General features: G+C 40.6%; 1 protein-coding gene across 1 annotated transcript; it reads left to right on the forward strand.

The window, feature by feature from the left end:
* Nucleotides 1-23,933: 23,933 nt before the first annotated feature.
* Nucleotides 23,934-57,696, forward strand: PXYLP1 (2-phosphoxylose phosphatase 1). Its single transcript, XM_008931214.3, has 5 exons — nucleotides 23,934-24,063; nucleotides 45,168-45,329; nucleotides 46,193-46,319; nucleotides 53,743-53,882; nucleotides 55,348-57,696. The coding sequence occupies exons 1-5, from the start codon at nucleotides 23,985-23,987 to the stop codon at nucleotides 56,277-56,279; spliced, it is 1,440 nt and encodes a 479-aa protein (XP_008929462.1). The 5' UTR covers nucleotides 23,934-23,984; the 3' UTR covers nucleotides 56,280-57,696.
* Nucleotides 57,697-72,089: the final 14,393 nt, after the last annotated feature.

Below are 72,089 nucleotides of genomic sequence, written 5' to 3' on the forward strand. Positions count from 1 at the left end.
TTATTCAATGTAAGAGCTTGCCCTGGTTTCAGCTGGGGTAGGTTAAACCACATCAGAAGGCTTACTAAAACTCCACAGTTTAATATTTTCACCTCGCAGGGGGTTTCTAATCTGCCAAAGAAAAATCTAAAAGAAAACATACTTTCAATGCACTGTAAATAGGGGCCTCTAAACATTAGACAGTACCCTTAGAGAAACCCAGGTTGTTACATAGTCTGCAAAGAAAGAAGCATTTGCTCCTGGTGTGCCAGATATCAAATAAACAAACAGTACAATCTCACTTTACTCAGAGAAGGTTTAACCCATAAACCTAACTGAGATTTATATGGTGGGTTTACTTTTTTAAATACAGGCAGCCAGACAAAGAGACAAAAGTTTCATAGCACACCCCATGTAGGTCTAGTTTTAGTTGCCCTTTTCCCCAGTTGCACATGGTCTCCCTAAAGGGCCATAGAGTCTTAAAAGCATTTACCTGAGTTACCTGGCATACTTGGCATGGGAGGTTTTGATTGTTCTTTTGAGACAACCCAGCTCATCTTCATAATTCCTACCTGGTTTGATCTTACTTCTCATGCAGGGAGGTGAAGTAAATCTGACACCAGCATAGATGAGAGCAGAATGTAAGAGGCAGCTTGTTTGGTATCTGAGCCAATTTAAAGGAATTTTTTTAAATAGACTTTAAACATGTACCTAATATTAGCAGCAGGTCAGTGGAACTCAACTACGTATTAAATGTAAGAATGCTTTCTTCACTCAGAACTTGCACTTGGCTGTGGGCAAGAGGTATGCATTGTTATCTGCCTTTTTAAAAGGGCTAATTCTCCTCCTCTTAGTCATGGTGATGTAAACTTGAAATAACCCCACTGAGGTCACTGGGGAATGGCAGAGTCCTTTTTGTCTATCTGAAATCAGCCTGCAAAATAAGCACAACCAATATAAACTATTTTAAAAGCTCACAGAATCTACTAAGATTGCCATTGCATACAGAGAAAAAACCCACTTAAATGTTATTTCAATTTCAAATTTCATTTTAGAACATCTGTTTTTCAGTGGAAAAAAGAGGCAAATTTCAGTGGCTAACATTATTTTCAAGCTTCTGGAAAGAAATATCAAATGACTGCAAGTGGGGAAGGGTAATGAAAATCTCAAAATAGAAAACTGTCTTCGCTTGAAGGCTGTCAGAAAAACAGCCCCCCGGTTTCCTGCAGTTGTATAAACAGCCAGAGCTCACTCTAATGACAGTCAGTGAGAGACAGGCAAGTTGCTCTATTTTCTCCACACTTGGGCTGCAGCTCACTGTGTATAGATGTTTGGTGCTGGGATACAGATCCAATGCCCAGTTCTCCCACAGCACAGATATGGAGAGGAGGTACCAAACTGGGAGTTGTCTGTAGACCTTTGAATAAGTGACAAAACTGAGAGTACTTCATGCCCCGCCTGTCTGTCTGGTTGGTGAGGTCCATGGCATTGTATTCCTTGCCATGCTACACACAAAGAAGTATTTTGATGGATCACTCAGGTCTTAATGCCTAGACAGAACCTGTGATCCCTCATGTGGGATCCCTGATTCATATTTAAGGGGCCCTGAAGCTTTTTCTTGGTAGCAGTAATAAAATTCTCCCTGTCTGTCCTACACCTGTAAACGAAGCTCTTCAGGCTGCTGCAGCTGGGTCACTCTTCATTTGGGATTGTTTCTCACTGACAGCTCTATGCATATGAATGTTTGTTTTCAGACATGTACTTGAGCTAATAAGCATTTGGGTCTTTGCTTACTTCATTCTTTTCATTATAGGTAATCTGATGCTCATCCATAGGATTTGTGTTATTTTCTATTCTCTGCGGTGACTGTGATCAAATGGTCTTTTTTTATCATCACAGAGTGCAAAACTTATTTGTCTCTCTCACATTCCTGCCTCGACACACTCCCATCTCTTCTTGATCTTGTCCTGCCCTTGAAACATGCTAGTTAGCTTTATGCAAAAGCTAGCAAGACAAAGAAATCACAGTTTTTCTGAAAAGAAAAAAAACACGAGTCCTCAGAGTGACAATGACAAATGATTTATACTGGCAGGCTCTCTTCATTAACACTGACTGCTGACAGGCTGCATTCAGGCTAGATAGAGGTGACCTCTAGGGCCATCATTTGTTCATTTTGGTATTTGTTCACTTAACCTAAAAGAAATGATGCTGTCTTAAACATACTAAAAACTATAAAAATTACATTCCCCCTCACAACATATATAATAAAGGAAAATCTCCAAGTAGCCTTTTTAGCATCTGTAATTCTACAGAGCAGTTCAAAAGTTACAGGTTTTCTAGCAATCATCAGACCCGTGGAAGTAGATTTTGTTGCCATCCCATTGCACATGCTGGACCTTCAGCTGTGGGAAGGTATCATTTTCCTGACCTGTATCACATGGCAGCTCAGTGTCCTGGCCCTTTGCCTCTCTTGTTTGTGTTTGCTACACTTCACAAGTGCCTGAACTGAGAGTGGAAATCATGTAAGAGCTGATAATTGAGAGCCAGTGATGCTATTTGTAGAATATTAAAAGAACTGATTAACACACAACACAGTTCACTGAAGGTGTCTCTGTGCATGGCTGTAAGCAAGAAATGTTGCTTATATGGAGAGGAAATATATGTTATGTCCCTAAGGGTGCTAACAGGCATTAATGGTCCTGACCAGCCTCACCAGGTGCCCCTACCCAAAGGCAAGAAAAGAATTAGGAATTAGCTGGCTAAAGGGTCCATAGATATAGAGTAGAATGGGGATTTTCCTTTTCTAGACAAAGATCTGTAAGAGCAGAAGAAGTTTAAATGATCTAAAATGAATCAGGCAATGCTACATTGGCAGTTTTCTAGATATTCTTGGAATACTGTCTGTTGCCTGCTTATCACTGGTGTTCACAGTGGGCTCATCCAGGCTGAATCAAGTACTAAAATATGGCTTTTTCACTTTCTTGTCTGAAAGTAAGTTCTCTTAGGGCTGGAGGTACTCTTAAGGTTACTGGTTTTGTTCATTTGTTCATCTTAAAGTAGTGAGTAGGAAATTAATTCTTGAAATCCTTGCCCTATGTATGTGTAAAACAGAGAAGCCTGGCTTAGCCACACTGACTGCTTTTTGTCTCACACACTGAGAAAATACTCCACAACCCATTCACTCCCTATATTCCACACACTTTCTTGTTTACTCCTACACCCTGGGGTAGTGCCTTCTGTCTGTTAATGTAGAAGAATTGGGCACTAAAAATGGGGTGTATTCCTGACACGAGTATTAAACATAGTTAGAAATAAATTACATTGAAGTGTCTGGCTTTATACGAGCTTATTACGTTACTGTTCATGCCTGGAGCAATTCTATATGTTCTGGAGGTTCATCTGATACAGCAGTAGGTGCATGTACGTGTGTAGAAGTCTTCTGCTGATTCACAGTATGTCAGCCAGCGTTAATTATAAGTATGAAGAATTGAAATTGTGGGAAGATAGATCTTGCAGTGCTATTTATCTTTACTTAAACTAGAACATGGCTCCAGACTATATGTGTCTCGCATTCTCAGCCAATGAATTTGTGCACAGAAATAGGATGCTGAAATACTCAGATACTTAAATTATTCGGTGTTATTCATATTTCAAGTAGCAGTGACTTAGTATTTTCCTTTGAATGTTGTTTCTGCTACACCCACCCTTGTTATCCGTGTTCACACACACATTCTTTGCTGATGGTACATCAGGTCTGTTTGCCAAATGGAGCTGTACCTGCTGGCTTCAATGCAAAGCACTGTTACTGACTGTAGGCTAAGGAAACTAAAATGTCCTGTTCTATATGATTTCTTTGCCTCTCTGGTGACAAAGAGTAAGGTATGAATAATATTTGCATGCCAACATGAACTTCTGGGCATGTCTCCATAAAGTATTCCAAGGCTTTTCCCATCTTTACATTTTGGACAACAGTGACTGATTTTAATGCATGACTAAGGAGGAACAGCCACCACTTTTCCTGTCTGGCTGGGATCCCTCATGAGCAAGTTTGAAGTAAATCAGAGAACAGGGTAAGGAGGAAGCTGGCAGTGATGATGTGAGTGCTGAGGGCTATTTTTTCCAGGTAGATTTCCCTAATTATACTTTTTAAGGTAGCAGTTTCCTTGAGAACTAAATACAAAAGGGAGATAATATCATATGCTTTAAATTCACCTTACTTTATAGACAAGTACACCAGAAGGGTCAGAAATCTTCCCCAGCATGGTACCTGGGCATTCCTCAGAAGCCAGGAAGTGTTCAGATTCCCTAAAGCCAGTTTTGCTGGCATCCAACCATCTGGTCCCAACTCGCCCGGCAACAGAAGGGATAAAAGCTGTCACTGTGAATAACTTTACTGCCTCCCATTTTGGCAAGTTGACTCTGAATTTAACTAAAATCACAGCTTGAAGCAAGAATATTTATGAACTAGGAAACCCTCCTGTAAGCGTATAAGGGTAATTGTATATATATTTTTTTTTCCACACTCCCTCCCCTTCCTCCTATCTCCATGTTAGCAGCCAGCAATGTGGCCACCCTGGTTGCCTAGGAAGCTGATTGCTGCTCCTAAAGGATCTGTTTAAAATTCTGATCTGGATTCTAGTCAGGTTTTCGAGACCCTGGGAGTGGAGCTCTTGAAGTGGTGGGTACTTTCCATTTTTTTCCCTCTCCTCAGCTCCTCTGGACTGAGAGAAGGCAGCTGTGCTGCTTTGCTAGACGGAGCAGCTGGACTTGGTTACCCCTAGAACCAATTAAGTGCTGTAAGAATGGCTTGCCTTATCCCGAGGAGACAGAAGGAGCTGTTTGGGATCATAAATGACACTGGAGAGTAGTTGTGTATGTATGCAGCTATTTTAAGGGTTGTTTTTGAGGCTTTTCCTAAGCACCTGCTGCCTTTTTGGGCATTTGTACTTTCATCTGCATTGTTTGAAATGCAAATAAAAGCAACGATACATATTCAGACAGTCTGAGACCTGTGTTTTGGAGGACTAAGCTAAACCCTTTGTGGAGTTTCTTTTCAGAAGTTAATGCTAGTGGAAAATTACTAAATGGGGCTTTAAATAGGTGAAATAATAAGCTTGTCAAATAGTGCACCTATCTATTAGAATGGCAAAGGTGAGTGCACTCTCCAAGTCGTTTCCATCTCATAGCTCTACACTGCTGACAGCTATTTGGAGAGTTAAAGAGGGGTGATTTAAGAGCAAAGTTCCCTAACATTTAATTTTGGCTTAACATTTTTCTAGGAGTTGTCTGTCACATCTCATAACATGTGCTGTTCAAACTTAGGCATTCAAAATAACACCTGGATAAAAATCTATGAATAGAATTACTGATTATCAATGTAACTGATATTCATTAAAAGAGATCTTAGATGGTAGCAAAAGCTAGAGTTTGAGTCACTTGTTTATGCACTTAAATGAGTGTAGGATCTCATTTAAACCTGCTTTGAAGTGCGAATATGAACAGGAGCCCTTTGATCAGAGCTGAAGTATGGTGTGTCATAATGCATTATGCCAAAATAGAGAAGCCACTTAAGCTTTCTCTCCAGGGGCACTGAGCAAAATGAGAGCTATGGTTTCCATACTGTCTCTTAAGCTAGCAAGTTATGCTGGAGAAATTTGGCTACAAAGACTATGGCTGAGCCTTTGCAAAGTGGGAAATAGCGTTTGATTTTCTGCTGAGGAGAAATCAAGAATGCATGATATGGGTGTTTTCTTATAAAGCCTATTTATGCTGCACACATTCCTCCAAGCGTGTTGTCCCACACACACTTCCTCTTTCAGAAACTTCAGCCCCAAATTTAAGTTTGTGGTTTCTGCTGTTTGCAGTACTTTCTCCATAAAGAAGTGAAAACAAGGTCTTTTCTTCAAAGTATGTCACTCTGCACATTTAGAAAAAGCACGACTGGAATGTGACGGGCAGAATTGCCATGTGGTGATACCTGTTCCATGAGTGCTAAAACTTCCTCTCTGGTAGCTGACTACATTGCTGTTGAACAGCTTAACTGGTCTTTGTTATCCTGACATGCACTGGCAATTCTCTTGTGGCCATGTAGGATCCTGCTGGGATAAAACACAGACCTGCTGGGATCAGAGGCCTGTGTTTTAATCCAATGACTGGTATGCATCCAGCTTCATGACAGTGGGACTTGGAAAAAAAAAAAGGAGGAAGAAGTAATGGGCCAAACCAACTGTCTGAGTTATATTTGTTCAGAGGTCCTAATTTGTTTTTTAAATCCTGCAACTAAATAATGATTTTCCAAATGAAGGGCTATTATATACTCCAGGACACGGAGTCATGAGCAGCCATCTTCTGTTCATTCTGAAAAATAAGTGGGATTTTCTATGATGTTATCCAGGAGAAAAGGTAATATTGGCAAGTACAGTCAGATAAGGCATATTCTTCTGTGTTTTTTTTTTTTTTTTTACCTACAAACAATGTAGAATTTGTAATTATTATTTGGGATTTAATCAACCCTTGAAAGAGTAGAGGAAAATAGCGAGATATGTGGTAATATTCCTAGTATGTACTTTAATTACTGATTACTTGATTACTGCTGAAACTGATGAGGCTGAGTGTGATGATATTATCAGGAAGTTAAGCCTGACAGCAAGAGATGAAAATGTAGCATTTAACATGATCATGATACACTGCAAAATGGCATCTTTGAGGGTTGGATTGACTGACTCCCTGCAGAGATAATTTAAATGCTGTAAAGCCATATATGTAGAAGTGCTGATGAATAAGATCATAGACAGCCTCTGAGGAGAACAGAAGCTGCTGTAATGCAATAGAAGAGTTACAGAAATCTGGGTTAGTGGTTGTGGCACCATATCTAGACCAATAGTTACAACATTATCAAAAGATTCCAAAAGATCCAATGAGACTTAGAGTGAGGTAATTTAATGGGCAATGATATTGTCACCCCAGGAATTATAGGAGAATAGTGTTGAAGTAGACACGAGTCATCAAGGCATACAAAGCTACAAAACCAGGGCTAACTTTGTAAGGCATTGGATAGATACATCACATGACACCCAGAATGGTGCAGGAACATGCACAAAGCAACTGAGAGAGGTGACATCAGACCTCAGGTATGTGGTGGCAAAAAGAAGACAGAAATAACTGTTTCCAAAGGGGTTTCCTTCCAGAACTGTCAGTTTCTTTAATATATTTAAAAGCAATAGGACACAAAGTCAGCAATTAGGAAACTGAAAACAGTGCTTGCTAAGAATGATGGATTATCAGAAGCCACCTTTTACTAGATGAAGATGAGGACTCTCTGAAGCATTCAGGCATGTAGCTGAGAAATCTAGCCCAAGTTAAACAGTGGAACTGAAAGAATGCTTCAGACCACTGAAACTCTTCTGTTCGTAACAGAAGAAAAATCCCCACCCACAGACTTAGAGGGTCTGAAACTGTCAGCGAAGAAATAACCCTAGAAGTGAAACACTGTATACAAATATTACTTCTTATAAAATACTCTCACACAGATCAAATGTACAATTGCTTAGAAGTGCTCCAAACTTCTCTTTATGTGCAAAACTTGTCTGTTGAGCGTCAATTTGCCTCTCTTTCTTCCCACTCACTGGGGCTTATGCACTACACTCCATTACTGTCATGGCTTTTGGGCAGTAGCTGGGATCTAGCTGGTATTTTGGGTAAAGTCTTTGGGCTTCCTTCCTGATTCTCATTTCTTGCAGAAGTATTAGCTGTTGGATTGAATAGAAAATTGAATAATTTTATGCTGTGAAATGTAATTGATTGTGTACTATGTGTGTTAGAATTTGCCTGCAGGACAGCTATGAACCAACCTGTAGCCTCTCCAAAGTCTCCTATTCAAAAACTGGCAAACAGAAGAATGTGTAGTTGCTATGACTCAGTAACTAGAAATGAAAGAGACAGAGAAAAAAGCCCCACCTAACAGTTGGAATATGCATAATTCCCAAAACAACAACAACAACAACAGGATTATGACCAGGAACTTGAAAATCTAAGTAAAGCCTAAAATGAGAACTGTCCTCCCTGGCTGGTGGGGCTGTATTTCACCATGACCTATCCTCTCTAATTCAGGTTGTCAGTTTACCTCTTGGGATTGAGGTCAGCCAGAGGAGCACCACAGCATTTTGACCACATGTGATAGTGGATTGTCTCAGTAGCTGTTGGTTGATGCTACCAAACAAACTTACTGTTTTAGCACCTAGATATGCTTATGGCTACTCTTTTGTTAATGTAACAAAATTTTTGTTAGTTCATAGCTAATTCACTCTACTTTAAGGACATCCTTAGAATATTTGCCAGACGAGCAAATCTTGATGATATGAAATGGTATTTGCACTATCATTGGGTGCATAATGCTGTGTGTAGCAGAAAGTAGACCAGTTGGTAATATCAAGTGAGGTGATATGGTGGGGCTGTGAGACTCAGAGTGTACTCCAAGGACAGTAGCTGCAGTTGCTCTGCCCTGTGAGTATTCACTTTGTTCTCTTCTAATTTAATCTTTAAAATCCAAGTGTATGTGGTTTCTGCAGAGACATTTTCAGGATATCAACAACTTTTTAGTACAGGATAAATTGTTTTATAAATATCATAATGACTATCTCTAAGGAAGTTGATTTCTTTCGTGTATATAGACAAGCGTATTTTATTCTCCAAAGCAAAAAAATATCCTGTGAAGAAAATTAAATACTTTTATTCCATGGAGAACAGATTGACAGTTTCTGAATCCCAAATCCTTTTTGAACTGCACTTTGCTCTAGAGGGAGGTAGAAATGTGACTGCCCTGGCAAGCATTTGTCATCGTGGTAAATCACTGTTTCCATATGGAGATGATTTTTCGGCAATGTATCTTCTGCTTTTTGAGTAGGAAAAGGCAAGATTTCTTTGTGCTATTGTTGGGCATTATGCAATCCTAATGTGCCCTAAAGGATCTGGTGAATGACAGTCAGAAATTTCACTGTCCACATCCAGGGGCCCATAGTTTGTCTTCTACTCTTCTGTACGCCATTCCTTTTCAGATGGTTGGCACCGGTCTTATAAAAAACCAAGAAAATCGTTATGATCAATTAGCTGTAATCTGATGTGATGCTGGTGCAGGGAAGAACAGCTGCGCCTGCGTTTGATGTGCAGCAGTCAGTTGGCAGGCCAACCACCCTGCTGCTCAGCAGCTCTGGGGAAGGTTTGTAGAGAGCAGCAGTTGGTAAAGGCTCCACCCTTCTGGCCTGCAGCTGGACAACTGCTTTCCACACCACTGTGCAGTCTGTCGGACAAAACTAGATTAACTTCTGCTTGTTATCCCAAACAGAAGGATGGAGAACCTCAGTATGTTTCCAGGTGAAATCACACCAGTCAGGCAAAAGTATGACTTTAGCCAGAAAAATGAGTCTGGTCTTTTTGCTGGGTATGTTGACTCTGTGGATGCGCAATATCAAAGAGAGAAAAAATGGCTCCATGCTGCAGTTTGCGGGACATTGACCGCTGGTCACCCTGACCCAAGAGTAGAGGCCAGAGAGATAAGTGTGTGTGCTTGTTTGGCAGAGCAGTGTGACAGCACAGTTGGAAGCTGGCAGAAGTATCCAGGGTTGCAAGTGGAACCACAGGAGCATGAGAACCATATACACTCTTTGAGGTGCCTCCTGACTGCGACAAAACACCTGACAGCCCTTTGCCATAGACACTGGTGCCAAATGTTCAGTGTCAGTGCATCTCCTTTGATCAACCAGCATTTGCACAGATTCTGCATTGACATGTCTGAGTACGTGTGTAAAGGGAATTAGGGCATTACCCAAATCTGCAGAATTGTTTTCAAAATCTAGTTTAGGGATACACGAAAAATTGATGTATTTCAAAGATGATTGTAGGATTGAACAAGTCCTCCTGCTGGTGGAGTAGAATCCCCTCCTGTGAGGGGACAGGCTGGTTAGCTCGGAGCTGCTTTGTTGGGAACAAATCTTGCCGAGTAACTGAGCAAGTTATGGAATGAAATCACTTGTATCAGCTGTACAAGAGAATATGTTTGTTCTATCTTTGTATTGAAATTTGTGGCATTCCAAAGGGCCGTGACAGCTTCCAGTTGCGCTCCCGGTGAGTTAAGTATGAGAAAAACATGCCAGCGGAGTCAGCAGCAGTAACAACCTCACTCAGCTGCGGGAGATGCTTGTGCCGCATCTCCGGGGAGCCTATGGTCATCCACTCCAACGCTAGGAGCTGAAGCAGCGGGAAGTTGAAAAACAGAGCTGAGGAGTGGGTAACTCGGATCAGGTGCCCGCTGTTGGCCCCGGTGCCTCTCGCTGCTCTCCGCAGCTGTGGCCGTGATATAAGGCGGCGGCGGCGGAGGGCTGAAACTGCGTGTGCCCCGGGCGGCACCAGGTGTAGGATCCACACCTGGTTGTGGGACCCGTCCCGTCCCCTCTCTCGCGCGCAGCCGGCGGGCTCGGGACGGTCCCCCGCGGCGGGGCCGTGTCCGCAGGCCGGGCGGGCGCCTGTGTTCTCTCTCTTCTCTCGCTCTTCTTCGGGCCCGCGGCGGCTCTGAGCCGCGGCCGTGGCGAGTGCTCTCCAGCTCCGGCCACGCACGCCCACGCTCCGGCCGGGCACCGGAGCGACTTCTCTTGACGCTGGGCGGGGCAGTAAGGTTTGGGCCGCTGCCCGGGCCGGGGAAACGCGCCGCCCGGGCTGCGCTTACCGGTGAGCGCCGCACTCCCGGCTACGACCCGGCGTTTTCTCTCGCTGTTTGCTCCCGCCCGCCGTGGCGCTTGACCCGCGGCGCCGGCTTGTGGGTTTTCTGGTCTCTTTCGCCGCCCCGGGCGCGGCTGGAGGGTGTGGTGCGGCTCCGGTTTCCGGGCTGCAGTTTGGGTGGGTCCGGGGCGTTGGTCGCGCTAGTAGCGCGTGGTGGTTGGGGGCGGCTGCTTTAGCGGGGCCGGGATTTTGCCTTGAGGGGCGTCGGCCTGGTGTCTAGCTGCGCCCGACGGGTGGTCTCTGTTGAACTGGTCGTCTGATGTGCTGCCCCCGGACAGGCGTGCTGAGATGCCCCCTGAGGCCAGGCTGGGCCCGGCGCCAGCAGTCTCCCGGGCCCGCGGGCTCTGGCTCTGTGTGCGGGCTGTCGGACGGGCGCAGGCGCAGCACAGCCCCCTTGGACGGCGCTCGGCACCCCGCGCTGACAGCCCCGCTCGTGTCCCCCGCCTGGGCTGGCAGGGGCTCCAGGGCTGGTGCGGAGCTGCTGTGCTGCTCCGGGGACAGATACTGTGTCACCTATTGTTGCATACACTGTGGCCGGAGTTGGAGTAACTTAGTGAGTTCACCTGTATTCTGATGCCTGTTGTCTTTAGTGTATCCCATGGCAGCCCCTTTCTCTGCACATACTTAACCTAGATATTGTAAGAGCCTTGAACAGACTTCTTAGCGTGTTTCTGTGCCGCAGGTTCCTGAAGACTAACACTGAACATTTTGACAAGCATGGACTTTTCATTGGAAGTGTGTTCTGACATGGACATTGGCTTGGCCTTCATGCAGAATGTGGCCCTTACAAAATAATAATGAAACAAAAATCTGTAAAAGTGTATTTTAAAATGCCGGGAAATAAAGGGTTAAACAGTGTATTTGTAAATACTGTAACCTGAATTTCCGGACGGGTCACTTTACATGAATTCTTTGATAGTGGAAATTACAGAGTGAGAAGACAGTGTGTAATGACCTTACAAGCCTTTTATTTTGTCTAGCATCATAGTCTGAGTTCAGACCTTAAATTTTCTCTTTTACAAATTTTACAAATATAGTTTTATGTGGTGAAAAAAACCCTAGTGAATAAGTGGCTCTATCCTTGACTAACTGCTAAAGCTGTCACATATAATAAGTTATTGTGCCAGTATTACAATAGTAATGGGATATTAAACCAGCACATTTTGGCAGTAAGTAGCTGTAATACTTATGCCCTGTTTTGACGTCTGTAGAAGGAGGATTAGCTCAGACAGAATTTGTAGTGGGAGGGTGTGAGTGGGATGAAAAGCAAAAGCTGCTTAATTTTAATCTTCTCAAAAAGGTAACTACAAGTAGTGCACATGGTTAAAACACAGATGCTTCTCTCTCTAATGGCTTTTAATTGTAGTCTCTTAAATATTTTATGTAAACTCAGTAGTGCTGAAATATTACTTTTTATAGGATTCAATACATACTAAAAAAGCTCCCTGTTCTAGATGAAAGGAAGCACTGAGGAGTAGCAGAGTCTCATATGAAGGTCTGACAACACCAGAACTGTAAAAGTGCTTTGGTGTAACTGAATCAGTGTGTCTGTACCAGTGTCCCTGGGCAGAGGTGGGGCTCAGGTTGGGTTGCAGGCTTTTAATTATATGGCTTCAGTTTCGTGATCGTGAACTTGCTTTTCTCCAACAGCCTTCATTTGTCTTTTGGGCTTTCTCTTTTAGTTTTAAAAGTGGGCATCTTGGAGTGAAGGCTCACAAAAGCAATGCTTCAGGTTTTGCAAAACCCCCTGTCCCCCAGGAAGTTTGCTTCCTCCAGTGGTTTTACAATGGGGTGTATATTTTTACATATTTATCATGACCTCCTTAGACGAATGAAACCTTAAGTGTCCTGTGAGGTTTCTTATGTAGGTCTTTGTTCATTTTCGTAATCTCTTAGGGGACCTTTGAAACTAGACTTCAGTTTAATTTTTTTTTGATGCTTTTTCTCCTGAAGTTGCAGATGTAAAAAAAAAAAAGAAAAAAATATATGTATATTTAGGTATAAAAGCTTTGTATCATAAGTGTATCTGCACGTTATTGCCCAAAAGAGGAATGGTGGATTCATGTGGTCCTAAGTGTGACTTTTATCTGTATTTATGGTCAGTTCTAGTTGCATATTCTCTCATCTCCCCAAGATTTTATCTTTTGACTAATAAAAAAACATTGGCAATTAATTAAGTGAAAAACCACTGTGAGGTATGTGTTGCTCACAAACATAAATCAAATTAGCATAGGAATTAAATGTTAAACCACCTACTAACATATGCTTTATGGTTTAGATTTAGGATGAGTGCTACAAAGGAGGTGGTGGTACCTTAATTGTCCAAGAGGGTGGAGCCTTCAAGGGCCTCTCCCAAAAGGAGGAGGCAGGCAGTGGTGTAGAACAGACAAACACTGCTAGACAGGAGCCTGGGTGGGGAAAGATTTGCTTAAAAAGAAATGCCCAAATGTTGGACAGTGTACTTTGGGTCAAACCTGTTCAGAAGGGTGTATTTAAAAATACTCTAGCTTGGGTGGGAAATTATATACAAAAAAGAAAACTGAAATTGTGCAGTAAAAGGGGAGGAAATGTCAAACACCTGGGAGGAGACTTTAGATGTAGATTTCATGCAGGATTTCTACTTGCATAGGTTTTAGTGTCATGGTAATTTTACTGGACTTGTACTAAAATAAAGCACAATATTTTTTCAGTACTGCAACGAAATACATATTTTCTGTTTTTCTTCTTCAAAATGTTTTTCATAACAGGGAATGTAAATGCAACACAGTGTATGGTATAAGTTACACAGAAACAGAAGTGTAAACAGTTGATCATAAAGCTACATAAAGAATGGTGACAACTGAAGGTTCATATAGCAGTTTTCCAGAAAGCTGCTAGAAATATCATACAGACCATGACACGCTTCATATTCTGTTAAAACCAGGCTGCACTTCAGTGGATCCCACCAAGAGTGCCTTGAAACAATCATTTGGCTTTGCAAATCATTTAGGGCAGAAAAGTTTGGGAAATTTTATTGTCTAAAACTTGTAGGGGAGGATACATGAGTCCTGATGCACGTCAATGCAGGAGCATGTGAGCTTTGCCCATGTGGCTTGTTTTGTGGCATTGAGTTTAGGGTAGAATTCAAAATTAATGTTCTTGTTTGTCTTGAAAGTATTAGGTAGTCTCTGATTACAGCTGGGTGAGACATTTTCTTGCTCAGTGAAGAAATAAAGAGTGGGAAGGTGTACTGTGACAAATGGCACTTATTATTGTTTTTAAAAAATCAGATAATGCCTGAATCATCAATGTAATAGGTCATCCTAAGCAGCAAAAAAGAGCAGTTTTTTCATTGTGCAAGCTGATAATAGGAACATTTGCCAGGAGAGCTACAAAGGTGGATGGTAAGTGTGATTATGCACTAAGTGGTTCTGATGACAGGCAGAGAATTCAGAGTAAGATTGACAGGGTATTTCATATTGATTAGAGAAACAAACTGTGCTTTGAACAGCTAGACAGCTGGCAGATTTCTTAAAAATAACTGATTTTTGGAAGCTGAAATAATTAGGCCTATTTGTTTGTGCCACATGGTAAAGTCATTCAGAACTGCTGCTTGGAAATCCTACTCAGTGGTTGTTTTCCAGCTGATCCATTCATAGTTTCTGCAACCACCTCAAATTTTATTATGTACCAAGAATGAAGTCAGTTTCCCCCGGAAACTGCCATGTAATTCATGGCTTCCCTTGTGAAAATATAAAAATAAATACTATAACTTTGTTTCCATGTCTGTGATAAATTTCAGTTACGTATGTAGTGGAAGATACTGTACTATGATTTCCCAGTGCTAACAGTGGCTGGTGTAAGACCCTGCAAATGTCTGCTACACTCTGTTGTTAATGACTATTTTAAAAGGACAAAGCCATATTTTTCTTCCTTTGTTCATCTTTCTTGCATCTGTCATTGTGATGTTGGTTTACTGATTGCTCCTGGAGTCTGAACACAGGCTTGTGTTTCTGTCTCTGAAGACCTTTGGGTACCTTCAGAAGGAGGTTCTGTGGGCTGATAAATTATAAAACCAGCTAAGCAACAAAAATGTGGCCCATGGGCCTTTCTGAGGAAATGCTGGGACGTCGTGCTTAATGGCAGCACTGTTTTTGTTTTTCCTTTTGAAGAAATAACTCCTCTGCCTGCACCTGTGTGTTCAGTTGTCTGTAGCTGTAACGTGACGTGTTTCCAGTGGTTAACTTGTGCTGCTGCCCTGAGGATCAAGGGAAAAGCCAGGCATGCCCTTTGCCAGGAGCACAGCAGTGTTCCCAGTGTGATGCCTCTGTTATTCCCCACTCAGCTCTCCAGCAGCCAGGCAAGTTGGCAGTTATACAGTGCTGTGGGAAAGAAAGGGCAGCAGAAAATGCTGAATGTCTGCTAATGCATCTGAGTAATCACCATTCTGGGGTTAGATTGCAGGAAGATGACAAAATTGCTGAATAAACTCTGTTTAGTCTTTTTTTTTCCCCCTTTCTTTTTTCCTTTTTTTCCTCTCCAGTATGAGCTGCCAGTTGGTGTTGCTGCAATGGACAATAGTATAGCCTGTGAAGAGGGAAAAGTTTTCCATTTGGAAGAGAAACAGAAGCCTGTATCTACCCTGTAATTTTGGATCCTTGAGATTGCATAGAGGTGGTTGAATATGGAAGTTTTGGGTGACCTGGCATATGATAATAGGATGGAATCTTGTAGCAGGGAGAAGTCAGGAGAAACATCTTTTGGGATGAAGGTCAAAATACTGCTCAAGCACAAGGATAGAATAGAAATGTAATGGGTAATGAAGTCAATGTTAGCCATTCCATCCCTCTTGCACAAACACTTCTAACATCAGGTTGTTGCACTGACGTTTTTCACATGTATAATTTAGCTAATTTAGTAAAATTGTGTTTTACTTCCTGGAAAGCTCTTGGTAAGGGCCAAATCACCAGATGTAAAATGACAATTTTAGGGTGAGCTGAAGGCATAGCTGGGTAGTGGTTATAGGTGGAGCTTGTGAGTGAAGGGCCAGGGGAACTGGGTGGGTTCGGATTCTAGCAATGATTCCAGAGGGTGAGGGGTGAAGGAGCAGCTGAAGACAGGATATGAGATGGGATGGTGAGTAGGCTGAAGAGATTATTAAGTCAGTGTCTCTTTTGACTTAACTAGAATTTCCCCAAGTCCATTCAGTTGGAATACTGTGAGCAAATCAACCTGTGTGAACCCCTGAGAACTGCAGGTGTGGGACCGCTCATGTTAGAATGTGTGTGTGTGCAGGTAGGTTATAAACTGACCCAGTATAAGGTCATCTGGAATTAAAAGAAGGGCAGATTTGGGAGTTCAGATCCATCTAACCTGAGTGGGAGAGCTGACATGCAGAAGAAAATGCTGTCCTTAATACTAACTTCATCTCAAACATTGGATGGGATAACTTTGACCCAGTGTGGGAGAATAAGCATTTTTCTGCATTTATGAGCTTTCTTCGCTGATGTGTTTATTCACTGTGACTTCACTGGTTAATCACAACTAGCTTTGAGTGCACCCCTGCAGTGTTTGCTTTCGAAGTGAGTGCCAAAAGAAGGTATTTGCAGCAAAACACAACCCCTGATGCAGGAGCAGAAGGAGGAAGGTTCCTGTTCAGAAGCGTGTTCAAAGGAAGTGGATGCAGAGTAGAGTGTTATGGTAGGACATGGAGTTGTCTAAACAATTGAAACTGTAAAAAGTAAAATCTTAACTTAAAAACCCCTTGAAAATAATTTCATAATTCAAGCACTCTAAGTGCTGCTTTTTGGAGCTGTGGTGTTATCTGATCAACCACTGGCTGTGATCTGGGTGTGATTAGGATCTCTGCTCATACAATTACAAGCATATGGTATACCCTTTTAAAATTGTAAGTTTAAAATAATTACATTCTGGTGCTGTTTTTTAAGAATTATTTAAGTATCTGTATGTTCCGGAATGGTTTTGCTGCCAGTTAATATTCAGTTCTGGCCTGGAGCCATCAAAATCATAAGGTTTCTTTCAAGTTTCATAATAATGTTAAAAAAGAGTTGCTCAGTTTCCTTTAAGGAAGTAGAAGAACTTCCTTTGGTTTTGTTTTTACTTTCTCTGAAGTTCAGAGACATGTATGACTCATTATTGCAGAGGAAAAGGAATAGTAATATGGGGACATTCCTGAAGTGGATGACGGAGAGTTGGGCTTGTGACAGATTTTCCTAGATATTAAAACTTGGTTCATACAGAGCCTCCAAAGTGATGTGCTGGACTGGTGGGTTATTGTTGAGTGCAACTTTTTTCAGGTTTCTACACAGTAACATGTACAGCTGTAGGACACTGACATTGTTTCCAGCCAAAAAGAAGTAATCAAGGACAGATCAAAGCACTGACTGAGAAGTTTGTCTGAATGCAAGGATCTCTTGAACTAAGTGTTTAGGTGGACTAGAAGAAACCACAGTTAAGGACATCTACTCTTGGAAATATTTCATGCTCTCATACATTTGCTGTTCAGACAAGTAAACCACGTGATACCTATAAAATCATAGTTGGAAAACCAAAGGCCAAAGCATGGAAAATTTTCAGCAGTTCCTTAAAGGAATATGAAAATGAGAGGTGTTAAGCTGCAAAGGAACTGCAGTAGTCTCTTCAGTACTTACAATTTGGGTATGCCATGAAGTCTGACTTTTTAAAAAGGGAAATGGTTTCTGATCTATCATTATTTCAACTCTGTTCTAAGCTTTGTCATTTGACAGATTTTATTATAGATTGGATTTTATTGGTAGACTGTAACACAACAGTGAAGCCTCTCTGTGGTTTGAAGGGAAGCAGTCCATGCTGTATTGTGTTCTATCCAAAATACAGCTTCAGATTCCAAACCCCATTCATCCTCAGAGATTCTGCTGCACTCTGAGACCTCACAGCAGTGTTGGTGGTGCCAAACAGGCATCTCTGCTGAAGGACTGGCCTTCGAAGGTTCCTGTGGTGCCATGTGGAGCTTTCCCTGGGTGTTTCCCATAATGTGGAGCAGAACTTGGGCACAGAGGTTCTTGTTTCTGCTCTGAGCCTCCAGGGTGAACTGACATCAGAGCATCAGTGACTAACAAGTATGACTCAAAGTACTAATCAAAAGAGAGAGAATGCATGAGCTGCAAAGCATGAATTTTGATGCTGACCATCACTTTGTCCTCTGATCTAAACAGGTATCTAAATCTGGGAGAAAGTAGAACATAAAGGAGACTACAGACATGTTGAAATAAACATTCCATAATTATTTCTATGTGCAATCCTGCATTTTCTCTTTTTTGACAGTCAGAGCTAATTTAGACTCCTGTTAAGTTCCTCTGGGCAGGGGCATGTCACCCCTGTGTCCTGGCTGATGGGAACACTTGATGTTCTTTATAAATAGAATAGTGAAGCTGGTAGGAGGAAATATGCCTTTGCCACAGGGATGCTGCTGGAGCCTGGGCATGAAGGTAAGCTATCCCCAAGTGCAATCTCTAAAGGATAAGTCTTCTGGGAAGAGGGGGAAAGGAGACTAAATTTAAAATATTTTTATTTATTTGTTTTTAACAGAAGGTTGTGCAGGTCATGGAAATTATGTCTGAATTGCAACTGTTCAGAATTTCTCTCACATATGCTGATAATTTTAGGAATAGCAGAGCACAGAGAAGGAAAAGATGATTTAGGGCAATGATTAAAGGAGTTAGATATTTATATTTTAAAATTATAGTTTTCTTCATTTATTAGTGGTCAGAGTGCAGAGGAGGTGAGCTGACACACCTGCAGGGTACACTGTGCAAGGGTGAAAAAATATATAAAATCCAACACTTAATGATCTTTTCATGCTTTTTAGCAGTTTCTATACTTTTTTTCTCAGTTGTCTTTGTTCAAGATAACATGGGCATCATGTAATCAGAACATTGATGTAAGTTTAAGGAAGCTCCAGAAACTGGGAGATTTCTGACTGCAAAATAAGTCAACTTCCAATGCTGGGAAACCCATAAAAGGTAGTTGTAATGTTCTAATGTTACATTACATTAACTGTGACATTAATGCACAAAACTTGAATATAGATGTCTCTGCATGGTTGTGTTTATTGCCCAATTTCAAGAGATTCATAGACTTGTATGTGGTTACTGAGTTCCAGCTTCAGTCGTGGGGTGGGCTAACACGAGTAACATTACCAAGCAGGTTTTATTTAATATTTTTGATGATGAGCTGGTTTTACTCTTTTTAGAAATACGGGTTTGTTTTTTTTTTTGCACCAAGTGTTGTGACCTATTTTTCATAAACATTCTTTTTAAAAAGAATGAATGCTTGTTCCTTTCCAGTGGGAAAATGAAGAATTGTGGGTAACAGTGTCACAGGTGCTGGCTGTGTTACTTTGTGATGCTGTGCAAAATGCAGCTGCAGTGTTGCAGGGATCCTCTGCCCACTTTACATTGCTGCTGTTACAGTCAGCTGTGGGGCTTTTGTGAGGGTTTCCTCACTGTGACAATTACAAGCACGAGCAGCTAAGCAGGTCGTGCTGACCAGAGAATTGAGTGTTCCCATTTCCTCTCTGTCTGGTGCTTGTCACAGATCTTTATAGCACTGGTCGATTTGGTCATGTCAATCCCAGCCACTGCTTTTCATTCCTGCAGCAAAAAAAGCAAATCCCTTGAAGCACCAAAGAAAAGGTTTGGCTTGTGCCACTTACTGACTCAACTATTTTCTGCACTTGCCAGTTCAAGAGTATGAAGTTCCTCACTGTCTGGAGTTCTCTGGACTTGTGGGTTTTAGTAGGTGAAAAATGTGCTGCCTGGTGGGCTGCTGCCCAATGACTGGGGATTAATTGGTGGAGCATCACAGGTTAAAGTGAAAGCCAAGGCAGACATTTTCATTAGAATTGTATCAGGAGCTTTCACCTTCATTTCAGATATCTTCAGAACAGGTTTTGTCAGAAAAATAAGCCTACAGATGTAGCTGTATCAAAAAGATAATTTAAAACTTTCTTTTGCAGTGAAGAGACATCAGACTAGTAAGTGGGTCCCTGACCCACTTATTCCATGACCTTTTCTAAAACTATGAATGTTAGTCCAAATCAACCTTATGTTGTCTGTAGGATTTTTTTTTCTCCCTCCTACGCTCTATAAACTTGCTGCAAAGTATACCTCTGTCTTTGGTCTATAGTTAGGTACAGGCTGAGCACTACCTTCTTTTTTGGGCAAAGTCACCATTTCTCTTTGCTGGTTCACTGTGACCGCTTTTGCTCACTTGTTTTAGTAGACAATGTCATTTTGATGTACCACATCAGATAAATACAGTAATTTTATTGAGGCAGACTTTGAGGAGTACTATTGATTATTTATGGAGACATGCTATTTTAATCAAGTAGATTCATTTGAGCTGTCATGGTGAGTCAGTATAATTCCATGCTTACACTTCATGCTGGAAAGTAGGTTTGTATTATAGATGGATACTGGTGATTTAGAGGATGTAGCAGTATCAGTCAATTGGCACAAAAGTTTGGCAGTGGTGGTTTAGTGTCACGTCCAACCTCACAAGCCATTTGAAAGCATTGATGTCAAGTTATTTTCAGGGCCTGATTTAATATAATCAAAAGAAATAGTTTAGCTAGTCAACCCTGCAAAAAATGCCTTCTCTGTATTTTGCTGAGGAGGAGGGGTTGCTGGGGGGGTTCTCTGTGAAGCAGTGGCTGCCAGTGCCCCATGAGTGCTGCGCAGAAAGTAGGTTAGTGCTGGCAGCTGCTCTGCCTCCCGTGGGCTCCAGGCAGACAGGCTGCTCTCCCAACATTTCTAGGGAGTTACTAACTTTTCCAGGGACATGGCCTAGTCTCCTGACTCCCTGACTTGGCCTTCAATCATTAATCTGTTTTTACCTTTGTGTGAGCATGCAGCAGCTTAGCACCTTACACTAACACGTGCGTGCGATTAGGTAAGAGCTGAGGATGCTCTGCATGCTGTGAGTCATTCTGAGGTGTTTTGATGAGTTGAGGTTTTGGATCACGTTTAAAAGGAAAAGTTAAATTCTGTGGGTAGGTAGGTTAGGTATGCTGCAAAAGGTGACTTGGAAGTAGCCTTTTACTTATCTGTGTTTCGATATAATGGCTATCATTATGAATATCTAGACTGCTTATGTGTGTCACACATAATTAGTGTCACTGAAGTGTTTGGAGTTCTGTAGGTTGCCTTTATCAAGTCCTACATTCATGGAAACAGAATTGTGGAATTGTTTAAGTTGTTAAAGACCTTTAAAATCATTGAGTCCAACTGTTCCCCCAGCACTGCCAAACCCACCACTAAACCCTGTCACCCAAGCGCTACATCTCCACATCTGTTAAATCCCTCCAGGGATGGAGACTCCACCACTGCCCTGGGCAGCCTGTCCCAATGCTTAACAACCCTTTCTGTAAAGAAATTTTTCCTAATATCCAATCTAAACCTCCCTGTCTCGGGGATGAGCTTAAATCACTGCATTTTGAGCACACATCAGAAGCTGCTGCTGGAATGCTGCCGCTCCCGGTGCCGAGTTCCACCTGTTCTGCAGCGGTGTGGGGCTTAGTCACCTTGAAAAGCAGTCAGTGCTTCCTTGTGTCTGAGGCACAGAGCCAAGGCCTGTTCCTGGGGACTACTGAGGTAGTGCTGTCAGTTGTTGACAGAATGGACCTTTGGGCACTGGGAGCTCACAGTGTGGAGATGGTGGGGCTGGGGCACGACCTGCACTCCGGCCTGTGCCAAGAGTAAATAGATAAAGATCGACATGACCTAAATGTCACCGTAGCAGCAGATGCTCTGCAGTGCTGCAGCCTCTTGCTACATGGTAGTATAACCTGAAAACCCAAAATGTGTTTTGCTGTATGGTTTGTTTTTTTTGTTTCATCTGCACGTAAAAATAGGTTTGTGGGAAGAGAAGGTTGGTTGGCTTTTATTTTTCCACCTCCCAGCTTCGTTTTATCTTTTTTGGCTTACAAATGCTCACTTCAGTGAGTGCTCACAATACTTATTGTACTGCCTGCACTATTCTGTGCTGGCTAAGTGCTGCTTTTCCCTGGGAGCACCTTGTGTGCCATCACAGAGGAGCAGAGGCTTCAGTACATGGGCTCTCAAATGTTCACCTGATTCCCACGAGCTTGTTACCAAGCAAGAGCTGATGACAAATTGTATTGACAGGCTTTTAATTAACAACTACTCAACAGGAGATGTTCCTGTTCCTCATAAGTTGCAACACAACAACTTTTAATTCGTTAGCAAGCCAAGGTATATTTAAAAGAAAAGCCTTTCCACCTTGTTTATAATTTCTTGAGTGATGAATTTCAAAGTCAATGTTTTAAAACTTCTGATCTTGCAGAAGGCTTAAAGCTAATTAAGCTTACTCTCTAAAACATTTTGGTATTATGAGGTGTGCATGATCTCCTATTTTCCAGTCTTGTAATTTTTCCTTTTTTTTGTGGCAGTTTTATTTTATGCAAAAATGTTATTAATGAGTGTAGACTGTGTACAAGACCTCTTGTTCCTGAGAGCTTTTTAATAGATTTTACCTTCTCCTCCCTGCTAAGTCTATTTCTGATTTTTCCTGTGGTTCCCCTTCTGTTCTTCCATCTGTTTGGTTGAACTGCTTTATTCTCTCCTGGTATATTGTATACACTAATCCTTTTACCTTTACCCTTCACAGCTTTGTTGAGTTGCAGTGCTGTAGTTCAGTTTTGTTCCCACATGCCTTTCACTAAGATGTTCCCAGATGAGCTTTGATTTTGTGAAATTGAGACTGTTAAAATTGTTCCGTCTTTCTCTATTTTTTTTTTAACTCTATTTTTATTACTGCTTGCACATGCCATTTATGGTGCTGTTGGCATTTGGGAAAAATACTGTAATGATTCTGGTTTTTTGCTTCTCAGAATCTCCAGATCTTTCCATTTTTCCACAGTTTCCAAAAGCTGTAAAAGCAGCTCTCCAAGTAAAAACGAGATGGAAAGACCTCAATCCTGCAAAATGCACATGCATAATGGATTTCACTTACTGCAAGCCCCACTGCTTTCATTTCTGTGAGATCACCACTAGTGCTCTTGGGTCTCATTGCTTTGTATGATGAAAGTCCCTTTGGGCCACATCGTAGATCCCACAACTTTTCAAGATCAACCACAACAGATAAAATAAGTTCAGTGATTCCCGAGACCATTTCAAATACTAATAAGAAAATTAATTAGGGGGTGGAGGGGAAATCTGAATTTTGAGGTTGTGATTTTATCAGCACTCAGAGGTAAAGATTAAAATCTTGCTAAGATGGTTAGTTTTCAGAGTGCAGAAGAGTTTTGGCAAGCAAATACGTATTAATTACATGGATGTGTAAACCTTGTCATTATCAAAAGCAGGAAAGAAGGAAGAGAGGTCTCTTTTTCTGTGAGGAAATAAGTGCTGGGGCAAAATGAAACTGTGTGTGGGGAAAAAAGTTATTTTTTGTCAACATGTTTGAATGTTTTGTCATAAACAGAGCTCAGTTCAAAGGATCTGAGAATCTCAGAAGGTTTCTTTCAAGACTAACCAATTTCCTGCAACACGCTGTCAGTGCTAGGAAGAGGCATCTCTTGCACATAAGAGCAGCTGGTTGTTTAAAAAAATAAAGTGTAGGGGGGAGAACACCCCACCCCCATCCCTTATATAGAACTATTTTCCAAAGGAAAATGTACATCTGTGAAAACAGGGCACTTCAGCAAATTCTGTGCACTTTGGAATGTCTTATCCTAACGGTGCATGCTTCTTGTTTGGATATTTTCAGGAAAGGGCTTGGGGATTTCTTTTGTATTTTTACTATTGCAATGAGTTGAGTCCTGAAGTTTAATTACTTTCCCATTTTCTGTGTAGTGGTGTTGGCAGTTTTTCTTACTCTTTATTGTCTTAAATAAGAATTGTGAATGTATTAACCCTGTCTTAGCAGGGGAAAACTTAGCTTTACAGTAAATGGCTTTTTTTTTTTTTAAATTTACTTGAAAGTTCTGTCATGTGGAAATATAGTTAATATTATAACCAGGGCGAAGGCAACTTATCCATACTGTTGTTACCAACTTGAATTTCCTTGTGTGCTTGCCTTTAAGAAATAACTTGACACTGTCAAGAGGATATTTGAATTTTCTTTGCTGTAGCTGATGCTTCCACATCTGAAATATATTTGCCAATGTTTTGTTGTCTGCAGGAACCAGTGGTATATGAAGATGGAACCATGAAGAGAAAGCAGAAGGAATAATAATGCTTTTCCGAAACCGTTTTCTGTTCTTGCTGGCCTTGGCAGCCTTGTTGGCCTTTCTGAGCCTCAGTCTACAATTCTGTAAGTGCCCTCCCCTTTTGTTTTCTACATATAGTGATCTATAGGTGTGTTTAAAAATGGCCATGATTATTTGTTGTTTAAGCATTCTATCTGTATTTAAATACTTGGGGTTTGTTTTGGGTTTTGGTTTGTTTTTTTTTTTCTCAGGGTTTTTGTTTGTTTGTTTTCCAAAAAGTAAGAAAAACAGTTTTGTGTGCCTCAGAGGAATCTATACAATTTTGAGATTTCAAATCAGGCTATCTTAAATCAAAAAAGTCTGCATTTTGTAGTGCAATTAAGTAATTGAATGTGATTGAATCTTTCCATGAAAGTAGACAAACCACATTTGAGTGAAAAACTGCAGCAATTCCTTTGAGTAAAATCTGCTGCAATTCCTGTGTTACGTTGCATCAGAGCAGACGGGATTGAGAAAACTGCTGTGAGGGTTGAGTGTTGGAACTTCCCCTTATTTGTGCCCTCACATTAGGAAACTTTAAACAGTTGAATTGGCTCATCACAAGTGGTTGGTTTGTTTAAGAAAAGATAAATTATGTTGTGCTTCAGATAATTAATCCTGGGTCAGGGCAGAGGGCCTTCATGTCCTGATGACTAAGCAGGAGGGTGGTGCTGAAGGCAGGTCAGGGTAGGTGACAAGTGAGCATTGTGACAACTGATTATCACCTACTTCTGAGAGATAACATTTGCTAGGCAAAGCCATGTTTTGTGTAAATCTGGTCTAATACACAGCAGTGTAATTAGTTGCTGTTAGAGGGCAGGGGAAAATGTGTATCCATAGGCTAGGATAACATTCTTTGTTGTTGATTCCCTTGCATCTTGTTTTAATGAGCACAGTCCTTCTGGGCTATGCTCCTTTCGCATAGTGTAAAAAAAATTCCAAAATTCAGAAGATTGCTTTAGATTTAGAATGTGTCTTTTGCATATGATAGACAACTTATAAGAAAGGGGGAGAGAAGATGAAAGAAACTTTGTGGTTTTCTGCTACTATTTTTGTGTGTTTAAACTCATCTGCATGTAAGACAGGGACGTGTGGCTTTTTCAACCTCCGATGGCCACAAGCCAGTGGGTCTGATTGCAGCTTGTTTTGCCCATTAGGCTCTTTATGGCTCTACCCTTGATGTTGTATGGTTGGTTATGGATTGTGCATAGGGTGAAGGTCCTAGAGGAACTGCAGCTGAAACATGAAACTGAATTGTTAACTAAAATGAGTTTTATTTAGAGATGAGGAGAGTGAATCACATTTCCTCTAAAGAGGAAATTACTTTCTACTTAATTAGAACATGACATTTGTGAAGAGGAATTCCAGGAGATAAAGATGTTTGAAGGGTGCTTTAAAAAGCACATAAGCTACAGCAAGCAGCCGTCATGAAGCTCAGTGCCAATACCAACACTGATACAGAAACTTTTCCATAATGGGATCTGCAATACAGTCTAGTGGGAACCAAGACATACAGGTAGCCTGATGTTTTAACTTCTACCAGCTTCAGGTTGTAGAGCAATTAGTTCAAACTTGGAACTAAGACCATCTCCACAGCAAAGACAAAACTCTCTTCCATCAACATGTACTTCTAGGCTAGCTCAGCAGCTTTAGATGAGTTGTCAGTGCTATCACTTGTTGCTTTATCAGGAACTTTGTCTGTCACATCCTCACCAGTGCCTCACCAGTTTCTGTCAGGAAACACTGTTTTTCACATCCTCAGAATGTTTAACTTTGGGATTGTTGGGTCAGGCTGGTCTCAACACCAAAAGCAGCGTGACTCCCCCTTCTCCAGCCATCACTGATAACCCTTGCAAACAGTAAAGTTCAAGCTGTTTTATCCCCCCTTAGGCAGATCATCCTGCTGCAGACCCCTCAAGAGAGTCCAGGCAAGGGCAACAGAGCTGAGGAAGGGTCTGGAGCTCAAGTCTGATGAGGAGCAGCTGAGGGAGAGGGAGGTATTTAGCCTTGAGAAAACAACTACCCAAAAGCAGGTTGTATGGGGTGGGTGGGGGTCCGTCTCTTCTCCTGGGTAACAAATGATAGGACAAGAGGAAGTAGCCTCAAGTTGTACCAGGGAAGGTTTAGATTGGATATTAAGAAAAATGTCTTAGAGAACAGGTAGTCATGCACTGGAACAGGCTGCGCAGGGCAGTGGTGGAGTCACCATCCCTGGAGGGGATTTAAGAGACGTTGTAGATGTGGCAGCTGGGGACATGGCTTAGTGGGGAACACAGTGGTGCTGGCTTAACAGTTGGAGCTGATGATCTTGGAGGTCTTTTCCAACCTAAATGATTCTGTGATATGATTTATGTTCATGGAATGAAAATGGGTGCTTATGCATTTAGACTCAGGAAATTACCCAAGCCACTGATTTGTTTTGTTTTGTTTGAAGGGAGTTAACTGCTGAAGCATTTGGAGTGGAAATGGATGTTTTATGCTGTTGTGAGATTGCATTTCTCTGTTAGCAAGCAGTGCACAGCTTTGTGGAGGAGGGTTGGTAATTTTAAAACACACTACTGCTTTTCTAAGCATGGAATGTTGAAAATGTCTCTTCCTTTCTGTGATAAATTTGTTTATAAAAGTGAAACAGTAACACTAAATGTATAATTATACAAAAGGTACCTATCTTCCTTTTTCAAACTTCTGCTTTAGGGCAGGACATAGCTCCTATAAATGCTTGATATTTTATCCCTCTTGTCCACATGTGGAACTGTGGCAATTTGAAGCCAGACTTGTGAGTTGTAGCTGACTCTGAAGCAAAGGGAGTAGTAAAGGCCAAGTTCAGCTGATTTTCCATAGGTTCTGACTCAATATTACAGACAGCCCACACTGGGATGGCTGACAAGGTCACAGTCTGGCCTGTGCTTGAGCTGTGAGGGTTCAAGAATTGCTTGCAGCAGTTTGCCACCCAGTCCAGCAGAAAAGAATGCTGGTTTACTTTAATAGACTGTGCTATGAAAGGTCTGGAAGTGCTTTATGAGCAGTGATTTCTGCAGCCATGATGAAGTGGAGGTGATGGGTGTCCTGTTAGCAATCCTAATGCAAGTTTGTCCTTCCTTGTAAGACGAACTCCTGAGACAATTCTTTCAGAGCTAATAGTTGTCACATCTCAAGTTTAGACAAAAGGACAAGAATGGTGGGGAAAACAACCAGTATCAGACCTCAGAATCTTCAGTATTGGTAGGCTGGGAATGGACCCAGAATTGACAGAAAACTGTGTCCCCTGTTCTGATGTTTGTTTGTTCTTGGTCCCTTTCTCTTCTATTGTGGTTTCTGAGTTCTGGTTTAAACTAGTCTGATTTCCTGTGTTGTTCTTTTCACCACAAGGCTGGTGCTTTGCTTGGATGCTAACAGTTTAACTTACAGGGTCAGTCATTGAGAAAGTTTCCCCTGAAGACTCTCTTGAGAGCAAACAACAGCTCTGAGTGCTAGAAGTGTTCTCTCCCACCAGCAGTTGCACTGGATGGAGGTGGAATGATTGGCAAGGACCAAGATCAGGAGCTGCCTTGTGTCTGCAGAGCTGTGTGCCAGAGGTGCTCTGTGGAGCAGTGGGTTCATGTTTGGCACATGTTGTGTGCTGGCTTGGCTTGCTGGATCAAATGCCAGCTGAATCTTCATATCCTCATCCTGAGAAGAGGGAGACATATAAGCAGAGTGTGCTTTGCTGCATAGTTGGAGAAAGGACTCTTTTTAAACTGTAATGGTTATTCTTCCGAGTGATGCAGTTGCTCTGGATCCCATAAGATCCTTCCTGCTGCCAGAGTTGTCTGTTGTGTACATTTTGGGCAATGGGGCACTTGATGAGTTCTCTTCTTTATGTCCTTGTTCAGGAGCAAAAGGCCCAGGTTCTGTGTATGGTCTTTTCCTGTGCTGCTCCAACTGCCCCAGGTGCCAGGCTCGCCTGCCTGAGGTGCCAGCTGCCTCCCTGGGAATCACACTTGGAGCAGTAGGGTGAGGAAACTTTCTTCAAGAAGTTCTACTGTTTTCAAGCTCTGTGTATTTATTTAGATAAATAATGCCTCAGGCTTTGTTTCTGAACATATCTGATGGATGATAGAAGAAGTACATTTGAGACACATTTGAAAATTTACTGGAATACTCTGATACCTATTCACAGTTTTGCCAGGTTTGGTTACCATATCTAGTAGGCACATAGAGGACTTTTAAAAGTAAGTTATACTTGCTGAAAACATATAATATTTAAAAGTTCTCTGCATCTTTAATATAATTGTATGACCTGGAGTTGGAAGCAAAAGACTGAGGCCAGATGTGCCCTCAGATTCAGTTTGGCCACTAACACTCTGTACAGTGTGAAACCTGGACCTGATCAGCAACAGAGAGAAACTCTCTTGAATGGCAAATGCCTCTGAATTTTTTACATGTTTGAATTTTTAAATAGTATAGGAAAATGACAGTGTTGAAAGTTAAAACTTGAAAAAGTGTTCTGCTGCCAGCCAGAAACGTACTCTGATGTCTCCAATGGATAATTATATCAATGAGAGTTTTTGTTTGGGAAACCCATTGGATAGGGAGATTGGTTGTCTTCCAAATCAAATATGACTGGCAGTTCAAAGTTTTATAGGAGATGGTCATTATTGCCCTCTTGTTTTATGTTTTGGGCTAGATCTATAGAAAAGAGTGGAGAAGTATTTTCCTTATAGTATTTCTCTTTCCACTGTCAATGTTAATTGCATTGATTAGTCCTCAGGTCAGCTCAGGAACAGGAGGTTGCAAATTTGCCAGAGGAGCTGCTTTCTTTTTTCCCTAAAGATTGGTGTAGTACATGAGAAGCCAATTACTGGACAAGCACAGACCCTCCAGTACATTAGAACATCTGTGACTGACTGTGAGAGCCTGAAGGTGGGTCTCCTCAGGATGTTTGAACTGTTCATCTTTGAGTTAACTTGACTAAACCAGACTGAAAGGCAATTTAAAAGCCAGCTGTTAAGGTGCCATGTGTAATCTCTGTAAAGTTTGCTTGACAATGGTTTTTACTTTGCAGTTGAAGGCATGTAAATTAATTTTTTTTTTCAATGACGGTAAATACCTTTGTTTTACTTCTTTTTCTTTTATTTTGATTATCATTTACTGAGAGTCTAAGGAAAGTAACAGTTGAGAGAAGAAGGACTAGAACTATTGTGGGAAAGCATCCCTTTTTACAAGCTGCATAACCCTGGCATCAGTTACAACCTGTCCTTTCAGCCTGCCTGTTCCAGGCACTTCACAATCGTGAAGCCCCTGGCTCTCAGACAGGTCCTGCACATGGAGCTTCTCTTCTAGTTTGGAGTTTGTTTTCCCAAATACTTTGATACTTTGATCAGTGGCTCAGGCCTGTCTTTCAATTAAAAGTATTTTGGTATCTGCCACTGCTTTTTAGGATGTCAGCCACTGCCCCAACAGGGCAGTTCCTGTGCAAAGTGTGAAGAGCTGTTTCGTGGTTTTTTTTGGATGTTTTTTTAAAAAACTTTCTAAACCTTGATGGTTCAGATTGGGTGTTGGTGTTTCAGCACGCCTGGAAATGACATTTTGCTGTTCCAGTAATAATTTCCCTCTACTTTCTGTCATCTGATTTTGCACTGGAGGTTTTGGTTTTAAAGATGAGTCACAGGAAACAGAAATCAGGATTCTCCACTCGGAAAAGTAGCAGAGTTTTATTTCGTTGGCTTGAGTGCTGCAGGCAGCTCTGATTTTATGAGAATGGTGTGGGCACCATATGCAACACTGAAGTGTTTGGGGCTTAGCCTGCTGTCCTCACCATGGCTTCCTTCAGCTCCTGCTGTGGCACAACCCGTGGGGCTGGGGGTGCTTGGGTGGTCCAGTGCCAGCAGCTCCCAGGGACTTGCAGGTGGAAACAGAGGTGGAAGCTGAGGGGGTGCAGAATCCCTGCTCAACCTTTCCATTTGCAAAGCAGGATGTGCTCCCACAGTCTGGGAAGCTGTACCTGTGGTACTGCAGAGCCACCAGCAACCCCCAAAGACTGCAGGGGGGTGGTGTGAGTGTAAGGGGAGCTGGCACATGCAAAGCCTGTGGAAAAGCTGGGGGAGTTGGGTTCTTTCAAAACTTAATTTCTGAAGGAGAAGGGAAAAGGTGTGTGTGGGGAAACCCCAAGGTATTCAGTAAAATGAGAATGGCTGTTTCTGGGCAGGATACATATCCACCATCTCTCTAGGGTGCATTCCTTACCTCCTCTTGCTGTTCCATACCAAGAAACAGCAATGACTCATGTTTCATATTTTAAAAATATAATTTCTTTATAGGAAGAAAAAAAAGAGTATTGCATTTTGCTATATACTATATTTAAAAAGCTGCAGTTTTAGAATTCTTGATGTAGAGAACTTGTTTTTGTCATGTGTTACCAGCATACGAAATTAAAAGATCAGATATCTCCCTTCATGAATTTTTCCTTCAAGCTCATAGGCATGGAAGATTTTCCACTCATGAGAAGTCTCTTTGGGTTTTTTCAAACTACTAATTTAATCTGAACCTAAGATTAAAGGGAAAAATGACCCACAAATAATATATCCAGGGCTTTGTACATTTTAGTAGTGAATGAAGAGAACTAACTGTAAATATATAGCTTTTTGTTAAAGATTTTTTTATGTTGTAACTGGAGATTTAAATAATTTTTTTGTTATTCTCAAAAGTCGTGGTATAATGTACCAGTCCAGAAATGAACCTGTGAAGGGAGAGGAGACATAATGAGTACATGGGACTGATACTATGGGACAGTCTTACTTTCTCCCACAAAAATAGAGTAATCATTTCAAAATACCTGCTTTAAATATAGGCCAGGTTAAGTTACTTGAGACAGGTTTTGACTGGTCAAAATGTCAGGCTACAGAATTTCATAGTTCTTCTTTAAATACGTATTGACTTCATCCATGATGGTTAGCTGAACTGTATTTAAACAGAATTAATATGAACTGCTAAACCACATGTTTGAAGGCTACTGTAAGGTTGCTTCTGTAGCAGTAGGTCTGTTGATTTATGTAAGTTTTAGCAAATTCTGTTTTGTCCTTAAAGCAGTTCTCTGCCCTTGGTTTTTCACAGCTCTCTAATGCTGAGTCTGGCTGCCTCACAGGTCACTGCCGGCGTGTTTTGGAATGGCACGTGTCTTTTAAAGCCAAAAAAATTACTCCTAGGATTTTTCCGTTGTATGCTGAGCTAAATTGTGTTTAAACAACTGAAACGTTGTTTTTAAATTCAGAAATTCACCGTATTTTGTTTGTAGAAATAGCAGAGAGTTTTCTTTCTAATGTGCAGCTGTTACATTCTTTATACATGTTTGGTGATTCAGGGTTAGTTCAGGTGGTGAAATTTGCACAACATAAAGTCTCAATTCTCATAAGAACATGGTCCCTCTATGTGGGGTTTGCATTGTAGCCCCTGCTTGGGGTTTTCAGGAGCACAGATTTCAGCGTAGGGTCCAGTACCTACAGGCACTGGCTGCCAGGGCTCTCTGGGAGATGGGCTTTGCTATAGGGCTTCCTTCCCTTGTTTCATGTTACAGAGATGATGACATCAAAAGAAAACCTGGATGTCTTGAGCTAAGCAGGTAGAGACTGCCTTGTCACCCTGCTTTGTTTTAGTGTGAGGTCTTTGTTAATCTTTTGCTGACCACTCTGATGTTAGACCAGTTTTCTGAGAATTCACAATCAATTCGCACTTTATTAGCTTTATCCCTCTTACTTTACTTTTATGAAAACTTTTAGGACAGTGTTATCTACTAATTGCAAATGGATTCATCATACATTAATCATTTGCTGTTTGAGATTTGTGTTCTGCATCTTCATCAGAGGATGTTCTGACCCAAGTCTCCCTTCTCTCCTTGTTCAGTGAGCAGAGTTTTGACTGGACAGTACCAGGAAAACTCTCTTAACATCAGTGAGTATAATACAGTCACGTTTGCCCTGTTTCTAGGCCATGTGCAGCCTTCAATAAAGCATAGAGGACTACTTAAACTTTTTTTGATGATAGGTTTGTTTTTCTGAGCTGTACTTTGTGCCTGCCTTAATCCCCACTGTGCTGCTGCAAATTGAGTTGAAAACCATCGGGTTTATAGTTTGCCTGTGTGTATCTGAAACAAAGATGCTTAATATTCTTCACATAGTTGTTGTTCATGTTTCTTCTCAGTCCTTTTAAATTTTCTCTGGCGAGTTATCTTTCAGGCAGTTTTGTTCTTTTATCTGTGCTTTTGCTGTTCTTTTATTGCTGAAATGACAGAGTGACTGACTCAATCCATTTGACTCAGAAGATTTTTTTTTTTTTTAAATGTATTATGTGTTTTTGGGCTTGTGGAGTTTCTCTGATTCATCAGGTTTCTTAAACTGTACTGATTTTGAAGATTTTAATGCCTACAGACAGTTTTTTATTGCCTTTTTTTTTTTTAGTAAGAGTTCCCAAAGTTCCTTCCCTTTTGACTTCTCAAACCTCACTCACTGAGAGAAAGCAGTGCTTGCACATACTGAATGGCATTGTGGTTTAGTTTAAATGAGGCAATGTCTAAATAGTTAGTATTTAAGAGATTGGGGCTTTTGTGGACTTGCTGCAGTGAAATATGAAGTCTTGGAAAGTGGAAGTGATCTCCCTTCATTATTTTTGTGAGATGGTTGGATTAAAAGAGCTGGAAATGTATGTGGTGTAATTTTGGCTTTACCAACTGTGCACATTAATACTGAAAAAAGACAAGGAATAAGATTCTCTGTCTTCCCCTAAGCTGTTTTATGGCAAGAATCATAAAGACACCAATAATTCTCTGATCCAGAGAGTACTGTTCTGAATTTCTGAGATGAATGACTAGGTCTGTCATGTCAGGCTTCCCCAGCACAAAAATCTGTCAGGTTCTACTGTATTAAATATGTTGTTTCAGGGTTTGCTGCTAGCAAATCCATGGCAGCTTTCTGTGCCCTGGTGCTGACAAGGACAAACAAGTGAGCTGGCTTGGCTTGGGTAAGCAGTGGCATATGGTGTTGAGATCACTTCCCTGAGCAGGTCAGTTTGTGGACAGAAAACAGTTGGGATTAGATGTGAAACAGAAAAGTGCTAATTTAATGCAGTACTGAAAATATTGATTTGAATTTGTAAGGCTTTTTATCTTGGAAGGACACTGCGATAGAGAAGTGCCAGATGTCTCTGGATTGTGTCTGACTGATGACATTAACATATTAAACAGTTTGTGCCCTGTGCCTTTGCAGAGGCTGTGGCTGAGCTGCAGACACGGTGGGTTTCCCTGCCTTTGGGGTGGCCGCCCTTTGAGAGAGAGAGAGAGATCACTGCCTCTGACCCAGGTGCAGACAGATACTGCTGAGAGGTGCAGGAAGCAGCTCTGTAGAGAGGTGACAAAGGATGCTTTTCACAGTGAGCAAATGTAGTTTGTTGCCCCCCCAAAAGCTGCTAACTTGGTGTTTTGACACCAGGGGAGCAACGCTTGTAAAGATGTGGTGGGCAGAGCAAAGGTGTGCTTTTAAGTCCCTTTATTGCATTGCTTTACTTATGTATTTTGTGATTTCTATTTCAGTAGCTGGATATTCTAGTACACGCCCTAATAACAGCTGACATGAATGTCAAAAGACATTCTGAGTATTTTGGAATGCTGTCTCAGGAAAACCTTAGGGAAAAGAGGCAATGACATGCACCTGAAGCTGCAGATAATTATATGTTCCTATTATTTGGTCTTTCAAAGGGGGAAAACCCACTTTCTCTAGGATTATAGAAAACAGTAGTGCAGACTTCCCCTTCATATCCATTTGAGGATATATCCATTGGTGAATTCCATGAAAACTGATTCAGGGAGCACAATGGTTTCAGCTGCAGAGCGCCCATGTCAAAGATGTGAAGTGTTAGCAACAGAATGCTGGGTAAGAGAACAGGAGCAACTGCTGAACTATCTTGAACTCTACTGTATGGGGCATGTTTTTGTATCATTCTCAGCTGCTGTAGATGAAAGAATCACTGAAGGCAGAGGATTTGTGGTCCATGTTCCTGAGAAAATGCTTTTTGCCATGTTTTCTTCTGCTATGCTGAACACTTAGTGTACTTGGCCGCTCTGTTGATGTTCCGTTCACATGTGAAATCTGCCAGGCATCTCTTTTTCAGTCATGTTGCAATCACTGCTGCACAGTTTCCCACTCCAGTATTTGTGAGAATCATACAGGACAAAAAAGAAATCATACAGAACAAAAGGACAAAACAAAGAAAGAAAAAAAAGGGTCCCCACCCCCCAGCAAAGGATGGCACTGGCATTCAGTACATTGTATATCAGCATATAGCAGCTACCTTTTCATGTTGATCTTTATTTTGAGACAATACTGTGGAAGTGGGAAGAGTTGCCAACAGTTTCTGAACACAGCTGATAAAAGCTGTTCTGAAAATGTGTTCCAGGACAATTCAGCTGGATTAGTTCGTTGAGCAGTTGCTGAGTTCTGTAGACAGAAGCAGGACAGAGCTTTAAAGTCTTACTGTAGTGCTCATGAATCTTGTTAGGTAAGTAGCAATGGCTAGATCTACTGTATTTACAAAAATCAGTAGTTAGTCTTTGTGTATTTAAGCTTTGTTTGGTGGCCCTCAGGACACTGCTTTGATATAGCTGAAGTCATCTCCCAACCTGCTGAGATGTGGCAGCTCTGTGGACACAGGAGGGACTTCATTCAGAGCGTTGTGGTTTATAGTGCTGCCCTTCTCATTTGTGAGCCCCAGTGAGCCTGTGATGGGCAAGGGACCAATGTAACTCCCTCAGCATGAGCAGTGATGGGCTCCTTTTGCATCTTGTTACTAAATAACCTGGAGAACAAGCAAGATCTGACTTGAGTGATGTGTTTTATAGAGCAGGAAATCTGTCTCGATGTCTGGTAGGAACCTCCCCCAGCCCCTTCAGACAAACTGCAGAGCCAAGCAGTGAGGTAATTAGTGACAAGCTGGAAAGGAAAAGCTTTACTATGCAGGTATATTTATTTGATGAAAATATAAATATTTTCCATGGTGAACATTGTAGAGTTTCAGTGTAGTGGAAAAATAGGATAAAATACAGGAGTAATTTTTTACTTTGGGTGGAGAAGTGGAAAATGATTGTCATCTCTAGAGCTTGAAAAGGCTCAGATTTGCAGTCAGCATTGCTGTGTTATTGCTGTCAGGCTGAAAATCCTGGAAGCTATTTAACCAGTGCCATATGCCCTTCTGAACTGTCCAGTGAAAAACAGTGGGGGGGAACCTCTAAAACTATAAAGCTCTTTTCAGAGCCACATCTGGACTTAATAAATGAAAGCACCCATTATATAATTTAATGTATCTGCTTAAATTAGGTCTCAAACACAATAGTACAAGGCCTGCCATGTTGTGTTTTGTGCAAAAAGGATTTTCTTAACGTATTTATTTTCCTTGTGTAAGTCCAATTGGGACCTTGTAAAAAAAATCATCAATGCATGCAGCTGATGCAACTGGAAATAGGAAACTTGTTCTCCACAATACTGGTGTGAGTTTTTAAAGCTGGTAAGCTGGTTTTTAAAGCTACCAGACACGGTAGTTGTGTGTAGTTGCTCTATTTATCTTTGAACATGAGTACACAGACAAAGCAGTCTGGTCTTTTTCCCTGAGTATGACATGGAATAAGGCCCTGGGTCAGTACCTGCAAGCTATGGCTCTGTGGGCAAGGCAATTGTCACAAAATGAGGAAAAGCTTCAAAGAAGTTCATAACTTGTGAGCCAGAAAATAGGCAGACAAATATCCTACTTCTGAACAGGGGTGGGAGGTTTGGCTATTTCTGTCCAAGTCTGTGAAAAGCAGCTGAGAAAAGTAGCTGACTTACAGTAGTTCTCAGGTGTCCACAGGGACATTGGCATCTCCAGTGAAAAACTTTAGGGATCTGAAAACCAGCTCAGCTGGTTAGAGCTTGGTGCTAATTGTGCCCAGGTTGTGGGTTTGAACCCTGTATGGGTCATTCACTTGAGAGTTGGACTCAGTGATCCTTGTGGGTACCTTCCAACTCAGAATATCCTGTGATATGTCCATCTCAGCCTGGGACAGGTACTTCTCCTTGGATTACAAATTAAAAAGTAGCAGGCAAACCAAAGAGAGCATTTGTTTTATTGTTTGTTTCCCTGTGAGCTGAATAACAGTGAACAGCTGTAGCTGTTGCTTAGTTGTGTTGTCTGCTGCGATTTTTCCTCTAATGATGTCCTTGACAGTCTTTAAAAGACAGTTGAGATGCCTTTACTTCTAAGTATTTATTGACAGCAAATGTGGCATGGGCTGATGTTTTCTAGCAGCCAGCTTGGTGCTGGAGCTGAGCAGCCTTGGCACAGCAGTGCTGTGCTCGCTGCAGAGGGCCATGTGGAACCCTGCAGGCTCCCCTCTGGGTTTTGCTGCTCTGGGGGTTCCTCCTGCAGAATGCTTTTCTGCTGAAGCACGGGTGAGACAATGCTGAAGTTCTTGTTTTGTCTGTGAAGAAACACTGTCTGTTTATCCTAAATCTGAACTCAAATTTCCCATGAGTATTTTTCCAGTTGGAGGAGAGTGGTTCCTTATGGTGGCTGCCCTGCTCCCATCACCAGATGTTTTGGGGTGAAGAGTGACTGTAGCTGAGTTCTCCAGGTGGAGGACGGGGACAGCAAGGGACCTGGTGTTTCAGGCTCTGTGGTGGCTGAGTCTGCAAGGGTAAAAGAAAATGGAAATCCACCTCTTGTCTTTATTAAATCACAAGAAGTAATTGGGGAAGGAAATGAGACTGTAACTTCTGTGTCGTCACTTCGAAACAGAAGATGTAGTTTAAGAAATATGAGGAAATACAAACATAGCACTGAACAGAATTTTAAAACCAGCATTTTTCGATTATTGACCCAAGTAATGCAGAAATTTACCCTGCAAAGACCAGTGCACCAAAATGGACACATCCCCCCATCCACCCCTCTCACTAACTTTGTGAATATAATCAGTTTCTCTTGGCAGGTTAAAATTTAGATGTAAGAATTCAAAATACGATGTTCTGTTTCACAAGTCTGCTGCAGGATTCCTCATGGTCTTCAAAAGTAATTGCTACTTTTGCTGTAGGAAGGGACTATGTTTATGTTTATTTGATAGGATCGATAAAACTATTCTAGTGGGCTTTAACTTCTGGTGTCAGAATATGCTGTGCTGAAGGCTGTGGCAGCACTCTGGTTCTGCAGTATGAAATGCAGGTATTCAGGGCTGCTCTAGCAAGCATTTTTCAGCACTTTTTATTAGAAGCACTGGCTTGAAAAGAATATTTATTCAATGATATCTGCTACTTGGCTACTACACTTAAGCATTCTTTGTGAATATTTTTGAAAGTCTATCCTAGAACTTGACACGTAGGGTGCTGGCAAGAGAATTGTGCTTTAAGTCAACAGACTCTGAAAAGTCTCTAAATTATTATGAACTCCCTTATAGAAGGAAGAACAGCAGCAGCAATCCAGAAATTGGATGGCTCAAATAGGTATATGCATCTGGGCATGTCTCAGTCCATAACTCATCACTAGTGCTGAATGTCTGCAAACTGTTGGAAACTCAGAGTAAGGGCTCTGTAGTCTCTGTTTTCTGTTTGCTCACATTTGACTGCTCAGTGAATGCTGTGAGGTTGGAAGTTCCTGCCCAATTCTGTACTGAGGTTGATGAGTCTGTATTTGAATCATCCATTTTCAGAGATTTGGGTTGGTAACATTTGAAGTGTGTGAGGAGGGAAGTGCTTACCCTGGTACAGCTGCAGTCTGAAGGCTGTACCTATGTCACCTTCAAACACACACAATTGTTAGGTTGAAGTATTTGTGGAGAAATTACACTCTAAAGAACCTTCTTTATCTTGTCAGGGGTTGTCAAGGGAGAGCATTTTGTTGTTGCTGTTGTAGGTTAAATTAAGGTGTGTGTCTCCTTTTGCCCCCCACTGTTTTTCTTTCTACTACCCACCTCCCTATAGCTCCCTTTACTCTTTTATTCTTTGTAGTCGTGCTCAGAGAATTTAGCAGCACTGTGGGAAGAAAACCTTGAAGCTCAGAGCCTGCTCTGCAGTAGAAAGGGCTGTGGTTGCACAGGGAGCTGCCTGTGGAGAATAAATCTGTGCTCGAGGGGCCCCACTTGCTCCACAACATACGGGACACATGGCAGAAGAGGGGAAAATGGAAGGGCAAATGCTTGGGGAAGCAGGGATGTGGTGAAAGAAGTAGGTTCAGACATGGTTGGTTAAGGGTTAGAGACTGCAAAGACAATGAGGGCTGTCACGTCTTCATAAGTTCAGTATGGACAGATTTTATATAAAAAAAATTCTCATCAGGGTCTGTAGGGCAAGGGGTTTGATTTAAAATAGAAATTACTGGAGTGTTTTCTTAAATTAAGTTACACATTCTAAATAAAGTAAAAGCCTGTGAAAATTTAAAAGTAAAAATTTAGTAGCTCCATTTATATTTTATATAAATATAAAATCTGAAACTTAGAAGCTTATGTTCACAGGCTTAGAAAGCCTTTTAAAATATTTTTATGGTTATTTTTCTTAATAGTACTTGATAGTTTGAGCAGTGTGAGGCTAATAAGCCTTTTTTTGTTTGTGTGATTACTCAACATTCAAATACAGCACATTAGTGACAGTGATGTTATGCATTATGGATGAAGGCCCTCACTGTTATTAGGGATCTTACCTTCGAGACTGTCAAAGCCTTTATTTAGCTATCCAAAAGAAGAAAATGAGAAGAGCGTATTGTGTGTCACACGGGCGCATTTGAACTTCACTGATGTCCAAATGTGCATTTTTAATCTGAAGCAGAGCTCTAAAACTGTCCCTGGGGATATGTCCTGCTCAGGTGGGAGTGTGGGGCACCAGGGATCAGACCCAGGGAGGCAGGGACTGGACCCAGGATGGCAGGGATGGGACCTGGGATGGCAGGATGTCACAGCTCTGGCAGTGCTGTGCTCAGGCTGCTTCTCTTCTCAGCTGGCACCGTGTCCCTTCGGTCTTGCTCTGTGTGCTCTTCAGCCCACGTGTGCCTTATCTACTTTGTCCAGATTGTTTTTCTTGCTGCACACATCTTTACCTTTTTCCCCTCATCTCAGTTGTTTTGAGGCATTCCTGCCTCTTTCTGGTTCTTCCTCCCTATACTTCTCCTTTTCTAACTTCCATTATTTTCAGGGAGAAAATAATTAGAAGAGCAGGTGGGAGTTGGGGGTGTTTAACCTGGAGAAAAGGAGGCTCAGAGGGACCTTATCGTTCTCTACAACTTCCTGAAAGGAGGTTGTACCACGTGGGGGTTGGTCTCTTCTCCCATGTATCAAGTGATAGAACAAGAGGAAATTGCCTCAAGTTGTGCCAGGGATGGTTTAGTTTGGATATGAGGAAAACTGTGTGGATGTGGCACTTGGGGACGTGGTGGTGTCGGGTTAACGGCTGGACTTGATCTTAGAGGTCTTTTCCAACTTAATGAGTATATGAATCTCTGAAGTCCATATTCATCACCAGACTTTCAGAAGCCTGAGTGTTCTGCTCTGTGCTAGGCAGTGCAGTTAGTGCCCTGGTAGGAGCAGAAAGGGGGGTGGGAGGAAGGTGGAAGTGGATAAATAACTTTTTGTGCTCCCTGACATGCGCATTTGCTTTTCTTGACCCATCAGCATAAGGTTACCTACAGTGGGGTTGCTGTGCTTTTTTTTTCATTTCAGCTGTGTGGCTGAATTTCTGTTTGACTGTTTGAAATAGTATGTTTGCATGGGGCTGAAAGAACCTTCTGTTTTATAATAGATGAAAACTTCAGGTCTCTGTTTAGTCAGAAAATCAAGACTAACATGGCTGCTGCTTCTCAGGCTGGTTGGAGCTACAAGGGAAAACAGCAATGGAAACCGGTTTTATTGCTCATCTTTCTGGTTTTAGGTAAATGTTAGTGATTTTTTTTTTTTTTCATGGATAAGTCTTGTTTTGTTGGATAAGTCTTGTTTTCTTTTTTTATTTTTTTTTTCAAAAGGGGTACTACCTTTTGCTTGTCAAGCTGAAAGTAGGACTGCAGGAGGGAGAGAAATTGATAATGAAGTGATTTGGCGTTTAATTTGGTGTTTCTTCTACATGAAGTGCACTTTGCTTTGTGTTTGGTTTTCTGCTGTAATGAATTCTGTCAAATTCATGTTAATTTTGTAGCCCTAGTGTGCTTCAGACTGGCTCTCTGCTTTGGCTTCTGAGCACAATAGCTGATATGGTGAGCTTGACATTCTTCCAGAGGGGATTAGTTGCTATGTAGGAATTGTAACGGTGGTTCCACTGAAAGCACTTTCTGAATGACTGCCTCTCTTGCTTAGAAACTACTTACCTAATATTTGTCTTTTTGGTATATTTTGTGACATTCAGGACTTGGGTGGGGGGTAGGGAAGGGGAGTATGGAAGTCAGGCAAATTAACTTTTGGCTCTTTAAATAGGTCTTCCTTAATGTACACTGGGAATAAAACCGTATGTCATAATGTTTGAGATACCATTGGGTTTGTTCATTAAGACTTTTCTTAGTCAAACTGGTCACCTAATTTTAAAATTTGGTCCTAGGGTTCTGTGGTATGAATTAAAATAAAAATTGTTGGAGGTTTTTGGTTTAATTAAACTTAATATCAGAGTTCGGATTTTATTTCTTCTGAATTTTGTTGACTTAATAATCTCCATTCGGAGCTGCAAGAATTCTTGAAGGAATTATTCTGTCGCAGTATTTAGCTGTAATAATATGTGACCAGTGTCCTTCTGTCTCTCATAGGACAGAAGTTGCTGCTAAGTTCAATCAGATCTTCCTTTTGTCTGATACCAGCCCACGTGTTTAGTTTTACTTCATGTTTCAAGCAATTTTAGCTCAGTGGGATGCTGGGAAGAGTTTCACTGAGGTTTCTTTAATTTTATTGTTTCTGTAACCTTTTACTTTTTGTTCCTAGAAATAAATTTTTCAAAATTAATGTTTTCAAAGCAGTTTTTATGTAGCTTCTTAAGTTTTAAAAGTAAGTTTGTGAATATTGAGAAATAAAAAATATTGTCTTTCCCCTCCTGTTGCCAAACTACCTCTGTAATAATATGTACATATTCTTTATAGTTTCAGTGTTGGCAGAGCTTCCAGTTAGATGATGAAATATGTTTCAGATATATTTTATTAACTGCTCTGGCTGTGGGAAATGCACATCAAAATCATCTGTTCCATTTCTGGTTTACATTGCTGTATTCCTGTCATAGTAAAACATAAGCTTTGAAAGGCACAGCAGTGGAAAATTCCTGTTCAAAAGCTCATAGATTTAAGTATGACTATGTACACGTTGGCAGACTTCTGTTTGGGGCAAGTGCATGTTACTGTGAACTAATAGAGCAAGTCATATAAAATAGTGCTAAGCTATAAAAAGTGATGTGAAAACTCTGTAACAGAATTCTGATATTGTAATGATTTACATCTGGAAGAGCAGAACTGAGTATGGAAAAAAAGATGAATTTCAACTTCATATGGGGGGATTTTTAAAATTCATTTTTATTTATTTTTTTCCCTTTCCCCCTCTCAGCTGTGTCAGCCCAGTACTGTTTGTAGGTTTGCTCATTACATGTGGACCAGAAAACCCACTTGGGAGACAGAGGTGGGTTTGACAGCGCAGAGGAGGATTTTCAGTAATGAAATACTCAGATACGGAGAGAAAGTCAGCTCTTCAAAGAGCTTTAGATAACTGCTCTATGTGCTATAAGGAGTACAAAACTGAGGGAACAAATTGAGCCTTCTGTGCATAGGGAGGTGGAGAGGATAAGATGTGCAAAGAAGGACTTGAGAGCCAGGAAGGGAGATAAATGAAGACAGCAAGGGAGTGTAAAGACCAACCACTTGAAATGAGAAGGGAAGGAGACAGGAGAAAACATCCCAAATAGGTGAGGCAATAACAATGTCCAGGGAATGGCAGAAGATGAGAAAACAATTGAGAAACAACTGAGAGTTTAGCTGTTGATATGGAAAATACCTCTGTGTTTGAAGCAGGCAGAAATACAAAGAGGAGATGTGTCACTTGGGGGCCTCATCCCAAAGCACTGAAAGTGCAGGATTGTTCTGGGTTCTGAGGAGCTTTAACAAGGGGCAAGGAGGACCAGCCTTGCTGAGTGGGCTCTTCAGGGTCACCGTGCTGAGCAAAGAGAAGGCAGATCTCCAACTGGAATTCATCTCTCCTTGGCCCTGTGGCATCATTCTCCCTCACTGTGCCCCCACCCCTCCATTCTGAAATACTTGCTATTTTCATGTATATACATTCAGTGGAAATTTCCAGTAGACTGCCTAAACTGGTGACCAGTTCATATGATTTTGTCACTTTCTATTTAAAGTATTTAAACAGAAGACACAGGCATTTGTGCAGGCAGTTTGGTTGATTTTGTTATTATTGTTTTCACCCAATATTTGTTATTTCAAGTGTGCCAAAAGTAGATGCTACTTGTCATGGCAGTGTTTATTTGCACTTATTTAAGCAGCTGAGATTTTTTTGACCACCTTGACAATTATTTTTGTCAAACCTGTGAACAATTTGAATCATTTAAACTGAATCATAGTGTAGTTTGTGTTGGAAGGGACCTTTGAAAGAGCATCTAGTCCAGTTCACCTTTGAACCCCTGGGTTTAAAGTTAGAAGTTCTTTTAGCCTGGTCCCTGTCTGAGGTACCTGAACATGGACAGAGTGGTAATAGTTTAGTGAGGAAATGCTGTGTTCCTCCTTCCCTGGTATAAGGCAAGCTTGTTCACTGTGCAGTAAGGACAGTAGTTGGAGTTATTACATGAACTATTGTTATTCCTAATCTGAGTCCATTTCCAGTCCACAAAATATTCTTAAATTGCACCCATTGCTGCTGTGCTGACTTGAGTCTCCTTTAAGGGTGTTCTGTGAGTGGCTTTTTTAACTTCAAACATGTAATCTGGCAATCCTGTAGCTGTTATTTTTAATATTCAGTTTTATTTTTAACATTTTAAAGGCAGTAGGTGTTTCTCTTTAAGATTTAGTGCTTTTCCTTATCCTTAAATTTGTCTGGCAGTGTTAAAGTATTTATTCAACCAGTTGGATTAGAAATGAGATTTGCTCTCTGCAAACAGACTATTTGGCCCTGGGAATCATAGGCACTTGATTTTAATAAGCTAATGTATGCATCTGTTGGCTTCTGCAGTTAATTGTCTCAGTGCAAAATGTGATCTGTTCACATTTTTTCACAGCTAAAACTACCTTGGGTAAAAGATTAGGATCCTTATTTTGCTTTTTTCCTCCCAACTCAGTTTTAGCCCCAGAGTTTGTAGTTTTTGCCATTGGGGTGTGGTTTCCCTGTCTTCTGAAACCCTCGCGTGTCTAAGCTGGATTGAGTTACATCACCTTTCCAGTACTTCAGCCTGTGTGTGTCTGTGACATTAATTGAGCAGTAGCAATGTTGTGGGTGGCTCTAGAGAAAATTGCTACAGAAAACTGAGAGTTGTTGCTTAGAACCTTTTCTGGCTTGGAAACTTGACCAACTTAATGTAACTGCTGTAGTTTGCCATTTGTACTCTTTAGACAACTACTGCCTTCTATTTGCAGAGTCCAGCAACTGTTGTTACACGTTCTTGGGTTTGGGATTTATACCCCAAACCCAGGTTTGCTGCAAACCCCTTCAAACCAGAGTTACCAACCTCTGACAGATACTGCCAAGGCTCTGTGTTACTGCTGGTTTCTTGGTCAGTGGTTTGCAATGTCTCTCAACAACATGAGTCTAAGCATGGAAGGAGCTAAAAAATGAACCTGGTAGATAAATGCTGGAATGGCAGCTGAGCTCCTCAGTTTAAGTGGCCAAAGTCAAAATTATAGTTTAATATTCTCACCAAGCACAGTTGTGTGCATGAACTGAAACAACTTAATCAAAAGTTTGAAGTCGCTGCACTTTGTGGGTATTGGCCTTGTCAACAGCACTAGCAAGGCTATGGAAAATGCTTGGATTCTGGTTTTGGCAGGCAAAGGCTAACCAAATAAAAATATCTGAAGTGTAGTGTATTGTAGTGGAAGAATGAAGAGTCTGTGTTGTATTACTGGCTACGTGCTCTTAAAGTCTACATGCTTTTCACTTTGGTTTACTGTTGTCCTTTTCTTGTTCTGCACAACTCTTTATTGTGAAACAAATTAACCTCTAAAATTGGAGTTGGGAGTCAAGATGGAACTGAGAAACTGACCTAGAAGAATTAGTAAAGTTTTGCTTTGAAATTTGTTTTTTTTTTTCTTTCCCCCCCCCCCCCACCTTAGAATGGGGTAAAAATACAGACACTTTTCCTCCTCATTTTCACCTTTAAAACTTCTAATTAAAATATCAGAAAATACTAATAGAAAAAAATAAATCTGGGCATTTGTTATTACAAGTGTAGTCTTGTAAGCCTCATAAATTAACTAATGCTTTCACATCAAGGATATAAAGGATGTTGTCATTACAAGTCTGACCTTAAATTCAGATATGCTTCAGCTCGATTCTCTGTGTCAGAAGACCTAGTGGTGGTATTTCTGTTAGTTCCCCCACTGTGTATGAGCATTAACTTAATTTTTTGGTGTTTCATGTTTTTTGGGTAGTCTGAGTTATGTTTCAAGAAATATAGTTTGTGTGCTTTTTTTTTTTTTTGGGTAAGCCAGACTGTTTAAGGCTGGCAAAGTAGCAAAGTAAGGGCAGGGATTAGTGAGGAAAATGATGAATACTCCAGATCCTTCAATCTTAACTACTCTATATTCCCAATGGTTTGCACTACCATCATCATAACTGTGCTGTGTCTTGTGCTGATGTCCTTCACTGTCAGTTTTTAAGCGAAAATGATGAGAAACAGCTGGACCTGTTGTGGCCCTTTTTCTTCAATTCATGTTCTTAGAGCTTCATCAGAGACTGACAGAAAAAGTAGCTTCAAGAAGAGTGTAAAAGGCAGCATTGTTCTACATCCAGGTCTATTCTGAAGTCTTAGCCAAGCACTGGCTTTGCCAAGGAGCTCTTCTGGGCTGTGTAAATCAGCAAAAAAATCACAACAAAGTTGTATACTATTGAGAGACATCCTCTCATGGAAACCACAGTCTTTGTCATAATTACTTAAAAATATTTTTTAAAAAGCCATAGTCTTCTATGTCCTTAAACCTTCCTAAAGATGTATGGTGTATGCTTTGTATCTTTCAGTGCATTTAATACCAGTAAACCCAGTCAGGGAAGATGGGCTGAATCCTAAGAGTCGAAAGAGAATAATGCCTGATTTGCTGACAGAGCCTCCTGCCATAGATCCTGTTTATGAAGCTCATGTTTACTGCAATATTCCCACCATTGCCGAACGCAGCATGGAAGGTAAGTTTTGGGAGTGCAAACCACAGCTTAGTTGCTTGTTTCTGTGTACTGTCACTGGAATTGATAACTTTGTGCATGCTCCGTTCTTTGGTACTTGGAGAAGGTACAGCAAACATGAACTGGTTGCTGAATTTCCTTAAGTCATTCAAAATATGCTGTTCTTCTTTTCTTCCCTTTGTATCCTCTCTGTTGTCTTGATTTTTGGAAGTGATTCTGTCTCCAGCCAATGGCCTAAAATTAAAAGGTTTGGGAATTGTAATTGTAATTGAATTGTAATATTTAGTACAAGTGAGATGTATTGCAAACAGTTGACTTGGAATTTTGAAAAAAAACCAACCCTACAGAAGTAATTAATTTTGGATTCCAAACCATTAGACATGGTCAGCTAGAAGGCATATTTGCATTCTTTACCCTACAGCGACTGCAGCAGCAAGGGAGTCTGAATTAATTCCCTCATTAGCATATCCCACTAATACATATAAAATAAATTACAAACTAGTATATCAAAAAGCTCCAGATTAGACATGCTGCAAAATCTATCATTATGGTGGGGTCTGGAAGAGAGGCATAAAAGTGGAATAACCTTATTGTGTTGGCAGAGTTTGGTGCTTGAATAATGTCTTGTGTGGTTGTTGGACTTCAGAGGTCCTATGGAGATGTTCTAAGAAACTCAGTCTTGCGTAATTTATCTTGCAGTTTAAAGTGAAATCTTTTTTGGGATGGTAAGTTATAATTTCTTAGGGGTGTTTTCTTTCATTGCAATAACAAAGCTATTGAGCTAACTATACCTGCTTTTTTATTAAAGAAAGTGTGGGCAGGTAACATATTTTGTCTCTTTTTTTCTTCCTCTTTCCTCACTTTAGGTCATGCACCTCATTATTTTAAGCTGGTGTCAGTTCAAGTGTTGATTCGACATGGTGATAGGTATCCACTCTATGCCATTCCCAAGACAAAGAGACCTGACATTGACTGTATGTTGGTGCCCAGCAGGTAAAATTCTTGGGTTTTGTCATTCCTAAATGCTTGTTTTGCTTGAGAATTATTTTGTTCTTCTTCAGGAAACAATTTGTGCAACCTGAAGTACGTCACGTCAGATATTTGTGTATTGTTATGGTTTAAAAAAAACAATCCCTGTATCAGTGGTGCAATACTTCCCTTGAAACAAGAACTATTACCTGTTACCAGCTCAGATCAGAATAAGTTCTTCATATTTCTTTAAAAAGAAAAAGCTATTTAATTGAATATTTAGGTTGCCATTCCTCTTAGATAAGCTTTTACACATTTTCAAAATGTAAGTGCAGCATTTTAGATAGCCTCTTCCATTTCAGCTCAGCATGTTTCCTTTCATCTGAATACAAAAAGGTCTCAGTCAGTTCATCACTACATCACTGACATTTGTATTTTATATTATTATTTCTTTCTTTTACTTTTCAGAAATATAGGCTATCAGAGTTCCCTTAAATTAATGATTTGTGTCAAAATTCAGGGAAAAAATGGAAGTTGTACATTTAACTTAAAAATGCAAATTAACAGAAGATGCATTTTGTGACTTGTAAACTACCCTTTTCCTGTAGTTAGCACTCACTGTTAAGTACTGTCACACTAAGTTATTTGTGTCTGACTGACCTTAAAACACTGGTTTCCTTTCTGTATCAGTACAGTGCTTCTGTCTGAGGTCATGTCTATGTAGGTTGCTGATGTCTGTTTCACACCTGAACCACTTTGAGCTGTAGATATGATCTGAATTGCTTCTCTTCCCCATGGAAGAACCTTTCTTTTTGCTTAGAGTTTACTCGCTGATAAAGGTGAATTATAGTGTAAAGCAGTAGAAATAAACAGTGATGATGTAAATCCCCAACCTTTGCCCTAGATTGCTTGATTACATGTGGTTTTTTTCTCCTTTTTAAAAGGATCTATGGTATTATTTTTTTTTTCCAGTAAAGAAATTACCAGTGAACCTACTGAATACTTACAATTAAAAGAAAAATATAAAGAAAAACTGTCAGATATGTTAGCAAAACCTTTAGGCAAATATACATCTTTATGCTACTGCCACCTCAGCGGTGTCAGGTGTGGAGATTTCCAAGTGATTGGGGCTGGGTCTGCTTTGTGTTCCTGCATACATTACTCAGGAAAAGAGGCACAATAGATAAACACAGCACTGTAGATACACCATAAATACCTTTTCCCAGAATAGCATGGAATCTCCTCTGTCTTTAATTCTACACCAGAAAAGCAAGAGCATTATTTCTTCATTCAGAATTGGCTGTTCTCTGTCATGCTGAAAGTGTTAAGGCCATGCTGAAAGTGCATTTTACCTCAGTGCCTGGGAAGATCATGGAGTAGATCCTCATGGAAGCATTTTAAGGCACATGCAATACAAGGGGGTGATCCAAGACAGCCAGCATGGCTTTAGTAAGGGCAAATTGTGCCTGACCAGTCTGGTGGCCTTCTTTGATGGAGTGACTGCAACAGTCAACAAGGGAAGACTGACCAGTGTCATCTACCTGCACTTCTGTAGGGCTTTCAGTACAGTCCTACGTGACATCCTTATCTCCAAATTGGAGAGACATGGATTTGAAGGATGGACTGCTCAGTGGATAAGGAATTGGGTGAATGGAGGCAGACAGAGTTGTGATCAATGGTGACCAAACTCCAGTTATCTCTGCCATAGAGCTGAGTGGGCAATTAATTTCTGTAACAAGATGGAAAATGAATCGTTTGCTAATAGCTATGATAACATTATTAGTGACTTGCCTTTAGGGGTGAGACTATTTTCAGCATGCAGTACTAAGTAAAGAAATATGATCCAGATTTTCATTGAGTTCTTAGCGGCTCTGATCTTCTGATCTTGCTTAATATCTGTCATGTTAGAAGGTATGTGAGAAAGCTTTGTCGAGAAGATGTTAACTGCAAGTGACAATGTTGGATTAGTAGCTGTATTTCTCAATATTAAAGTGCCACATGAGACCTCAGTTTTGTATTTGTCAGAGAAGATTTTATAGCTATTTCCACTTCAGCTTCAGTCAAGGAATACAATATGAAGGCCCTGGAGTCATAAAAACTATTCATAAAAGGCAAGGAAGCAGTGTGGCTTTTGACACAGAATGACCAAGTGGAGCAGTTAGGAGAGCACAGTGTCAGGCTCGGAGGAGCCCAGCGGGGGAGATACCCTTGGCTCACACCATTTATGAAGCATTAGAGCATCAGTGTACAGATGATACATCTGTACACATCCCTTAACATTCACAGCCACTGCAAGACCTTGTCTCCCCAAGAGCAGAACTTAGGTAAAACAGAATATCCTGTTTTAGGGCAGCAGAAAGATTAAAGGAGTTGGCTCTGCACTGTTCTGTCCAGAGGTGTTAAAGCTGACCTTCCTGAATAGGGCTGGAATTGTTGCTGCTTTGGCAGGTGTTTTGAGTGGAACATTTATTACTTTAGCATCAGGAAGTGATTTGCTGTGTTTGGCTGTTGGGCTTATATTCCTTTATGATGTAAACGTGGTGTTTCATTGTAAACATATTTATAAGGGGAGTATGACAAGGTCTGTAATCACTGCCTTTGAACTGAAGGCTTCTTGGTGCTGTACAGTTGAGGTGTCTGATTGAAAGTCTGGCTTGTTTAAGCTTTTTGGACTTATAGCATCAGATAAGCATGCTGCTCATATGCAGGCTGTTCTTTATTTGACTTGGCATTCAGCTGATGGAATTCATTAATTAAGCAGATTATGCTACAGCCCCATGGACTTCTAATGGATATGCAAAATAGCCTTGAGGTCACTCTTTGGTTTCGCGAATGACGGATTGTGACATATAAGTGTGGAATGAATATAAGCAAATGGATTAAATGCTTTGGAGATTTCTTCCCTCTAAAACTTCAATTAACATTATTATTATTATTTTCATTGTTCTGGATGCAAATTTCCAAAGGGAACTGAATAATATACACTTTTTTTCCTCGAGAAAATCAACTGAATGATGTTATGAAAATCTTTTCATTGTAGTGTTTACTTATGAGGGAAATAAATTATTCTCCCATTTTTTGTTCCTTATGTAGATCACATTTACAGTGTCAAAAGTAAAAAAATATGCAGTGTTTCTTCACTGAGTTTATATGTGAGAGAGAGAAGAAATGTTTTTTGGAAGATGCTAAAATGATTTCAGAAGACTGACATAATTTGATAGTAAACTGGGTTAATTAGCATATGCTTTAAGGCGTTCTGAGAGGTGTTGATGTTAATCATAAGAAGCTTAGTAACAAATACTGAAATTTTATGTTCAATAGGCACATGTTTTGAAACTGCCACAAAAATGAGATGGAAAAGTGTGGGAGAGGAAAGTATCATACTGTGAGCTAAAGGAGGTGTGGATTTGACTTGGGGTGAGGTCAAAGTACAATCCAGACCAGAATTAGGTGAAGAAAGGTCTCCTCTCGACTCTAAAGACTCAGAAGAGCAGTGAAGTAGGTGGAATTATAAAATCACAAGATGGTTTGGGTGGAAAAGGACCTTACAGATCATCCAGTCCCAGGTACCTACCAGGGGAGCACTGTAGAGTTTGTTATAAAAATGTAAAAGCTGTGAGACCTTTATGAATAAATAATCCCCAACAGTACTACTAATGCCTTAGGATCTCTTTTGTAGACTACACTGATCTATTGTTGGGTTTAGTGGCTCTTTCCATTCATTTGCCTTCTAAAAAGGAAACAGTGCAGTCCTTTGATCTGACCCTTTTTTCTGTCTACTCGAACTTCACAGAAAAGACACGTTATTTTTGCTTGAAGTTATAAAATAATTTTTTGCATTTTAAGTAAAGAAAAAAGGGGCTTGCTTGGTACAGTTTGCAGACAGAATCACATGCTGTACACTTACAGAAAGGTCATGTCTGTGTGCCATTCATTTTTGTATCTGAACGCCTCAAGGAGAAAGCCAATTTTTATTGAAGGATGTCAGCTCAGTTCCTGGCAGAAATGCACATAGAGTTCAAATAGTTGGGCAGTGTGATTTCTTTCCATGTACACTGGTTACAGTGTAGCAATAAAGGGGTGATATTTCAGTATTAAAGCTTTTTAAGACCTTTACAAATAAGATATTTAAGTGTTGAATAAGGATTTCAATGTTGGTCCATTTTAATGCTAGTGCATGAAAACTACAGTGTTAAATCTGGCATCTATTATCCCAGTGTTTAGTTTGTAAATAAGGAAAAGATAAACTGAATTAATTACTATGAGGGAAAAGAAGCATCCTCAGTTTTGTTACAGGTAAAATTCATTCTATTTTACAAAAATAAAATCATTAAAAGGCAAATTATCAGACTTGAAATATGGGAAACAAATGTTCAAAATTAGGAATTGTGGCTATTGCTAGTGGATTTAAGTGAAAAGCTTATGCTCTGACAAAATCTGAAATATTTATTGTACTAATACTATTGCCAAATGTGGTAGCTTGCCATTGTAATGCTGGGCAAATGACAGAAGGATATCCCTTTAGCCCATTTTTATTTTCTGATTACTTTTATGGAAATAAAATTTCAAGGATAATTCAGTCTTTTCAGCTGTACAACTGAGCAATTTCCTTTGCTTCCTGCTCCAGCAGCCCCAGCCGGGTTGCCTGGATACTCCATCTCCTGCAGCATCTGTAAATTGGCCAATTCAACAGGAGGATTCATATTCTAAATAAAAGAGAAATCTTGGGGTGGGAGGGGGAATGGTTTGTCAGCTGGCAGCCTGAATGCTGTTGTAAATTTTGCTGCTGAGAAAAATATGTGTTTATTTGCCCAGTTGTACAGGGTTAATTGAGGAGAATTTCTGGTATTTTCAGAATTTGGTTCCATACATGAGGATTACATTCAGGATAAAAGTATTCTGTAGCCTGAGATGTCTGTCTCCTTCAGGCAGAATGGCTCTTATTTCTATTGTTTGATTTTTTTTTTTTTTTATTTTCCCCTGGAATATATTTATCAAGTAGTAAGCTTTGAATTTGTCATATTTCATAATTTGATTCTGCAAGCATGTGCTTATCTTGTCTTAACTTTAAATATAGTGTAATTCAAAGCTAAGTAACTTGCATCTAGATATCTATATGAAAATTTGACTTACCTGCCATGTTTTTAGAGAAATCTTTTTGCAAAGCACTGACAAATACTTCTTTCCTTTCTTCCTTCCCACAAGTGGTTGCTGGCAGTTTCGTCAGCACAGGTTTGATTCCATTAGAATTCTTTCAGGTTTTTATAAACAAAGCAGCAAAAGAAGTTGAATGGATAATACAGTTCCTCAAAGTTTTCTTTCACATGTATTTGCAGAACTTGCTAATTAAATAAATGGAGTTTAAGGAAAATTGAGGTTGACAATTTATTCATGTGTAGACTTTTGTAAAGTACAAGATTTAGAAAATTGGTAGTTCAGCCTCCTACCTTTGTGGTAAGCTTAAAGAGCAATTTGCTAGTGGGTTTAATTTAATTTTCTCAACTTCTCCCATTTTTAGGTTGCAGTGCTGGGCTGTGAAAATAGTGTAATGTACAAAATGTTCAGTTTGAAATTCTCGTTTGGAGCTTGAGTGAGCTTCTAATGTACACTTGTACAACAGGAAGCCTCGACTGCTTGAGAAAGGAACAAAGCCTGATTTATGTATCTCTGCTTTGCAAATATTAATCTTCATTTGCCTTGTTAAAATTGTAATATGCAGAAGAAACTGTGGAGTTGCAGTGTCATAAGTTGGCTGGGTTTCCTTTCTAATTGAAGGAAAAATGGAATGATTAATCTGACCTTTTATCTCATTACGCTTTTTGTCTCATTTTGCGTTGTTTTGTTACTGGCACTTGTACCATGATTTATTGTAACATTTTCCTTCCAGGAGGTTTTTTTTTTCCTGAAGGTAAATTAAATACTGGAAAACTCAAGTTTTACAAAATTATATGAGCAACCTTTCTATTGACAGGCACTGACTCTTATGACATCTCCTGTATATTCATGCTGTGAACACAGCTCTGCAAGAGGTCTTCTCGTGTATAAGAGTTTCTCAGTTGGCTCTTCTACATAAGCAGGGATGTCTTTGTCCCAGTAAACTTTGATTCCAGACACTCATTCCTACTTTAGTAGTGTTATTGCTCCCTCTGGTGGGTCCTGCAACTCTGCTTTTTTGTTTTTTAGACCTGAGGTTTTTATATCAAAATAGTTTATCATTCTAGCAAATGGAAATATGAGGAATAAACACAAACTCCAGACTTCTGTAAAATATCTCAGGCAGAATTTATCTTATATATATAATTTTAGTGTTTTTTTTAAGCAACATTCAAAAATATTGACCCTATTCAGGCTGAAAGTCCTATTAAAATGACAACCATCTGGGGCAGATTGGGTTGCCAAACAGTTTCTGTTTTAGTTCTGCACAAAAGCAGAGAAGTGACTGTGTGACATTTGGTAACTGTTGACATTTGGTAACCGCTGACATTTAACAAAGAAATCCCTGCTTATGTAATGCATTTCTGCTGTAGAAATGTGAGCACAGACTTATTTTTTAAAGGTTCACGCCGCTTTGGGTTACACTGTTTGTGGCCTGTTTTGTATCTGTAGTTTTCTGCACAGCAGTACCACAGTGAGCTGAGTCCAGAGTGTCTTTGAAATTTGCAGATGAGTTTAGGAGATCTGAGAATTCTTTCATGGACTTGAATTCTGTTTCAGTGAGTTAAGTTAGGCATTTTGGTGTATATTTCTTTTCCAGCTGTATTCATTACTTGCATGGTGGGGGTATCTTATCTGTTCAAGTGTCCAACAGTGTTGGCCTCTTCCTTCCTGGGTTATAGTACAATACCCGAAACAATGACTTTCAATTTTAATGGGGCCTCTGGATACTACTTCCCAGGTACCACTTAATGGAGACTACATGTGCCTAAGGTCTGAAGTAATTAGAAAGAAAGGCTGAGATTGTAATCAGCATTGTACGTTACAGAGTTCAAAAATTCCTTCAAGATCATCTACTTAAAATACTGGTTGTTTGAACCCCTTTAGATTGGTAGTGCCCTTGGCTGTGCTGTAAGTGCAATGGTACTTCAGAAACTGGAGAGACATTTGTTTTTTTTATAAGGATTTTATATATATTTCAATTCACACCAGTATTAGTGACTGCATTTAAAAACAAACAAACAAAAAAAATCTTTCCAAATTGCTTACTGAAAGGTATCATAATCTTAACATGAGAAGACATCTGTTTCAGTATATCTCTTTGGTAGATAGTGAGTAGTTAGATTTCTTTTCCATACTTGCAAAAGTCCCTAGTAATGCAGATGGAGTCTCAGTGGGAAATAACCTCACACCATGAAATTTCAGAGCTGACATACTTGGAATACTTGACTCTCTAGAGCTGTTTTCCCATATGCTTTTGGGAGTTTTCACATTTTGGTTTTTACCTCTCTAGGAAACCTTCTCATCCTCAGCTTGAAGCTTTCATTAAACATATGTCCAAAGGGTCTGCAGCCCAAATGGATGGTTCCCTGAGCAGCCTCCCTCGCTACCCCAGTCATTCTCAGTGTGAGATGGGAGAGCTTACTCAGACAGGTGAGTTTCCATAGCAGCTCTGTCCTCTGCTCTCTTAAACACAGTCTGCTTGAAAGAGATCTTCTATTTTCTTTATGTTGACATAAATGCTTTTTTATGGAAGCTTATCATGTTGGTCATAGCATAGGTTATGCTGGGATATGAATAAAGTATTAGTCTCTCTACTGTAAAAAGTGGCAGCAGTTGTAGAAATCATGGTTTATCCTTAAGCTTGACAATTCTGTTACAGACTGGTCAAGCTTGGCATCTCTTAACTTTATTTGTAGCAGGTCAGAGCACCTTTCCATCATATTGCTTTACAGCACAAAATTGCTTTGTTACCCTTGTGACAAACAACACTGCTCAGTACCTCCTGAGGAAGAATCTGGTGCTTTGTTACTGACTGGTTTGTGATTCAGAGGAGCCCTGGAACTGAAGAACAATCACTTAGTGGCCTGCTTTTACCTGTGTTGTAGCTGCTGTGTCCCTTACAAGGGGTTCTGATGTAACAGACAAACTGGATGCCTGTATTACAGAAATACTTTATACATCTGGTGCCTGTCAAATCCTTATGTGTTCCCATGGGAAAAAAAAACTTGGTCAGTGTCAAGTGTTGCAAAGTGATGTCAGGAGAAATTGAGGCAGGATACCATGGACCACTCCCTGACACTTCCCAGCACAGCTTGTTGTATGTGGAATTGCACACAGCACAGGGATTGTAACTGGTATTTGGGGACTCCTGTTGCCTCTAGCAATGTATGTTATGGTGCATAGATGGTTCCTGCCTGTTGCTTTGCTGCTGTGAGAGGCTAATGCAAGAAACACAGATTCTGGAGCAAAGGTCTTGGTGTGTCACGAGGTTGCACACCTTTTCCTTCCCATCTGGCAGAGCTCTAGTGTAAGAATTATCAAACAATTTAAATTGTTTAAAATTTAAACAACTTTTTGTTTAAAAAAACCAAAAAACCTCCTGAAGGAGGCTGGAGAAGAAAGTTTGATGGCACCACTGTTTTGTGAGTTTACACACTAATTTACATTCTGTGTATTTGTTTTGTGACTGCTGGTGGTTTTACTGGCTGCCATAAATTTTCAGGGAGCAAAGCATTCTCTGCCTGTCTGGGTCCCTCTTCAAAATCATCTTCAAAACTACTTTTATAGTCATGTTAGATCCATTCAGTCTCTGTCTTGGTCCAAGGAACAAATATTAAACCACTAAGGTTTTAAACAAATCTTGTTGAACCAGGTTTTTCTACCTATATTTCAGTTTAGTTCCTAGAATCTGAGAGATACTGAAGAATAACAGGTATCTCGTATTTCAGACGATTTTTGTACTAGTCAATCATAAGTGAAGTTCAGTTTTGTAAGTTCATAACCTTTTAACTAAGTGTTCATTTATCAGTAAGGCTACTAGCTGTATTTTTTTTATTTTTCAAAACTACGAAGTTTCAAATCATATGTTGTAACTTCTTCAAAAATTCTCTTTCAGGGGTTGTACAACACTTGAGGAATGGACAACAATTACGAGAAATTTACATAAACAAACATAAACTGCTTCCCAGTGACTGGACAGCAAAACAGCTCTACTTGGAGACAACAGGGAAAAGTCGAACCCTGCAGAGTGCATTGGCCCTGCTCTACACCTTCCTGCCAGATTTTGACTGGAAAAAAATTAACATGAGGCTTCAGTGGAGCACCATTTTCTGCTCTGGAAGCTGCGACTGCCCCATGAGAAACCACTACCTAGAGGAGGAGCAACGCAGACAGTACAGCTTGCGGGTGAAAAACAATGATTTGGAGAAAATATATGTGGATATGGCAAAGATTGTGGGCATTCCCACCAGGCAGCTGAGAGCTTCTAACCCTATTGATTCTCTCCTGTGCTATTTTTGCCACAATGTCACTTTTCCGTGTACCAAAACTGGCTGCATTGGTATGGAACACTTCAAAGTAATCAAGAGACATCAGTTGGAGGATGAGAGAGAAAGACAGGAAAAGAAACTTTATTTCTTGTATGCGCTATTGGCCACTCATCCTTTCCTCAACCAGACTGTTGATCGGCTGCAACGTGTCGCTGAAGGCAAGAAAGAAGAAGTATTTGTTCTCTACTCTGCACATGATGTCACACTGTCACCTGTTCTCAGTGCCTTGGGCATTACAGAGGCCAGATTTCCTAGGTTTGCTGCCAGATTAGTTTTTGAGCTGTGGCAGGATGGGAAGAGACCCAAAGAACACTTTATCCGCATCCTGTATAACGGTGCTGACGTTACATTCCAGACCTCGTTCTGCAAGGATCATTATAAACATTCCAGCAAGCCAATGTGCCCACTAGAAAAATTTGTCAACTTTGTCAAGAGGGATATGTTCTTAATTTTTAACAGCACGAGTTACTATGATGCCTGTCGGAGGAGAGCACTGTAGAGAAGGAGAGAGAAAAGGAGGCAATGTTAACTTGTCTCAGTGAAATCTGTTTTCTGGTTGAGGCACAACTCAGCTTTGTTATTTCTTGTACTTGTGTGTGTAAGTACAGAAGGATATTGCTTGAAACATTCTTCAAATGGTTTCATTTTCATTCAGACTGCAGATGGTCTCCAGTAGAAGAACAAATACCGAGTGTTACATATGTGTGTGCTCACAAATGCTGTTAATTGTAACGATAAATCACATGGGCTACTGTAACCTGGACATGGCTTGATAAAGAGTGAGAGAGCATAGACTTTGTGTCTCTGTATTCCAGAGCAATACTTGGATACAATAAGTTTAAAACCAAAACTTTTTTTTTTTTTCCCACCACCATCTCACAGTCTTTTTAAGCAGTTTGTGTCAGGGTCTTTTATGAATTCCAGGATCTGCATTAAGGCATTTGTAAGGAATTTTTGAATTTCCTTATTCAAAAGAAGCCTTCCAATGTTATGGGGCAGATCTTTAAAGCAAAGTGCATGTGTGTGTCTGTGCATACTTACCTGAGCATGTACAAATGAGTGTGTGCCTTGTTGACCTCACAGACCTATAAACACGTGGCTACTGTTACCAGTGCCAGAGAAGGATGCACTGGAAAATGGATACAGAACTCTATTCTTTGATTGCACTTTCAGCACTTTGAATAGTTCAAACACAGTCTAGAAATATGTAAAGGTCTTGTGACATTAAAATAGATAGCAAACACTAGCAGTGTCACTGAACCTGAGTGGGAAATTAGGATTAGAAAGCAGTTTTATGGTGAAGTGTTGGGCTCTTTCCCATTGTGAACATGTTCAAACTGTTGTGTTATGGAACAAATCAGTGGTTTAGGAATTTGCTATGGTGACTGCTTGAGACAGCTTGACTAAATACTGGGAAAATTTTGTAGCTGAGTTAGTATTTTTATGAACTAGGAAGCTCTTATTTTATAAGACCAGACTTGTACATATTGTACTGTGTATATTTATAACACAGTAGATTTTTCTTACTTGTTTAGTTTGTAAAGACTTGTGAAGTTCACTTTTTAGACATTTTTTTCCCCTTGATCGGGATGTTTAGACTCAAGAAAAAACTGTAGTTTATGGGTAATTTGAACAATGAGTAGATGTGAAAACTTGTACTTCAGACTGCTTTCATCTCTGTAGGAGTAGTAAATTGAGAATCAATTTTTACTAGAATTCATAGAAATTTTATAATGGTGGAAGGTTTTTACACCTCTAGAAATAAATTAGTCTGTGACTTGTGATTCAATGGTGCTAGTTCATCAAAGAAAACATAACTCTGCATAAGTTCTCTGACTATTGGCATTCCACTCTCTCTTTTTTCAATGCTGCATTTGAACATATATCTTTAAATAAAATTCTGGGGACTCTTTGTATACTTGTGTGTTATGTTCATTGTGACTTCTTTGGCTCTTTGCAGCAACAGGGTGTGTATTGTTAAGCTGTTTGTTGCATTTGTGACTTCTGCACTTGATATGTTCTGGGTCCCAGCCTGAGAAGGAGCATGTATGTGTTTTGTAAATACTGGACTAGAAATCCTGATAAAATATTTGGGGCTTTTGTACCACATTAGATTCGAAACATTTTCTTTCTATCTAAGAAACTAGCTCTGTTTTCCATCATCCACGTTTGTGTGCTGGAGGGCAAACAGGAAGAGAGAATCTGAAAGTTGAGCTCAGTGTATAAATTAGGTGAATGTGACCATTTGTCCAATATTAGAAGCAAATACTCCAGAGCTGTTGAGGTACCAACAGAGGGCACCTGTAGCTCTTCAGAATGTTCTCTGTTGGAGCTTTGATGCTGTTTGTGACCATTTACAGGACTGATCCTGAAGGGCAGGAAACATTACCATAGGCATATAATTGATGTTTATTTAGAAACACTGAACCCCCCTAACAGCTTTTGTAAATGCCAGTCTTGGTGTCTTCAAAAGCCTATGTTAGGAGTAGCAGCTAACTTGCATCTTCTTTTAAAGACAGACCATAGAAGTGTTTTCTTTTGATTTCCTTGTGCGGAAAGATCCCTTTTGTCTGTTGTAGGCCTGTGAATTGGAGGAGAGGTGAATTTGGATGGATTTTTTATTTGTCAGGCTCAAAGAAGCACTGGAATCCCAGATATTAATGGATATCGCAGCAGTTTTCCAAACTTCTTGCTTAACTTTTTTTGCAGAGCAACAAAAAAAGCACTGGTTTTACGCACCACTGGTAGCTGGTCAACCAGCAAGAATTCTGCTTGAAGTCTCACGCAGACCTTGGGGTTAACTCCCCTACGTAAATCAGGTGAGTTGGGTGCCAGAAAATGTGTTCATCTGTATAGCCATAGAAGAAAGTGAGAGAGATGCAGAAAGATCAGGTTGTTAGTAGCTGCAGTTCCTCAGATTGCCCCAGATGTCAAATGTTCATCCTGTCTAATCTCAGCCAATGCTGCTGTGTTGAAGGGTGTCCTTAGAAATGGCAGTAACTGTGAATATGAAGTATTGATATCCTCTAGCCAGAATTTTCCTTATGCTTAGAGAGGTATGAGAACTGCTATTCCTCACTGAATTCTATTCTCTCTTAATCACCCTTAATTATTTATATACATTGATGAAATCCCCTTGAGCCTTCTCTTCCCTGGGCCAACAAACCCAGCTCTCTCAGCCTACCCTCATGGAAGAGGTGCTCCAGTCCCTTCATCACCTTGGCCCATCAGTGGGGAATCTCCAGTAGCTCCATCTCTTGTCCTGGTTATGATAAAGAGCTTGGCAGCTGTTTCAGCCAGCATGGCCTTCCACTGTGGTCAGGGCAGTGGCAAGAAACCTTGACTGGGGAATTTAAGGAAAATCTGGAACAAAAATTTTAAAGTTACAGAAGGGTCAGATTCTTCATATTGTTTAGATGGCTGAAGATGCAGATCAATAACAGCAAAAGGTATTTTTTCCAGTCTTTTAATATTTTTGTGTTTATGTCATAAATTGTTTTCAGTGTGAGCAATAACTCACTTGCCATGGTACCAGCACCTGCTCACCTGTATGTCACTGGGTGGGCAGTACCAAATCTCTAAGGTAAAAATAAATTTTAAGAAAGCTAATTATTCTTCTGTATATACATAGTCCATTAAGATATGCTTATCTCTTCTAAGCCACATACTCAGAGAATCTGCAGCAATGAAAAACTTGATCCATCTCCAGTGCCAGTGGAAGTACTCAAAGAGTTGCAAGACTGAGATCATTCTCACAAACCTCTTATCTGGCTGTGTAGACAAAATGATAAGCAAACTTCGTTACTGAAGTTGCTTAATCATTAGCTTTCAAAGTTTGACCTAATTTATGATTCAATTTGCAATTTCAAGTGGATTTACGTTTGGATTAAGGTAACAAATGTAACTAAGTACAATGAAAAGAGAAACTGGTGGGAATTTATTTATGCTGAAATTTATGAATAGTTTTTCTATAGGACTGCACTGATGAATTAGACCTACCAATTGGGAAACATTGACTTCTGCAGTTGCACAATTTAATCAAATGGTAGAGCAGAAGTAAGAGCTGCTGCTTTGAGTGCTTCTTGAGATGCTGCTGTTGCCTTGAAATTGATGTAGGAGGAGGGTATTTTGCTGTGTGCTAAACACAGTATTTAGAAGCTGATGTTTAAACCTGTTGGGTACTTGTACTGCGAGTGAAATGTGTGTAGTGCTTCCTCACAAAGCTCGGCTCATTTTCCAGCTCGGTGCTGATGTGCCGTCCCTCCCTGCCCGCTCCCTCCTTTCTCTTTCTCTTCTCAGACAGTTTTAGTTTTAAACGCTCCTCGCACACTGTGAATGCCAAATGGCTTGGCTTGGGCTGTCGTCCTCTATTTTTGCATTCGGGGGTGGGCGAGAAGGCATCTCAATGCAAAATATCCGGGTGCAAAGTAGTTCGGGAAGAAAGCTCTCGTGGGAACGCGCTGGGAGCGGGAGCGCGCCAGCACAACCGGGTTGGGAGCGCGCTCTCGTGGCCGCTGTGTGCGGTACAGCATCGGGGTTGTGGGAATCACACCGGGAAAGATGCGCCCTCGCTCTGGAAAAATAGTACAACCAGGGAAGTCGTAGATGGATTTCACCCTCCAGCCTGAAAAAGAGGCCTCTTTCTCCATGGTTTCGGCGAATGGTTATTTATGGAAGATGCTCAAAACCTTGTGGGGTGAAGAAGGAGTAACGACAACAACTGTGGTGGTTATTTTGAAGCAAGTCATTCAGAGTGCTGCACACAGGTGTATTCTGCAGGTCACTACAGCTGTGCTGTCCCGTGTAATGAACTCAGTCCTACACTTTTCAGCAGAGCTATTTTTGAAATCAGGAAAGCCTATACTACACAGAAGTATAAAGCAGAGTGTTTTTTTCCCTGTCAGTGTTCTGGTTTGGTCTCAGTTTGTTTGCCATGTGGTTTTGTTTCTTCCCCTTTTTCACAATGAAAGCAGCTGCATGTGTGTACTATGTCCTTATTCAGGTGGTTGAGAGATGACAGACTCTGAATTTGCAAAGTTCCTTCAAACTGAAATCAAGTACCATTAAACCTTTGTTTCCAAATGTCCTGGACAGTCATTTTCAAAAGCAATTTAGAATTACACTTCAGCTAGGCTTTTAAGATCCCCTGACAAAAGTAATCTTTAAGGTTTTTTTCAGTTGAAAGTAAAAAAGGTGAAAGAAAAGTGATGGCATTTGTAATGTAAAGCAGTCCAGATCTCATTCTAAGAACAATTGTTGTGGTACAGCAAAAAAAAAAAAAAAAAAAAAAAAAAAAAAATCAAAATCTTCTGTTTGCCAGTTTTTAAGATGCCATTGTAAAATGGTTGTTGGAGGATCTGGAGAGGAAAAGTTTAGGAGCTGAAGTTGTTGCTGTTGTAGTTCCTTGCAAAACAGGATACACAAGATAAAAAAGAAAAATAGATAAGAAGTAGAAAATATGGCCTCTGTTGCAAATTCTTGCATGCATCTTCCCTGGAGCAGGTACACAGAAGCAGCTGTTTTAAGCACATCAGCCAGGAGACTGAGGATCCAGGGCCAGCTACAGGACAGGAGTGCCAAGGTCATTTCCAGGGGTATCTGCAGTGTGCATGTGTGAGGGCTGGTGTGTACCTGGGACTGTGTGACGAAACTGGGAGATTAAAGGGTCTGGATAGATGGAGTGCTGGATAGATGGAGTGCTGACTTGCTGCTGGCTGGACCTGGGCAGGCAGTGCTGCAGCAGTCTTGCCTCTCTAGAGCTAGTGAATCAAACAGGACCAAACAATTTTGTCATCAGAAACAGTGTGATCTGAAAAGAGTGTTCTGCAGATTTTTGTGATGAGAGGGATGACTGTAATGCTGATAGGACTGTGTCATCTTTTAAAAAGTTTGTCTGCCCCAAAAGTGGTGAGTAACAGAGGGAACCGAGCCTGTTTTCTGGTGAATCATTGTTGGCCCACTGGTTGCTAATTTCATTCTCCTGTTTGAGCTGGTCACATACTTAATGTTCTCCTTTAACAAAGCCGGTTATAACAGCCCTTTGACCTGTTCAGTGCCTTTTTTTTAAAAAAAACCCCAACAACTAAACAATTATAAATAATAGGCTACAGTGCTTTTCTGCTACATTCATACATGCATAGTTCAGGCTTATCTTGAAGGATGATTAATGGCTTCTGTCATTACTAGCTGTCAAGTGGGCAACAATAATGGCTTGAGTCCTATCTCAAGTGCCAGAGATGTATCTTTTTGCTTACATCTCTTCCATAGGGGTTTAAATGATGTCCATGACTATGTAATAGGGCTGGTGTAAGATGACATTTGTCAGCAATTAGTGTGCTCTCAGCTGTGTTCCTAACCCTTTAGATGTGAACCCACAGTTAAGTAGGTTTGTGGAAAGTTTTACCTGTTAATATTTAACTTCAGTCTGGGATGTGGTAATTGGGGTTTTGGCAAGAAAGAGCACTGAAATGCATCAGCTTGCTGAAGAGTGATAAAAATACTTCTTCTTTTAATAGGGGGCTGGAACCAGCCAATGCTGCTCTGAAGTGGTGGTTATAAGGAGGAAGGCAGCCAGCTTAACACAGACATAGACAGGGTCTCATTAGCTGTAAGGGCTTGTGTATCTGTGCTGCTTCTGACAGTGTTTCTTCTGACTGGCATAGAATGGGAGGTAATTGTCACAGCAGTATCCATGTGTCCTGGTATCTGTGTGGAACCATTGGATTTGGCTGAATCTCACCCTTTCACAAAGGACTGACTGCTTGCCATCCTTAATTTTTGTAAAGCACTTTGTAGGGATGCAGACATTCACTTCGTCTGCTGGGCCAGGAGGAAAACTTGTTACAAATCCTGGAAGAAGTCCTTGGAAGGAGGGAAAACAGCCTTTGTGCCCTTGATAGCTCCTTGGCAGGTGGGTTTTCAGGCTGCGAGCCCGACCTTCAGCTGGAGCCGCTGGAGTCGGGATGTGCCGCAGGTGCCGCGGCTCTGTCCCTGCCCATCCCCAGCTGTGCCATCGCCTCCCTGCTGCCCCGCCCCAGCAGAGACCAGGTTAAACCCGGCGGGGTTGCTCCTCTTTGTTTCTGTAGCCGTCCCCTTTTTCACTGCTGCCCTCCTCTGCTGGTGTGGAGCAAACACAGAAACGCTGCCTGTGGGCCGTGTGAGTATTTCGGTCGCTGTAGCGGCACCGTTTAGTGGCAGTTTGCTGTTCCTGAAACCATCATCTGCGGTTTCAGTTTTAAATAGGGTCGTAATGATACCTCCTCATCATTAGATGACAATGCAAATGTCACGTCTTGCTTTTTGTCAGAGTAATAGACCCATTTACTGTCTTCCAACTCCTTAATTGGATACAAATAATCAGAGGTACGAGAATATGTTTTCAACTCTGTGTGTATGTTTGCCCTCTGAGTGAGCAGGTCTGAGCAGCAAGTGTGTCATGAAGTGTGCAAGCCGGGGGTTTCTCTGGAGAGAGCACCTCCTCTCCCTGCAGCAAACCCCCAGAAGGTATTTCCTACAAGTAACTTGAATGCCACCCCAATGAGCCTTTTGCTTCATCCAGAAAATCTGGATATAGGTGGAGTTCATGTCCTATGCTGCTCCAGCTTCAAATATTTTTTATTTTAATTGCTGTATCCATGGAGGGACTAAACTAGCACTGGCACACTTGACAGAGAGTCATCAGCTTTTGTACAAACGTTTATTTCCCTATAAATATGAGTATAGATTTCATCCATCTTTGGCTGTTGTGAAGGTATTTTTGTAGTTGTATTCCAAACAGGGCTTGGAACCTGTCTGATCAGAGAACATAAATATTCATAGCATGTGAAAGAGATGACAAAGATACAGAATGTCAGATATTAACCACTGGTAACAGCAGGTGCAGGGAACAGTTTGCATGAAAGCTCAGAACTGAAATATGTCATGAAATCCCTTTGAATATTTCTGGATGTGGCACTTAAATTATGAAGCTGTCCTGTAGTTAATTTGTGGATGGAAAGATGATTAGTAGATGGCTTATTGTGCATACTTTCAACTCTAAATATACTATGAGCAATTTGCTTACTGCTCTGGAATAGGAAATGTAGTGTTGTACAGTTTCTTTTTAAAATGACGTTCTGTTTCATCAGTACAGAATCCAGGTCATGCTTTCTCAGTCTGATGTGTTTTTAAATAATGAATATAGATAGAATGAAACATGTTTCACCCTTTTCTCTTAAGCATTCAATTTATCATGGAAACAGTCACAATTCCTCTTGCCTCTTGAAGATCTTTAAATGTATTATTTTGCTAGTATGAAATGGTGTTAAAATACCTGGTGCAATCTTTGAAGATTTTTCCCATCTATATTTATTAAAAATAACTCTCCGAATAACTTAAAGACTAAGTGCTCTGCAGATTATACTAATTAAGACAAAATACAAATATTTAGCAATAACATTGTCAAAGGAGGAAGGAGGGTCTTTAGCAGACCACAGATGGGACTGTGTTCTTGAGGACCCTGAGAGCTGAGTGAGAGAGAGAATCAGAACCAAGTGGTATGACCTAGGGAATCCATGGAGCAATCCTTCCACTTTCTCAGTGCTGGTGAAGGACTTGCTTCAAGTGCCATGTTCACTTATGAAAACAGAACATCCAGAACAATGAGAAAGCTCAAAAATATGGTGAAACAACCCAGAGTGAGACAGACTCTAGAGAGAAACTGAATGGGGAGAGGGATTTTATCAAATGCAAGGATGGTTACTATGAAGACAGAAAAAAAAAATTTGAAACTCTTCTTCCTTATGGTTAGGACTAGAAGTAATTGCAGTTAAAAATGCTGAAGCTGAATATTTAAGAAAAAAATTGTGAGAGTAAGCACAGCATGATGGCAGAACGAACTGGGGGGAGCAATCTGAAGCCACAGGTCTTCAGTGTTTTTAGGAACAGGGAATACAAGTATCTCTCTGGGAGCATTTATTTTTTTTTGTACTAGGAGATGAACAGGTGACTTTCAAGTCTCTTCCAACCTTTATTTTAATTTGATTCTAAGGAAATACATTCCTAATGTCTACCACATAAAATACCTCTGGCATGTATTTCTGGTAGCCTCCTGGCAAACTGCTCATGAATTCAGATATTTGGAAGTTGCACATTTCTCCCAAGTCTCCCAGCCATGTTCAACTAGCTATCTGATGTCTTCTCATCCATCAAAATGAAGCCACAGAATTTGGCAGGGCTGGGATTTCTCTCAGTTCCCATGGGAGTGTGCAAGTATAGATTTTGTTCCTGGGTTCCTGCCAAAAACCTCCTCAGGGAAAAATCTGTATCATCTTAATCCATTACCTTTCATTACTTCCTTCCTACCGTATCTTCCCCCTCCCTCCCCGTTTTCTCTCTTTCTAAAGAAGCTTAAATACTATTCTGTTAAATCAGTAACAGCTCAGGCAACTTCAAAATATTGGTATGTGTTTGAGGGATTCTTTTCAGACACAGAATTTAGAACTCTGATCCACTATTTTTAGAAACTTTATAAATTTCTTATTTTAAACTTCTTATTTAATCTGGTTGCAAAGTTTGGCTTTTCCAGAATCCAAATGGTGCCTGTGACTTCATGTGCATTTGTTTGTGTGACTGCATATACATACAGTTTTTAACAGGGGATTCTCTTAAAGCTTTTTTCACCATGTTCTTATTTATGCCCAACTCTTAAATCTGTTGAGTCAGAATTGAGATTTTTCTCTGTGTGTACTGTTCTCTTTCCTCTGGCCCTCCTAAATGTGAATTTTCAAATTTTCTTTGTGTGATTTTCCAGCCATGTTTCCTGTATGGAATGTAACTTTTGTAATGACAGAACTTCTCTGCAAGAGGGGATTACAGTCCTGTTAAATATCGATCTAAGTTAGGTGCCCTTATCAAACATGCTTAACAGATGTAGTTTTTATTGAAGAGTTTTCCTCAGTCCAACAGGATGCCAATATGCTGCTGTTACCCTGGTAGGCAGCTCTGTAAATCACCAATTTTTTGGGTATATGAAAGAAAAGAGCATAAATCTCTGACACTTTAATCTAGTACTTGAGTGAATCTGGTCTATTGGTAGCATCTTAACACAGAAGTGAGGAGATTTTGTAATCACACCTGGTACTGGTTTGGGGAGAGGTCTCCCTTTGGTAATTTTTGAACCTGAGTTGATTTCAACAGCATTTGACAGGAATGCAGAATTACTGAGTTCTACAGATTTTGTAAGAATGTATGACCAGGCAGAGGAAAGAGATCCTGCAGTTGCTGCATCTCTAGGGGAAGTTAAATCATGTTCTGAAGCCACTAAAGTTGATCAGAGATGAGATCAAAATGCGCAGACGTGAGGCTGCGAAAATCCTGAACGCACTTTTGCCTTTGTTGTTTTCCATCAGTAGACATTTGTCAATAAGGGTGGTTCAAATAAGCACCATTGCCAGATCCTGCCTATGCTCCCAGACAGCTGCCCTGAAGAGACAGGCCCCTGTAGGGATAGCAGGTGGGTACATTCCAAATTATTTTTTTGACATGGCAGTCTGCTTTCCTGATATCAAGAGAAGAAGCAATTCCAGATGAGTCTGCTGGAAATGTTAGCATGCTATTTGTGTGAAGAAATGATACGTGCATCTCCCTGATGGATGCTACTAAGATAAGCAAATGAGCATGGCCCCTTCACAGCTGTGAACTAAACTTTGAAAAGGCTCACCTGCACCTCGTTTGAAAATCCTGAACTCATTCCAACATGCAGTGTCTGTCGGGAAGCCCTAACAGAGAACAGTTCCTCTGCTATTTTACTGACCACTGAAATTGCCAGTTGAGTGAAGAAATGTCAATTCAAATCAAGAAGGGCTGGAGGGAAACCTTTTTATTAATTCAAATTCTAAAGCCTTTTACAAGAAGTAGTGAAAGGAATTTAAACCTTAGCATTCTGATGAAATTCCAGACTCTGTAATTACATTGACTCTGAACTCCACCTGCAGTTTCCATATAAAAAGCTGCTCAGCTTCAGGCTGCACCCTGCTGTGCAGCTCTGCTGCTCAGTGTCAGACAGGTGCTAGAGTTCATCTGGGAGGGAAATGGCAATATAATGTATATAATTTATACAGTGCTTTGTTGCAGTTTTCAAAGTCCCCTCGGGATTCCTCTGGATAAAATGCACAGCAGAAATGAGATACTATTTGAAGAGATTTTTTTTTTTTTAATCAACCTGGCTGATGAGTTAACTTTTTGGGGATGCTAAGTTCTAATGCTTAATTGTGTGTTTTGCCATAACTTAAAATGTAACTGCACTACACATATGATCAGTGTATGCAAACATCAATCCAGTGTCCTGAAACTTAGGTCAGCTCGTCTCCTAAAAGCAGATCAGAGAAAGGTCCTCTTGATAAAATTGAGAATCCCTGCAACTCATTTAGGAGCAATTGCTGAGTTCTCTTTGCTGGTCAGGTGGGTATGAGCTGTGAAAGAATGTGCTCCCATTGCACAGTAACCTGGAATAGAAAGTCTTTCATCCTCTATTTTGAGGAAAGGCAGTGAAAAAAGAGGTAATTTGCAGTTGGGTGATGCCAAGTGTGTGCCATCCCTCATTTGTGCTTTTGTAAATGCAGGCATTACCTTGTATTTGTCACTCTGTAGGTCGTGATGTAAGGGCTGCTCTGCATGGTGGGTTGCTGCAAGGCTCTTTAGTTTTACCAGTTTTTTACAATTTTTTAAAGGATTTTTCTTCAAGAAGCCAGTTAGTAATTTATGGTGCAACAGAGTTAAGACATTTGCATTGCTTTCTCTTAAAGTAAACGTTCACTGTTCTGTGGATGGGGATTTACAAAATGCACACTACTGCTAACACAGCAATGCAGAACTTCCAGCATCTATAGCCTGAATTTTGGCTTTATGCTGGATGTGAAACATTACAGACTGCATTAAATTCTTGTGTGTAAATCAAATTTTCCCATTTTCCTAAACTGATAATGGTTTACTCTATTGGTTCCCCTCCATTAATCGAGCTTGCATGATGATAAGAGTGATAATTTGAGTTCCTTACATATGACTGCCTTTTTAATGTGTTTGTGTTTTTAGTCACGAGACTGCCAGATGAGATTAGACCCACTGCCATTATGCCAGTGTATATACTCTGAGAGATCACCCTTTTACTGAAGTGAGCTGGACTAAGAGCTTTGACTAGACAGTGAAAGACAAAGTCCTGTTTTCCTGATCTTCACCAGAACCTTGGCTATTTCCTCTAGTGCCAGTTGGATGCCATAAATCCTACAGTGCAGGAGTATCTCTGAGGTGGTTGCATTTAATTTGCATCTTGCCTCTCTGATTCTTGAAGGTCCATTCTTACTGTTTGTAGACCAGATCACTCATTCTGAGGGTAGCACTTGCACCAGGAAATGACGAGAAATTAATTTTATTTTTTTTTTATATATATACAACCCCAAACTGTAATTGAATGTAGAACTGTTTGAAGACTTGGAAGGAAGTAGCTGAATTTAATCAGGGATTTAATGTATGTTATATATGAATATAAATCTCACTCCTTCCTTAAAGTAATTCAGTATTCTGTTAATGCTTGTGTAGGAAACTGCTGTGTGTGTTGAGGAGGGGAGGGGGAGAGTAAATGATTTGAGTAGAACTCCTGACACCACGACAGGACTTGGTGTGAACTGACAGCTTGAGCCTGCAGGTGATGATTTAACGTTCAAGTAACTTGAGGGAAGGAATATTTTCCAGTTTGCCTTGGGCACTGAGAACCTTTGTGCTTAATGCATCTTAGAAATTTTCTCTGCAGACTGCGAGGACTTCCTGGGGGCTGCAGTGCCTTACCCTTGCTGTTCATTCCTGCCTTGAGGTAAACAGTGCCTGAACGCTCCCAAAGCTGTGAGGAATAATTCCCCTTTGATCAGCCATAGCCTCTGTGTGCTGCTGCTGTTCTGCTGATATTTTTGCTAAATTGGGCTGCAAACTGAGAGAGGTACCTGCAGTTTGATCATTTGTAATTTATTGAAAACTTGTTATAACACAGGAGACTGTGGTTAGAAGCTCTCCAAATGAGAGAAATATGTTAGCAATGTCAAATGAAGTTCAAAATTCACATCAGTGACCATGCTGAACTGTGAGTTTTCTCTCCCTCCTCCCATTCTCTTTTGTATCTAATTAAGATACAAGTCAGCAGTGTCCAGGTCAGAAGCTTCACCTGGAGAGCTGTCCAGGTTTGTGCACACAGCACAGCTGCCAGCAGGGCTCAGGGTGTAAAAATGAATTCCCTAGGTGTTTGTTCTACTGTATTGTCTAAGACATCACTGCTGTGGAAACATGCCATGTTGGAGGCCAGGCTGCTCATTTGGGAGCACAGCACTTGAAGAGGTCTTTCTTTTTCAAAGGCTACAATCAGAACTTACACTCTGTCACATGCAGCCTGGTCAGTGGCATCACAAATCCCTCTATTTGCTCTATTTGCTGCTTTTTATTGCCACAGGCAATAGCATATTGATTATTATTTCCAGGTTGCCTCTTGGAGGCATTCCTTTAAGAAGTTTCATAGCCCTACCTTACATAAATTTTGCAGGTGCCATTCTAAGCAAATATGAATGAATGGATCAGGGAGAATTGCCATAATCCATAATGATGTGAAACCATGTCATCTTAAAGAAGTGGGTGGAGAAAATGTGTAGACCTTGGACTTCTAGCCAAAGAAAATGACCCTTTGTTTCCATCTGAGCTATTTTAATTTCTTACTTTAGGAGGTAGCCACCTGAATGGTGATGTGCTGCCAGGTTCAAGGTGACATATTTTGAAATGCAGGTAGTCAGTCAACAAATGGGATCCCTCTTGTGGAAGATCTGAATTTGAATCAAAAATCATGACTGATTTCATCTAGAGGTTCTTCTCTTCAATTGTGATTCTAATATAGCTGGTAATTGTTAAAATGTGAACGAATTATTTTTCCGAGGAGTGCTGTATTTAACTGCTTTTGCCACAGGGAAGAATCTTGTTTTTATCAAAGAGAAGCATTCCTAGTTCTTTTCATTCTATCCAGATTTGTTGTGGCTGTTTATCTCCAGATCCCAGGAATATCACTGGTTTCCTTTACTGAAAGTGGTGGAGCAGAGGAAGTGTGTCTGTTTCTCCAGGAGAGGGTGTCCCATCACTGCGTGCCGGAAGGATCTTACATCTACTGAAACATACTTTGCTCTGCTTTTTCTCATGCTATATCTCAGCCAAAAACAACTTGAAGAAATGAGAGTAAATAAAAAAGAATAGAAGGAATAATGTGTCTGAGAAGGTTGATGTAAAGACTAAATATTGGTCCTTCACTTAACAACCAGGAATATTCCTAACAGCCCTGCTGTGGAACATAGAATGCAGCTTGAATGCACTGAGGGCAATTGTACCCACCAACCTTCTTTTTCTTTTTCTGTTGATGTAACAATCTGCCCTATACTCTTATTTCATTAACTCCGTATCAAAATCCAGCACCTGATTTGTGGGCCATATCTCTGTCCTTGTCTGATGTTGTTCTCAGAAACAGGGTATGTTCTGTGTAGCCACTATAGTATTACATACACCTATGCTGTGAAGCCCCTTTATTTGATTTTAGCTTGCTCTTCAACATGAAAGAACATCTCTTTTACCCTTTTCTCTTTTAAACAGTGACTCATTATTCAAATGCATGGAAATTTTAATGAAAATTTGCACGAGGCTGTAGAATTCAGGCTGGCTGGTGACTATGGAATGAATGTGTGCAAAATTTATTTGGGGCTTCAAATTCTTTGTTTTAGTTTTGTTTATTGTTTTCCAAAAGCCTGGCAGCTGAAGAATGAGAAAAAGAATAAGCAGAGAGAGGATCGATAGCAGGAAAATTAACTTCTGATGTAAAATGACAGCTTGACAGTGAACATATTTGGCATGGATTGCAAATGCAGCCAAGTCTGGGAACCCTAATCTGATACTTTTTCCTTCCCTGATTCTGTATCATTCTTTTATAAAATTCTTATATGTACTAACACCACTTGTGTTATAAGAACCTTAATATAATCAATGTTATATTGCAAAAGCATTCTCAAGATGGTTAAAGTGTCTCATGCCTTCTCAATGGCATTTGCAGTTAATTTTTGCAGCAGTAAATGTTCATTTTGGGGGAATCTGCATAGGTCCTGAATCAAGGAAGTCTTCTGTACTCAATTGGGTCATCTCATAAGAATAGATAATCTCAAGGCTTCTGTTCTGTGGTGCTCAAATGTCACAGAAGTAACTTAAATTGGTGTTATTAGACCTGGATCAAAGCACTAGTCCTGATTTGGCTCATGAATTGTAGCATCAATCAAATCCAGACTCAGATTTTGAACTCATGTGACCTAAAGGGATAGTTGAGGGCAGTGTGTGTGTTGTGCTCGATTTCTACATTATGTACTTGGCAATTGTGGTTCAGGTGTTTCTCCATATGTTGTATGTAGTGTTTGGGTTTTTCTCCAGCTAATTCTAGCTCTGTTTGCTAGGCCTGATCCTTGCCCTCCCTGTGCCTAGAAATAGCCAGCACACCTTGCATCTCGTGTGGGCATGAATGTAGCCCCCTCTGGACTTTTCCTTTGTGTTTTTGTTTTCTCAGCCTTTGCTGTGTGGCCTCCCCAAAGGACTACAAGGGGAATGTTTCTTCTGAGATTCCTACAAAACAACCACTAATTCTTTCAGATATTTTCCACAGCTGCTGAGCATTCACTTGAAACAAGTGAATTTGATTGCAAACTAAGGAAATACGTAGTTTAGTAGCAGTAAAAGGATTAGAACTAAATGTGGTTTTGTGGCATGAGCCTGTTTTACATTTGAAGCTTAACATTTATTAGAATGCATGGCTGAGAGACTCACCTTGCAGTAGTATCAAACACATGCTTATATGTGTCCAATGGAAAAGATGACATTTGAGGAAAACCAATGCTTGGCTGCATTCATTGAAATTTCCTAAAGGGACCTGGTTCCAGTCTTATGAGAATGACTTGCAAATCCTCTGTATTACAGTGATTCAGATCTCCATTCACAGCTACAAACAGACCCATCAATTATAATGCTACATCTAAAGCACACCAGCCATTCCCTCAGCCTCCTGCGTGGCTCTTTGGACATGGATCACAAATCCTGTACTTGGACTCATTTTCATTTCTTTGGCTGGTGGAACTGAAAGATCATCAGCCAACCCCTTATGAGAGCCGTGGTGATGTCTCTCTCTTGCAGAGGTTCATTAGCACTCACTCAGTGGGGTTCCCCGCAGCCTGTGCTCTTTGGAAGCAGCAGCCCGAGTGGATGTAGGTGTGCAGAGTGT

The sequence above is a fragment of the Manacus vitellinus genome, unplaced genomic scaffold, assembly GCF_001715985.3.
Source record: "Manacus vitellinus isolate BGI_N305 unplaced genomic scaffold, ASM171598v3 scaffold_49_pilon, whole genome shotgun sequence".
Taxonomy (NCBI): domain Eukaryota; kingdom Metazoa; phylum Chordata; class Aves; order Passeriformes; family Pipridae; genus Manacus; species Manacus vitellinus.

Bases quoted from the DNA above. Each gene is read 5' to 3' on its own strand.
- PXYLP1 (XM_008931214.3), top strand. From the start codon at position 23,985: ATGCTTTTCCGAAACCGTTTTCTGTTCTTGCTGGCCTTGGCAGCCTTG. The intron at 24,064-45,167 runs GTAAGTGCCCTC...TGTATCTTTCAG, and splicing joins GAGCCTCAGTCTACAATTCT to TGCATTTAATACCAGTAAAC. The intron at 53,883-55,347 runs GTGAGTTTCCAT...ATTCTCTTTCAG, and splicing joins GGGAGAGCTTACTCAGACAG to GGGTTGTACAACACTTGAGG.